A 50,680-nucleotide genomic window follows, 5' to 3' on the forward strand; every position below is an offset into this window, starting at 1 on the left:
CCCTCTCCCTCGCTCCTTCCCACATCTCATCTGCGACTCCTCTATCTGGGGGAAACTGAGGCACGAGGAGACGAGTCCCTGTTGCTGTCTGGGGAAGGGCTGTCCCGTGGAACTGGCGTCAATCTCGTCCTGTTTGGCCCCGGGCAGAGAACTGGGAGCCTCGAAAAGAATTGAAAATGAGGGAGATTTAAGTTTGATAGATGGGGGAGGAGGGGGAGGAAGTCCTGCCTAGTCATTAAAACTGCGGCCCCCCCCCCCCATGGAGAAGGTTGCACCTCCTCGCTGGAGGGCGTCCCCAAACAGACTAGAGTGCTGTGGGGGATTCCTGGGGTCCCTGACCCTCTGGGGGGGGGTCCCACAAGGGGTGGCCCGGTTCCGGGCAAGAACAGGTGACAGGCAGGAAAAATCCAGGTCTTCCGCTCCCCACAGAGTGGGCGGAACTTGGCCAAATGACTGGCCCTTTCACACATCACCTCCTCCCTCCCGTCCCCACGTGGATGGGAAACATGGGCCTCCCAGCCTTCTGAAGCCCGCCTTGATCCAAGGGACCCCTCAGCCCAGCCTTCGATGGAAGGAGAAAGACGGGGAATTTCCCTGTTGGACATCCTCCCACCCGGACCTGGGGGAAAAGGGGGCCGAGAGGATGCCCCAACTTGGGCTCCGCCTCCCACCTCTGGGGGGATAACAGTCCTGTCTGTTCATATGTGTATGCGCGTTGTCTCTGCCATTAAAATAGGAGCTCCTTGAGAACCGGGACTGTTCCAAATCCGAATCTTTATCGCCAGCCCCTAGCGCGGAATTAGTCTTTAATGAAAGCTTATTGACTGACAATGAGACCCTGGCCCACTCACAGCCTCTCCGAGGAGGCAGAGATTTAGAACTGAAAGACCTTGGAGGTTATAGAGTCCGCCAGGAGGCAACTGATGACTCCCCAAGCATTTGTTATGCACCTACTGTGTACCAGGCTCTGTGCTAGGCAGTGGGGACACCCTGTCCCTAGAAGCATAAATATAAAGTTAATGAGTACTTGTAGGCTCACCAAATAGTTAAATATAAGCTAACTTGGGAGGGAGGGAGGGAGGGAAGGAGGGAGGACCCTAGCAGTTGGAGGGAACTGGGAAAAGCTTCGGTGCAGAAGATGGTAACTGAGCTGTCTTAAGGAAGAGGGGGACTCCTCAAGATGGAAGCAAGGAAGGAGCTCATTCCAGGTTTGGGGAAAAGCCAGGACAAAGGCAGGGAGGCTGGAGGTGGGCCCCAAAGAAATCAGGTGACTTGACTAGGCTCACTGGGTCAGTACCTAAGAAGGGGCTTCCAGACTCTGAGACCAGCCCTACCTCAAGTTCATCTTTCGTCTCCCTGTTCTTGACTTCCAAGTGCTTTCCCAGCTCTGGAGTTTTATACTCTAATTTTTAAGGTGCCTCGCTCACCTGGAAAATAAGGAAATTTGACTTGACCAAGGACTCTTTACCCTTTTATGCACTCTGGACCCTTCCGCAGTCTGGTGAAGGCTTTGGATCTCTCTATGGAATCATTTTTTTAATTTATAAAATCAAATATGTAGAATTACAATTATATTGAAATGCAGTTATCCAAGATACCTTACAAACAAGTTAAGGGACCTCTGGTTGAGAACTCTAGAGGAGATGGTCTCCGTGGTCGCTTCACAGGCACCTAGTTAGCTCATTGGATAGAATAATGAAGTTATTCCTAAATAATCAATAATTATATTATAATAATATATATAATAATAAATACATAATAATAAGTAATTCCGGGGGACAGCTAGGTGGCGCAATGCATAGAGTACCAGCCCTGAAATCAGGAGGACCCGAGTTCAAATCAGGTCTCAGGCACTTAACATTTCCTAGCTGTGTGACCCTGGGCAAGTCACTTAACCCCAATTGCCTCAGCAAATAAATAAACAAATAAATAATTCCTAAAGTCAGGGAGACTCGAGCTAAAATTCATCCTCTGACATTCACTTGCCTTTGGGCAAATTACTTAATCCTATTTACCTTCATCCACAGGAGAAGGAAATGATTGCAAACCATTCTAGTATCTGCCAAGAAAACCTTAACCCGGATTAAGAAGAATCAAATGTGATTAAAAGGGGGCAGCTACATAGTGCAGTGGATAGAGCACCAGCCCTGAAGACCAGAGGACTGGAGTTTTCAAATCTGGTCTCAGACACTTATCGCTTCCTAGCTGTGTGACTCTGGGCAAGTCACTTGACTCCAATTGCCTAAGCAAAAAAAAAAAAAAAAAAAAAAAAAAGTGAATAAATTGAACAACAATGGTCTCTTCCAACCCCAAATCTTCTATTTCCCCTGTTTTCCCTCATCTTATTTATTCATTCTTTGAGGACATGGTCTGCTTCATTTTTTAATCTCTTCTCCTCAGCACCCAGCACAGTATCTAGCACATCAGAAGCATCCAATAATTGTTTATTGACTAAAACAAATATTTATTCAGGACCTACAGTATGGTGTGCCGAGTGCTGGGGCAGAATCAGGTCCAGTCAGTCAACAAAGAACATTTTATTAAGCACCAAGATGGCAGGCATTATGCTAAGTGCTGGGAATACTAATAAAAAAAAAAAAAATCAGACACCTCCTGAGGTCCTTCTTGGAGTTTACAATCTGGAGGAGGAGGAAAAGAGACAAGTAAAGACAATAAAATGGAAGCTACTAGCTGCAACATTTGTTGGAGAAGTTTGAAAGTCTTAGCCAGATTAGGATTCAGAGGGAGCAGCCCAGGGGGCAGCCAGAAGGAGTTTCTGTAAAAGATACTGGTTTTGTTGATCTTTAAAACACGGGGAAGAATTCAATGGGTGAAGGAAGAAACGAACTGGCCCTATTCAGAGATCACCTCCTCCCCACCCCTTCCCATGTGGATGGAAAACATGGGCATCAGGAACTACCTTCCTAGGCAGGAGTAAAGAGAGTGATCTAGGGAAGAGTAAAGGGAGTGATCTAGGGAAGAGTAAAGGGTGATCTAGGGAAGAGTAAAGTGATCTAGGGAAGAGTAAAGGGAGTGATCTAGGGAAGAGTAAAGGGAGTGATCTAGGGAAAGAGTAAAGTGATCTAGGGAAGAGTAAAGGGAGTGATCTAGAGAAGAGTAAAGTGATCTAGGGAAGAGTAAAGAGAGTGATCTAGGGAAGAGTAAAGGGAGTGATCTAGGGAAAGAGTAAAGTGATCTAGGGAAGAGTAAAGTGATCTAGGGAAGAGTAAAGGGAGTGATCTAGGGAAGAGTAAAGGGAGTGATCTAGGGAAAGAGTAAAGTGATCTAGGGAAGAGTAAAGGGAGTGATCTAGGAAAGAGTAAAGGGAGTGATCTAGGGAAGAATAAAGGGAGTGATCTAGAGAAGAGTAAAGTGATCTAGGGAAGAGTAAAGAGAGTGATCTAGGGAAGAGTAAAGGGAGTGATCTAGGGAAGAGTAAAGTGATCTAGGGAAGAGTAAAGTGATCTAGGGAAGAGTAAAGGGAGTGATCTAGGGAAGAGTAAAGGGAGTGATCTAGGGAAAGAGTAAAGTGATCTAGGGAAGAGTAAAGGGAGTGATCTAGAGAAGAGTAAAGTGATCTAGGGAAGAGTAAAGGGAGTGATCTAGGGAAGAGTAAAGGGAGTGATCTAGGGAAGAGCAAAGGGAGTGATCTAGGGAAACTCTAGACAGAACTGGCAAATTCTGCTAGGGCTTTTTTTTTTTTTCGAAGCAAGAAGCAATTGGGGTTAAGTGACTTGCCCCAGGTCACACAGCCAGGAAGTGTTAAGTGTCTGAAGTCATATTTGAATTCAGGTCCTTCTGACGTCAGGGCTGGGGCTCTATCCACTGCACCACCTAGCTAATGCTAGAGCTTCTTAGTATGAAAAAGGAAGAAACCTGAGCTACTGCTAGAAAGGTAGGATGTGGCCAAATGGTGGGAGTTTTATGGAAAGGGGGAATGAGTGCCCCCACTGAAGACCTTGCTTTAACACTGGCACTGAGCACCATGTTGGAATAGCTATTGGTGATATCGCTAAATAAACTTTAAGTTCTGATCTGACTTAAGTAACTTTGCAGGTACGAATGGGACCTAACTCACTAACCTGGAAGTCCTGGAGCAATCTCCCTGCACACACATGTACAGGAAACCTTGTCCCCTTGTGTGAAACCTTGTCGGTACTAGTGACCTGGTAGTTCCACATCCCAAACTTCTGTTTGGTAGGGCTGGGGGAAGGTGGTAACCTGGAGTCGTTGAATTTTTTGCATTTTGACAACTGCAGTTTAATATAGTTGGTTTTCTCTGAAATCCTAAGTATTTTATGCATTTAAAAACATTATCTTGAGGAGGGATTCCTAGGCTTCCCCAGAATGCCAAAGGGGTCTATGAAGCAAAAAAAAAAAAAAAAAAAAAAAAAAAAAAAAAAAAAAAAAAGGCTAAGAACACCTGCATTGGAGTATTAAAAAAAAAAATAGACCTGTGAATTCACTGGCAAAGGAAAGATTGGAATCTGCTCATCACTTAAGAATCTTGGATCAGAGAATTTCTGGATCAGAGATATGGAGCTGGAAGGGAACTTAGAAATCTAATCCAACTTTCCCATTTAACAGATGAAGAAACTGAGATGAGAAGTGACTTCTCGAAGTCCCACAGTTAATGACTAAGGCTAGATTTGAATTCAGATCTTCCTGATTCCAGATCCAGTATTCAATTCACTGTGTATGGTCTAGCTGCCTCTATCTTAACATCAACAACAGTACCTAGCATTTATATGGTGCCTACTCTGTGCTAGCATTTATATGGTACCTACTCTGTGCTAGACAGTATATTGAGTACCTTACAAATATTATTTCATCTGATCCTCACAACGACCCTGCATCATAGGTCCTATTATTATTCCCATTTTACACACAGAGAAACTGAGTCCGACAGTGTTTAAATGATTTGTGTTTCTGTCTACATTTGAATTCAGGTCTTCCTGACTCTAAGACCTGTAAGGTTCTGATTGATTTTCTGGAGGTCTCGGGACCAGCCTTTGTTTCAACAGAGTTATCACCACGAGGATAGCCAGAGATAAAGTGCAAATTCTTTATTGTCTCCTTCACAGCCTGTCTCCTTGCCTGGGACTCGGCTTGGTCTCAGGGTGGGGAAGCAGGGGACAGATTAGCCACACGGTGGTGGGAGATGGAGTCTCTATCTCAAAGTCTCTTTTTGTCCCAGTTTCTATGCTCTATTACAATTACACCATTAGAGTACACTGAGTATAACCCAATCATTATATCACTAGGGAACCATCATTTGTTGTAAGACTAAATCATACTGAACTAGAGAACTCATGTGCTAACCGCGATAACCATTGTCTTATCAATTCCATTGAGTTAACACCTTGTTGTAGGATTAAAACAATCCTATTGAGTTCCTGCTCTTTACAAAGACCAGCTTTCTATCCACTGGACCACCTACCTGCCTCAAGTTGCTGTGTGACTAGGCAAATCACTTAACCTCTCGGTGTGCCTCAGTTTCCTCATCTGTAAAATGAATTGTACAATGTGGTGTTTTTTCAGGTCCCATCCATTCTTCATCTATAAGCCTATGAGCCTATAAACCCAGGCCTTCTGACCACAGGTCCACAAGTTCAGAGTCCCCTGGAGCATTGCCTAGGGTCACACGGCCCATCTTGACCACCTGAAGCAGAATTTGAACCTGGTCTTTCCAACTTTGAGGCCAATTTTCGTTTTTTCTTTTTTAATTTTAAAGCTTTTTATTTTCAAAACATAATGCATGGATAATGTGACAACAATGAACCTTGCCTAGCCTTGTGTTCCAAATTTTCCCTTCCTTTCCCCCACCCCCTCCCCTAGATGGCAAATAATCCAATATATGTTAAACAGGATAAAATATGTGTTAAATCCAACATATATAAACATATTTATACAATTCTCTTGCTGCACAAGAGAAATCAAATAAAAAAAAAGAAAGTAAATGAGTAAGAAAATGAAATGCAAGTGAACAATAAAAAGAGTGAATATGATCCATATTCAGTGCCCACAGTTCTCTCTCTGGATGTAGATGGCTCTCTTCATCACAGGATCATTGGCACTGCTCTGAATCACCTCATTGTTGAAGAGAGCCATGAACGTTGATCCATATAATCTTGTGGTTGCCATGCGCAATGATCTCCTGGTTCTGCTCATTTCACTCAGCATCAGTTCGTGTCAGTCTCTCCAGGCCTTTCTGAAATCATCCTGCTGGTTGTTTCTTACAGAACAATAATATTCCATGACATTCATATACCACAATTTATTCAGCCATTCTCCCACTGATGAGCATCCACTCAGTTCCCAGGTCCTGACCACTACAAAAAGGGCTGCCACAAACATTTCTGCACACGTGGGTCCCTTTCCCTTCTTTAATATCTCTTTGGGATATAAGCCCAGTAGAAACACTGCTGGATCAAGGGATCAAGGCCAATTTTCTCTCTGCTCAAAAGCATATCTCGTAAATCTCTTCTTACTCAGTCTCCATTCCATTAAGATTCCATTCTCTTACCCAACATCTCATTTGATCCAAAAAGATTACTCATTCACGTATAGATGAAATGGTCTCTTTATTACTGGAAAAAACCAACAAAATCCCCCAACTCCCCAGTACCCCCCTAGCAAGAAGTGGAATCTCATTTCCCTCCCCCCATCCTCACCCAGGGCTCTGCCCTGGTGTTCCTCAGACCTGCCTGGAAGCTTTATTACTAGGGGCTCCCATATCCAGAACCAAACATTTTGGTCTTGAAGTAGAGAGATATGGCCTGGCTTCTACTTTCTCTCTATCCAGCCACCTCCCACCATTTGGTAGAACCCGGGATGACCAACCCTGGACAGTGACCTAGACTCCTCAGCATTTTTCTACCCCTCAGCTAGAGGAGGCCCCGATGCAGGATAGCCCCCCAAAGTCTCTGGCCAACTGCCCACCTCAGACACATTTCTCTGAAATCCTCTCAGACTTTCTCCTTATAAAGGGCAGAGATTTTGTCTTCAAACATCCTCCTTAGAGTTCCACATTAAAACCTGACTAAACAGCCCATCCATAACTATTAATCCCCTTAGACAACTCAGCCCCACGCTATTCATCTCTTCGGTGGTAAAGAATAGCAGAGAACACTTTAAAGTTTGTAAAAATGTGGTTTAATCTGTATCATGTTACCCTCTTCCCATCCCTGTGAGGGGATAATGAGCCCATCCCTGTACTATTACTATCCCCACTTTATAGATGAAAAAAACATTTCTGTCTCCCCAGCACTTTGCACAGTGCCCATGGTGATGGCTTAATAAATGCTTGTTCAAAGATATTTATAATAAGTGAAAATCAGAGGGATACCCACTGATTGGGGAATGGCTAAACAAGCTGTGGTGTGTGATTGCCATGGAATATTATTGAGCTATAAGAAATGATAAGCAGGATGACTTCAGAAAAACCCGGAAAAGCTTACATGAACTGATGCAACGTGAAGTGGACGGAACTAGGAAAATGTATACAGTAACAATACTGTTTGATGAAGAACTGTGAATGACTTAGCTACTCTCAGCAACACAACAACCCAAGACAATCCCAAAGGACTCATGATGAAGCTTGCTATCTGCCTCAAGAGAAAGAACTGATGTTTGAAGAGACTAAAGCATGATATTTGTCACTTCCTTTTTTTTTTTTTTTGTCTTCTTGTATAAAGTGACTGATTAGAAATGTTTTATATAACTGCACACATATCACCTATATCTAACAGAAAATGGGGAGGGAAAGGAGGAATAGAATTTGGAACTCAAAACATTAAATAAAAATGTTTTAAATTTTTTTAAGAGAAATGCTTGGGTTTTTTGTTGTTGTTGTTTTGTTTTGTTTTAGCAATTTAACAAGGTAAATGGCTTGTCCAAGGTCACACAGCTTCTATTTAAAGCAAGATTTGAACCCAAGTCTCCCTGTTCCAAGTACAACATGCTATCCACTTCACTGTTTGGGAAGACTCTCAAACATGGAGCACCTGTAGCTATTACAGGCTGGCTCTGGGCAGGTGCTACCTTCCATAAGAAGAGGAAGCCATGCTTGGAAAGACTTACATGAACCGATGCTGAGTGAAATGAGCAGAACCAGGAGATCATTATACACTTCAACAACGATACTATATGAGGATGTATTCTGATGGACATGGATTTCTTCAACAAAGAGAAGATCTAACTCAGTTCCAATTGATCAATGATGGACAGAAGCAGCTACACCCAGAGAAGGAACAGTGGGAAATGAGTGTAAACTGTGTGCATTTTCTGTTTTTCTTCCCAGGTTATTTTTACCTTCTGAATCCAATTCTTCTTATGCAACAAGAGAACTGTTTGGTTCTGCACACATACATTGTATCTAGGATATATTGTAACATATTTACATGTATAGGACTGCTTGCCATCTAGGGGAGGGGGTAGAGGGAGGGAAGGGAAAAGTAGGAACAGAAGTGAGTGCGAGTGATAATGTTGTAAAAAAAATTTCCGAGGCATATGTTCTGTCAATAAAAAAGTTATAATAATAAAAAAGAGGGAGTCATGGAAGGCGTTTGAGCAGACGAATGAATATTTTCCAGTGTTCTACTCTTATAAACAATTTATTCTGTGTCTCAGAAGACCTCAGTTTCTCATTCTCAATGGAAAAGTTGCCTCCTTAATGAATGAAAAGCATTTAAAAAGCCCAGTCCAGGCTAAGCAGTGAGGAGAAATACTCCAATGCCTTGGAGGTTTCTTCTATTCTAACATTTATAGTGGAGTGGTGGCTAGGGCAGAGACCTGGGTCCAGGTATTCAGAGGCATGGTGAGTCAAGCCACAAGGCACCAGAGTGACATAAATTTTCCAGAAGCTACGGCAGGGTTGATTTTATTACATTGAGATGGTACAGCCAGGGGATAATAGGATAAGGGGACTGGAAGCACAGTCTGATGGGGGCTAGATCTGGCTCCATGAGTTTTTCTGCCCTGACTCAGGAGTGAATAGGGACCAATGGACCCCAGGATGGGATGCAGGAAAGCATCATCTTGGAAAACTCAGTGGTAAAGAGGAAGGGACGGGCAAAGGAGAACAGCAGAGATGTTTTTTAAGCATTCTGAAAGGAATGACTCTTTAATAACAGAATCCCAGAGAAAGTTAAAGATTTATTCCTAATATAGGAAAGAGGAAGCAGATGATGATGTAATGGTAAGTCCTTTGGACCCAAAGTCAGAGTTCTGCTACTGACTACCCTTTGTGACCCTGTCAAGTCATTTCTCCCATGTAGGTCCCAGTTCCCTCATTAAGAAGGGATAGAATTTAGAACTGGATAACGTTTAGAAATTGCCCAACTTTCTTAATTTGATAAAGGGGGAAAATGATACCCAGAGAGAGCTGTGACTTGCCTCAACGCACAGTGATGAACAAGGTAGTGTTTGGAGTTTCATTCCAAACTGTTACACTTTTCTCCACTCATCCTCCCCACCCTCCCACCTCTACCTCCTCACCCCTCACCTGGACTATTGCTATAGCCTGCTGCCAGGTCTCCCTAATTCAGATCTCTCCTTGTTCCAAACATTTTCCAAAAAGCTGCCAAAGTATATTTCCTAAAGCACAGGTCTCATCATGTCACCCTCCCACCCCAACACAATAAATCCCACTGATTCCCCGTTCCCTCCTGGATCAACTATAAAGTTTGGAATTTAAAGCTCTTCATAATTTGGCTTTTTTACACATTACTCCCTTCCATATACTCCAGGCTTCAGCTACACTGGCTTATAGGGCATTCCTCACCCATAGTATCCATCTCCACCTCCACAACACTGTACAAGTCACTTCTCAAACATGCCTTTGTTCCCCTGGAATGAGCTCTCTTCTTCATCTCCACCTCTTCGTTTTCTGGATTCCTTGAAGACTTAGTTCAACAGGGCCAGGAGATCATTATACACTTCAACAACACTATATGATGATCAATTCTGATGGACTTGGCCATCTTCAGCAATGAGATAAACCAAATCAGTTCCAATGGAGCAGGAATGAACTGAACCAGCCACACCCAGTGAAAGAACTCTGGGAGATGACTATGAATCACTACATAGAATTCCCAATCCCTCTATTTTTGTCTGCCTGCATTTTTGATTTCCTTCACAGGCTAATTGTACCATATTTCAGAGTCAGATTCTTTTTGTACAGCAAAATGACAGTTTGGTAATGTATACTTATTTTGTATTGAATTTATACTTTAATATATTTAACATGTATTGGTCATCCTGCCATCTAGGGGAGGGGGTGGGGGGAAGGAGAGGGAAAATTACAGGAGGTCTTTTCTTTTTCCCTCAACTTCTAGATCCTTCTGAGATTACTCTCGGTCTACTTTGTACCTACTTTGCCCATACTGTTATTCAGAAGTTGTCTCCCCCATTGAATTCGAACTCATGGAGGGCAGGGACAATTTTTGCCTTGGAACTCCAGCACTTAGCACAGTGGCTTGTATACATTAGGCACTTAATAAGTGCTTGTTCATTGACTGACTTTACATTATACCACACTGAAACCTCTTCAGCATATCAGACCAAATGGTCACAAATTTGTAAAATTAGAACTAGGAAGGATCCTGCAACAGTGTCAGAGCCAGGGACAGCAGGAGCGTGGTCTTAAAATTACAGGGACTAGATAGAAGGGGCAGCTAGAGGGTGCTATACTGGATAGCTGCCTAGCCTGTATTGTCCATTTCACCTTCTGTGTATTACCAAGTCCTGACAATTTCACTGTCTATTGCCAAAGTCCTGTCGATTTCACCTTCATGTCTGTTGCCAAGTTCTGTCAATTTCGCTTTCCTGCTGGGTCTCCTTATGTCCCCTTCCTTCTAACCTCATTGGGACAAGGGTGAGTGATTTATCCACTCACCCTTAGACTATTGCTGTAGCTGCTGGGGAGAATCCGCCTGACCCAAGGCTCTTTCCACTCTAGTCCATCTTCCACTCTAACCTTTCTGTCATACAAATTGACCACATCAGTCTCCCCTAACTTCCCTTCCATTTAATAAACTTAAGGGACCCCCCCCCAAGAAAAAAACCAGAAAAACACCAGACTTCAGTGTCTCCCTATCACCTCCAGAATCAACTATAAAAATCTCTTTGGTGTTTAAGATCTTTCCAAACCTGCCCCCTCCTACCTCTCCAGTCTTATACTTTATACTCTCCCCCATCATACTCCTATGGAGTGATCCATTGACTTCCATCTTTGGATTCTGATCATTTTTCTTGGCCGTCCCTCATTCCTGGAATAGCCTCCTTCCTCCTCTCTGCTCCTACCTTCCATCACATCTCAGTCAAAATCTCACCTTCTGCAGGAAGCCTTTCCTGAGATTTCTTAATGTCTCTGTGGATTATTTCTCTTCCTTCCATAGTTATCTCAAACTTGTCTTGTCTCAAGCTTGCTAGAACTTGTTGTGTCCCCCATTAGACTGTGAATTTCTTAAGCGCTCATACTTTTACCTTTCTTTGTACCCCCATATCTTAGCACAATATCTGGTACATAGTAGGTGCTTAATAAATGTTTATTGACAAACTGACTGATTGATATTCTTACCAACTTCTAATTTTAGGGGAAAGTGCATAGCTGGCATTTCCAGGAATAACTTGCAATTGGGGATGTTTATTTTTAATTAGACAAAGGCACTGGTTCTGGTACCATCTGTAGAGAGCGGGCCTGTGGTTCCAATATGAGATATCTGTGAAGGAGGCAACCAGTGCCGGCCCTTTGGAAAAGCAAACCCTGGCCTGGCCTCACCTCTGGAGAACAAGGCTGTCTCCCAGAAGCCCTGGGTGTAGGATTTCTGGCAGAGAAGTATAATTTGTTTATATTTTTGCATTCCTCCAACAGATTTCTCTAGCTGCCTTTGATGCTTTCATTTGCCCCGAGATGTTTCCTGGACTGGAGACCCTGGGAGAGGGTGTTAGCAACTCCAGAAAAAGTATCCATCAATCATTCTATAAATAAACTAAGCCCAGTCCAACATTATAAAATATCTACTATAGGTCAGGGGTGGCTAGGTGGGGCAATGGATAGAGTGCCACGTCCGGAGTCAGGAAGATTTATCTTCCGAGTTCAAATCTGGCCTCAGACACTTGTTGTGTGACTCTAGGCAGGTCACTTATCTCTGTTTGCCTCAGTTTCCTCACATGTAAAATGATCTGGAGAAGGAAATGGCAAAGTGCTTCAGTACCTTTGACAAGAAAACATTATCTCTCTGGGAAGCAATTTCTCCATCTGTAGTAAGAGGCTCCTGAGGTCCCTTCCAGCTTGAGGAGCAGGCCAGCTGACATCCCCAGGTCTGCCTTGACTCAGGCAGTCACCCCCAGAGGGCCACTCTCCTCCGATGTGGACATTGCCAGACTCATGCCAGACACAGATCAAGGATCACGTCATGCTCCCCCATCAGGGACGATTATTTTTTTTCTTAAGGGGAAAAACACACAACAAACCATGGAAATCTTTAAACTGGTCTTGAAGGACCTTGAACAAATATGGGCAGAGCTCAAGAGTGGCTCTGATGCATTGCTCAGATTCTCAGCCTCCCAGATTTAGAGCTCAGCCAAGTATCAGGAAAGGCTTGGATTTGGAATCTGAAGCCCTGGGCTTCACACTGACCCGTGGAGCTTCTCTCTATATGATTACACTGGATGACCTCCCTTCTGACTCTTTACCTGTGAGTCTAGTCTAATGGTATTTAATAGACAACATTTATAATACAATATTTTAGGTTGGGGGAAACCCTTTCATGATAATAATGGCTAACATTTATATGAAAGTTTACAATACACTTTGTATAGGTTATCTGTAAGGTAGGTACTATTATTATTCCCATTTTATTGAGAAGGAAACTGAGACTAGGGAGATCGACTTGCCAAAGTCACACAAGTTAGTGTTATTAAATGTCTAAGGCAAGATTCAAATTCAGACCTTGTTGATTTCCAACTACCGAATACACCTAATTTGGCATCTAGGTGGATAGAGCGCAGGCCATGGAGTCTGGAGGACTTGAGCTTGAATTAAGCCTCAGCCACTTAATGATTATGTGAGTCTAAGCAAATTATTTTATCTCTCTTCATTAGAAATAGGGACAGTAGCAGTACTTACCTCCCAGGATTGTGAGCATCAAATGAGAGAATCTCTGTCAAGTACTTAGCAAACCTTAAGGGCCCTTTAAATGCTGACTGAAATTGTCATCTGACTCGGGCCCCTTCATTTCCCAGAGAGAACAGGCCCACGGAAGTTACAGAGTGACTTATTCACAGGAAATAAATAGCAAACCTGGGGTTACAATCAAGGTCATGAGTTTAGCGAGCAGCTAGCTGGCCTAGTGCAGGCAGTGCTGAACTCAGGAAGGTTCATCCTCCTGAGTTCAAATCTCAGGTACTTACTGTGTGAACCTGGAGAAATCATTTAATTCTGTTTGCCTCAGTTTCCTCATCTGACAAAGGAGTTGAAAAAAGAGATGGCAAAGCACTTCGATATCTTTGCCAAGACAATCGCGAAAGAGGAATAATTGGATACAACTAAAAACTGATTCAACAATGTAAATTTATAATTGAAATTCTTATTTCTTTCCTTGGAAGGGAAAGGAAATAAGCATTTAGGTAATGGCTCTGTGCCAGGCATTTTGTTAAGCTCTTTTTTTAACAAATATTTTCTCATTTGAGCCTCACAATAGCCCTAGGAAGGAGGTACCGTTATGAACCCTATTTTTCAGTTGAAGAAACTTAGGGAAAGATGTTATGATCCATTTTACAGATGAAGAAATTGAAGCTATAAAAATCTAAAGGACTGCCCCAATGTCACACAAAGCTGGGATTTGAAATGAGGTCTTCTGGCAATCACAGCTGCCATTTTTTTTAAACTATATTCATCACTTAACCCAATGTCTGGTATATAGTAAGGGCTTAATAAATGTTTGTACCGTCAGGCAAAAAAAAAAAAGCAAGTATTAAGGGTCTACTGGATGCCAGACACTAAAATAATTGCTGAGGGTACAAAGAAAACACACTGCTTTTCTACACCATGTAGGACACACTGGTAGTTAAGGGACAGGCTCATAAATCTAGTTGGACCTTAGAGGTCGACCTCTTCTTATACAAGAGGAAATTGAGACCCAAGCAAATAAAATGACTGACTTACAACTAGCAAATAGCAGATACAGAATTAACATCTAGATTTAGAACTAGAAGGGGTTTAATCAATGTCTTCATTTTATTGATGAGGAAACTGAGGCCAGAAGAGATTAAAATGACTGGTTTAAATGCTAGAAATAGCAGAGTTGAAATTAATTCTTGGTCCCAAGATCACCGATTTAGAACAGGAAGTAATCTCATTTAATAGAGTAGGAAACTGAGTCTAGAATTCTCTCTTCAAATACAGGGCTTTTCCACTATAATTGCCACCCCTCACCCCTGCCTCATTGCCATTTCCCAAAATCCTCCCATTAAAGTTTGATTTTCATGGACAGGTACAGAAACAGTTGCTTTGTGACTCATCTCACTCAAGTGCATTAGCATTAAGGTGTTAAAAACAAAACTTTATCCATTCTTCCACTCCAAAAGGAAGGACAGTTGGCTTCTGCTAACAGTGATACTTTCTTTTTCTAATTTTTATAGCTTCCCCCCCCCCAAATACATGTAAAAATAATTTTAATATTTGGGATTTTTTTTTATTTTTGAATTCCAAATTCTTCCTGTTCTTCCTTTCCCTCCCCATTCCTTGAGAAGTCAAGCTCTTTGATATAGGCTATATATATACAGTTATGCAAAACATTTCCGTTATTAGCCGTGTTTCAAAAGAACGCACACATACAAAAGAAACAGAAAGTTTCAAAAAAAAAAGAAGTAAATTTTGCTCTGCAATCAGACTACATGAGTTTTTGCCCTGGAGGTGGATGGTATTTCATCATGGTCTTCAGACCCTGAATCATTGCATTACTGAGAACAGCTCAATCATTCACCGTTGACCATCGTACAATGTTGCTGTTACTGTGCATAGCCTGGTTCTGCCCACTTCACTTTACATCAGTTCATATAAGTCGCCCCAGATTTTACTGAAGCCATCCCCCTTGTCATTGTTTACAATACAATAATATTCCATCACAATCATATACCCCATCTTGTTCACCCGTTTCCTAATTGATGGCCATAGGAGTGGTCCTGACTGGTGATAATGTTGGGCAAGAATATGGGTCATCAATGAGAGAGTTGGATGAGGGGATCTTATAGTCACATAGACTATAAATAAGTCACTCAACATGACTGAATCTCGATTTCCTCATCTGTACAATGGGGATAATTTCTATACTTTACTAAGATAGTATGAGGGTCAAATTTGATGCATTGTGTAAAGCATTTCCTCCATAGAAAGATATCCCCAAAGTTTTCATTCATTTTTAAGCTTTTAAAGCTTTTGGAAGACTCTGTATAAATGTAAATGATCAAAATAGAGTAGATATTTCCAGGGCGGACTTTAACAGGCATTTCATTTAAATATACTAGGGACGTATTATTGCATCGTGGCAGGAGCTGAAATCTGGGGTCTAGATTCAAATCCCCGTTTTGAGTGTGAATCCTGAATTTGACCCATACTAGCTGTGTGATCTTGGGCAGGACATTTAACCTTTTCCTGCTCCAAGGCAGCTCTTGTAAGATTTTAAATGGCAGACAAATGCAACTTGCATTGGTAGAGAGACTTGAAGTCACAGATCCAGCCCCTCTGTTCCCTCTGAGGCTGTCCCAGGTTATTCTCTTCTCCTGTGTCCTTCTCTCCCAATCTCCTCTGCTCTCCTCCCCTTTCTTTCGCTGCAGTTTGACTCTCTCCTGGGCATTGTTTGCCAACTGGGACCAAAGAGCTAGAGAAAACTGAGCCTTGATGGGAGACTAAGGTCAGTGCCCTTTGTCGCTGGCGCCACCCAGTGGCTGTCATGGCTATTGCGAGCATCCCTGGTCACTTTTCCCTCTCCAGCTTCTAGGACAGTTCCCGGTCCCTAGACATATTTCATAAACTTACATAAGGAAAAAAATTACATCTTTATTTCCACTAACTTTGAACTGAATATAGGCGACAAATTGAGGCTTTATCAGACTATCAAAGGTGTCCATAACACCAAAAAAAAAAAAAAAACCATACCCCCAGACCTAGCTCCATCTCATTTTGGAGGGGTCTTCAATTTATTATTGTTTTATTGTGGATTTTACATTTGTTTTTGTTGATCTTCTTTACTATCTCCTTAATTGCTGGATATATTTTCCTCTCCTCTCCTAACTAGTGAGCCTTCCATTTTAACAAAGTTTCAAAGAAAAAGAAAAGAATAATTTCACTGAAACCAACTGGCATCTTGACACTTAGCATATACAGCATTCTGCACCCATAGTCCTCCACCTCTACGCGATTGAAAAGAGGTGGATTTTCTCAACTCTTCTACTGTTGCACATTTTGTCTTGTTTTCTCCTCTTCTTGTTAAAGTTACAATCATTGTATGCAAAGTCACAGTGAAGTTTTAGGCAATTAAAGCTTTTGGGACCCCCTGAGATGCTGCTTTCCTAAATCTGCTTACTTTATTCTGCGTCAGATCTTATGTCTTCCTGAGCTTCTCTGAATGCTCTGTGCTTCTTCCTATGGTTTAGGAATAGACAGCATCCCAGATCTGGCCTGGAATTGGAGAGGGCCGACCTTAAATCCCACCTCTAACTCAGACTTAGCCTGGGACATCACAGATAAAGGTGCTAATCTGCATTGATGGAGAGAGTTCCCTCACTTGGGAATTCCCTACATCGATGAAATCCTCCCCAACTAGGATATTTCAGCCCCCAGAGCAGGGCTTTAGACTTCATCTAATCCAATCTTTTCATTTTACAGATGGAGAGACTGAGGCTGAGAGAGGAGCAATGATTTGCCCACAGACACAGGTAAGTCAAATAATATTTCTAGCCAGCACCATGGCTACTTCACCTACAAGTTCTCACCAGTTGTCTCCCTGGCTCACTGTTCCTCACAGTGCAGAGACGGAAAAGGACCTAAAACAAAAGATTTGTTTGTCTGCTGACTCAGCTGGGCCAGACCCAGAGCTGGGCCCCCTCTACATGCCCATCTTTGTTTGGGGAGCAGGGAAGAGACCACACCTTCCAGCTTCCCTTTGAAATGATTTCAATGGACTCTTGAGGAATTCTCAGAGGTGGCTGAAACTTCAGCCCAGGTACTGAAGTCCAGATGGTTGGTTTCCATGGACATGGCAACTTTCCCAATGCCTGAGAACTCTGCTGGGATTAAGTTCCCTTTGACAGCTCAGGGACCTGGGGATGAGAACTTCGGCCATTCTAGCCCAGTGTCCATAGGGGCAAATCAAGCCTGGGGATGAGTACAAAGCATTCTACCTTCTCTGGAGCCAAGTTCTTCTGAAGAATTTATTTCTTTCTTATCCTTCCTTCTTTCCTTCTCTTTTCCTTTCTTCCTTTTTTCTTTTTCCCTTCCCTCCTTCTCTCTTTTCCCTCCCTCTCTCCCTCCCTTTCTTCCTTCCTTCCTTCCTTCCTTTCTTCCTTCCTTCCTTCCTTCCTTCCTTTCTTCCTTCCTTCCTTCCTTCCTTCCTTCCTTCCTTCCTTCCTTCCCTATCTCCCTTTCTTCCTTCCTTCCTTCCTTCCTTCTTTCCTCCCTTTCTTCCTTCCTTCCTTCCTTCCTTCCTGCCTGCCTTCTTTCCTTCCTTCCTTCCTTCCTTCTTTCCTTCCTTCTTTCCTTCCTTCCTTCTTTCGTCCCTTTCTTCCTTCCTTCCTTCCTTTTCCTTCCTTCCTTCCTTCCTTCCTTCCTTCCTTCCTTCCTTCCTTCCTTCTTTCCTTTCCTTCCTTCCTTCCTTTTTTTTTCCTTTTTTTTTAATAGCCTTTAATTTAGGATATATACATGGTAACTTTACAGCATTAACAATTGCCAAACCTCTTGTTCCAATTTTCACCTCTTACCCCCCACCCCTCCCTAAATGGCAGGATGACCAGTAGATGTTAAATATATTAAAATATAACTTAGATACAATAAGTATACATGACCAAAACATTATTTTGCTGTACAAAAAGAATCAGACTCTGAATTATTGTACAATTAGCTTGTGAAGGAAATCAAGATGCAGGTGTGCATAAATATAGGGACTGAATTCAATGTAATGGTTTTAGTCATCTCCCAAGTTCTTTTTCTGGGTATAGTTAGTTCAGTTCATTACTGCTCCATTAGAAATGATTTGGTTGATCTTGTTGCTGAGGATGGCCTGATCCATCAGGACTAGTCATCATCTAGTATTGTTGAAGTATATAATGATCTCCTGGTCCTGCTCATTTCACTTAGCATCAGTTCGTGTAAGTCTCTCCAGGCCTTTCTGAAATCATCCTGTTGGTCATTTCACAGAACAGTAATATTCCATAATTTTCATATACCACAATTTTTCACCATTCTCAACTGTGGACATCCATTCAGTTTCAGTTTCTAGCTACTACAAAAGGGCTGCCACAAACATTCTGCACATACAGGTCCTTTCCTTCTTTATAATCTCTTTGGGATATAATCCAGTAGTAACACTTGGATCAAAGGGTATCGGTTTGATAACTTTTGAGCATAGTTCAAACTACTCTCCAAAATGGTTGGATTCGTTCACAACTCCACCAACAATGAATCAATGTCCCAGTTTTCCCACATCCCTCCAACAATCATCATTATTTTTCCTGTCATCTTAGCCAATCTGACAGTGTGTAGTGTATCTTAGAGTTGTCTTAATTTGCATTTCTCTGATTAATAATGACTTGGAGCATCTTTTCATATGACTAGAAATAGTTTCAATTTCTTCATCTGAGAATTGTCTGTTCATATCCTTGACCATTTTTCAATTGGAGAATGGCTTGATTTTTAAATTAGAGTTAATTCTCTATATTTTTGGAAATGAGGCCTTTATCAGAACCTTGACTGTAAAATATTTTCCAGTTTATTGCTTCCCTTCTAATCTTGTCTGCATTAGTTTTGTTTGTACAAAAACTTTTCAGTTTGGTATAATCGAAATTTTCTATTTTGTGATCAGTAATGATCTCTAGTTCTGCTTTGGTCATAAAAACCTTCCCTTCCACAGGTCTGAGAGGTAAACTATCCTGTGTTCCTCTAATTTATTAATAATTCATTCTTTATGCCTAGGTCATGAACCCATTTGACCTTATCTTGGTGTACGCGTTAAGTATGGATCAATGCTAGTTTCTGCCATATTGTTTCCAATTTTCCCAGCAATTTTATCAAACAGTAGTTCTTATCTCAAAAGCTGGGATCTTTGGGTTTATCAAAGACTAGGTTGCTATATTTGTTGACTGTTTTATCTCTTGAACCCAATCTATTCCACTGATCAACTAATCTGTTCCTTAGCTAATACCAAATAGTTTTGGTAACTGCTCTCATAGTATAGTTTAGATCTGGTACAGCTAAGCCACCATCATTTGATTTTTTTCATTAATTCTGAAATTCTTGACCTTTTGTTTTCCATATGAACTTTGTTGTTATTTTTTCTAGGTCATTAAAATAGTTTTTGGGAGTCTGATTGGTATAGCGCTAAATAAATAGATTAGTTTAGGTAATATTTCATCTTTATTATATTTGCTCGCCCTATCCAAGAGCATTTAATATTTTCAATTGGTTAGATCAGACTTAATTTGTGTGAAAAGTGGTCTGTAATTTTGCTCATAAAGTTTCTGATTTTCCCTTGGCAGATAGATTCCTGATATTTTATATTATCAGTAGTTACTTTAAATAGATTTCTCTTTGTAACTCTGACTGTTGGATTTTGTTAGTGATATATAGAATGCTGATGACTTATGTGGGTTTATTTTATAACCAGCAACTTTGCTAAAGTTGTGGATTATTTCTATAACTTTTAGCAGATCTCTGGGGTTCTCTAAGTATACCATCATGTCATCGGCAAAGAGTGATAATTTGGCTTCCTCATTGCTATTCTTATTCCTTTAATCTCTTTCTCAGCTCTTATTGCTATAGCTAGCGTTTCTAATACAATATTAAATAGTAGGTGATAGTGGCAACCTTGTTTCCTCCAGATCTTATTGGGAATGGTTGCAGTTTGTCTCCATTACATATGATGCTTACTGATGGTTTTAAATAGATGCTGCTATTATTTTAAGGAAAAGTCCATTTTTCCTATACTCTCAAGTGTTTTAATAGGAATGGATGTTGGATTTTATCAAATGCTTTTCTGCATCTATTGAGATGATCATATGGTTTTGTTAATTTGGTTATTGACATGGCCAATTATATTGATAGTTTTCTAATATTAGACAACCTACATCTGGTATAAATCCTACTTGATCATAGTGTATTATCTTGGAGATGATTTTCTGTAGTCTTTTGCTAATATCTTATTTAGATTTTAGCATCAATATTCATAGGAATTGGTCTATAATTTTCTTTCTCTGTTTTTCATCCTACCTGGTTTAGGTATCAGTACCATGTCTGTGTCATGAAGAATTTGGTAGGACTCCTTCATTCCCTATTTTATCAAATAATTTTATATAGCATTGGGCCAATTGTTCTTTAAATGTTTGGTAAAATTCACATGTAATCCATCTGGTCCTGGGGATTTTTTCTTAGGGAGTTGTTTAATTGCCTGTTCTATTCTTTTCGAAATGGGACTATTCAATAATTTCTTCTTCCTCTGTTATCTGGGAAGTCTGTATTTTTGGAGGTAGTCATCCATTTCACTTAGGTTATCAAATTTGTTGGCATAAAGTTGAGCAAAATAACTCCTTATTATTTCTCTAATTTCCTCTTCATTGGTGGAAGTTCTCCTTTTCATTTTAAGACTACTAATTTCATTTCTCCTCCATTTTCTAATCAGATTTACCAAAGGACTTATCTATTTTATTGGCTTTTCATAGAGACCAACTCTTAGTTTTATTAATTAGTTCAATGTTTTTACTTTCAATATTTTTAATTTCTCCTTTTAATTTAAATTTCAATTTAGTATTTGATTGGGTTTTAATTTGGTCTTTTTAGTTTTTAGTTGCAAGCCAATTCATTAATCTTTTCTTTCTCTGTTTTATTCAAGTAAGCCTCTAAGGATATAAATTCCCTCTTATTACCGCTTTGGCTGCATCCACAAATTTTGGTATGATGTCTCATCATTGTCATTATCTTGAGTGAAATTATTAATTGTATCTATAATTTGCTGCTTCACCCAATCATTCTTTAAGATGAGATTGTTTAGTTTCAATACTTTTTTGTCTATTTCCCCTAACTTTTGTTGAGATGTAGTTTTATTGCATCATGATCTGAAAGAGAAAGCATTTACTATTTCTGCTTTCTTGCATTTAATTTGAGGTCTTTATGTCCTAATATATGGTCAATTTTGAATAGGTTCCATGAACTGCTGAGAAGAAAGTATATTCCCTTCTATCTCCATTCAATTTTCTCCAAAGATCCAACATACCTAATTTTCTAATATTCTATTTACTTCTTTTAATTTCTTTCTTATTTGTTTTGTGGTTTGATTTGTCTAATTCTGAGGTGCAGGTTGAGATCTCCTACTATTACAGTTTTGTTGTCTATTTCTTCTGCAACTCTCTTAACTTCTCACTTAGGAAGTTGAGTGCCATACCACTTGGTGCATATATGTTTAATATTGATGTTAGCTTCGTTGTTTATGCTACCCTTTAGCAGGATGTAGTTACCTTCTATCTCTTTTAATTAGATCAATTTTACTTTGCTTGATCTGAGATAAGGATGGCTACCCCTGCTTTTTTGACTTCACCTGAAGCATAATAGATTTTGCTCCAGCCTTTTACTTTTACTCTATATGCATCCCCCTGCTTTACATGTGTTTCTTGTAAACAACATATTGTAGGGTTCTGACTTTTGATCCAGTCTGCTATCTGCCTCCTCTTTATGGGGAGTTCATCCCATTTACATTTACGGTTAGAATTACTAAATCTGTATTTCCTGCATCCTAATAACCCCAGATTGTGCTTTACTTATTCTTGCCTCCCCCAACCCTCTTTCCCCTTTTAAACTTATGTACCCTCTTGTTCACGATACTTATCCTCTTTATAATCCTCCCTCCCCCCTTTGGTCTTTCCCCTTCCTTCCCTTATTACTCTTTTCTTTTCCTTTTCCTCTCCCCGTTTTTAATGAGGCGAGAGAGAATTTTCTCTAAAACAAATGTCAATTATTTTTTCTTTGAGCCAACTCTGATGAGGTAAGATTCACAATGTTCTCCCCTCTAAATTCCCTCAGATATGATAAGTTTCCTTAGCCTCTTTGTGGGATGTGGTTTCCCTCTTTTATCCCTCCTTCCCACCTTATTCTGCCATCATCCCTTTTCCATATCTCTTCCCTTTTTATGTTATATCAGTACAATCAAATTATACATGTATTCTTTTTGTATATCCACAACATAAATACAATTCTCAAGAGTTATTTTTACCTTTTCTGCATCTCTTGAGTTCTATTCTTGGAGATCAAATTTTTTGTTTAGTTCTGGTTTTTCTTCAGAAACAAATGGAATTCATTTGTTTCATTAAATGTCCATCTTCTTCCTGGAAGAAAATGCTCAACTTAGCTGGGTAGTTTATTCTTGGCTGCATCTCAAGTTCTTGTGCCTTTCGGAATATCATATTCAGGCCTTCTTTCCTTTAATGTAGAGGCAGCCAGATCTTGGGTGATCCTTATTGTGGCACCTCGGTATTTAAATGGTTTTTAGCTGCTTGTAAAATTTTTTCCTTAATCTGATAGTTCTGAAATTTTGCCACAATATTCCTTGGGGTTTTATTTTAGGTTCTATTTCAGAAGGTGTTCGATGAATTCTTTCAATGCTTATTTTACGTTCTGATTCTATTACATCTGGGCAGTTCTCTTTGATGATTTCTTGTAAAATAGTATCTAGGCTCTTTTTTTCATCATAATTTTCAGAAAGTCCAATAATCCTCAGATTATCTCTCCTAGATCTATTTTCCAAGTCTGTCGTTTTGCAAGTAGATAATTCGTGGTTTTCAGTTTGTCATTTTTTGTTTTGTGACTGATTCTTGCTGTCTCAATGAATCATTAGTTTCAATTGTTCAGTTCTAATTTTAAAAATTATTTTCTTCAATAGCTTTTTTACTTCTTTCTGTATATGTCCAATTGAGTTTTGAATGTATTTGTTTTGGTCTGGAATTTTTTCCATTTACTAATTTTTTTTAGTGAAGTTATTTTCTTTCAATTCACAGATCCTACTTTCTTGCGTGTTCTTTGTCTTTTTCAATTCATGGATCCTACTTTCTTGCAGTTCTTTGTCTTTTCAAATCACAAATCCTACTTTGTAGTGAATTCTTTATTTTTCAATTGTATTTCAGGAAGTTGTTGCTCTCTTGTAAGGCTTCTCTTTCCTTTCCCCATTTATCTTCTAACTCTCTTTTGAGACTTTTAATGAGCCTCTTCTTAGAGCATTATGTAAAGGAGGACAGTCTGATGCATTTTGCTGTTTGGGTCTCTTCAGGTTTGCTGACCTGCTCTTTTTCTGCATAGAAGCTGTCGATTGTTCTTTTCATCTTTTTATTCATGTTTTAAAAGCCTTTAGGGTAGGTCTCCTAGGCAAGGGGTTACCAGCTTCCTCTGCAGAATAGGGAGAGATATAAACCGATTCCGGCTCCAAGGTATGGGAGTGCTCTGTGTGAGAGTTTTCCCTTCCCCAACAGGAGGTGGATTCAGCACTAGCCGAGCTATCAAACTGCTTAGTAGGGCTGAGTGGATTATCGATTGCCCTCGGCTAGAGACTAAGTGGTGAAAGTGTCACCGCCCAGGCGGAGCCTCTTGTGGGACTGTGAGTAGTAGCAGCTGGCGCAGACTGCAGAACACAGACAGCCACAAACTCTGCCACGTCTCTGCCTGATGCAAATCGGCCCTGGAAAAAAGCTTCTATGGCCCCAAGCGAGCTCCCCCCTGTGCAGATTGAGGCTAACCGGGCTGCGTCCTCCTGCCATGCAGGATCAGCAACTCCCAGGAAAAGCCCCTTACTGCGGGTTGGGGCTGCGCTGTGCTGAGATCTGTGCCTTCACCCTCGGTTTGAGACTCTCCTCGGAACCTGATTTCTCTCCCAGTCTCGCCGATCTCCCCTGGGAACCAACCTTTTTGGCGAGACTGCAGATTTTCTTGCCGGTGAGTTGTTCTACTTCTTATCTTTACGTCTGCAGTCAAGACTATTTTTGAGGCTTGATATATTATTGATAAAGAGGGTAAGAGAAGAGCTTAGAAAGACGCTTGTGTCTTCTCCGCCATCTTGGCTCCGCCCTCCTTCCTTCCTTCCTTAATGCCAGAGAAACTGAGGCAAGATAGAGATTAGAGTTTTTAACATTTTATTTAGGAGAGAGAGATTTACTGGAGAGAGCAGAATCCATTCTGCGTCCAGGGCTGAATGAATAGGAGAGCATATGAAAGATCAGGTCCTCAGAGGAACTCACAATTACCCCTTAGAAAGGGAGCACCCCAGAAGGTTGGAGCTTGTCCTTAGTTGGCAGAATAAATCCTAAAAGGGACTTGGTATCCTAAAAGAGTTAGGTAGGGATTGAGAAGCATGGTGGAGTTAGAAGAGATACCACCTGGAATGGGGAAGCGGAAAGAAGAAAGACACCACAAGGCAGACTCTGGTGATAAGCTGACCCAAAGGAAGGCAGCAGCCATGGGATGGCCCATCAGTAGATTTTATAGGGAAAATTTAACCTCAGGGACAGGACCGGGATTTCTGACAGGGCGTGGCAAGGGGAGACTGCTCTACAGAGGGTGGGTCTCAGGGGTCGGACATGACTGGTATTTCAGACTGGACCACCTCCCCTGAGGTTGGGACCATGGAGCTAAACTGATCTCTATCAGTGCCTTCCCCCTGCCTGTCTCGGGAATTCATTTTTATCAATTCCTTTGCTAACCACACCCAAGATTGAAGACCTCATCACTCTCCTTCCTTATCTGAGTCGGCAATTGTAGAGCTATCCTAAGCCAGAAGACTTTAGAATCATTGACAGATTGTTAGAAAAATAGCACTTTAAGGTCTGGGGACCTTAGGATTACTGCTATATTTCCCCTAGAATTTGTAGCCTAGCACTTCCTTCCCTTCTTTCCTTCTTACTAACACTTTAGAGTAACACTTTAGAAACAACAATTTATGTAGTGAGTCGTATGTTTTATTTATATTATTTCATTTTATTAATTATTCATTACTAATAAAGTTATCTATTAATATTATTTATTTGTTATATTTTATTTATTGTATATTTATTTATATTATCATTTTATTATGTTTATTTATTTTGCCCATTCATATTACTTCCAGAGCTCTGCCTTTCACTGTATCCCTATCTGCTTCTTTTCCTTTCTCTAGTCCTCCTTTCCCTGCTCTCCTGAGAGGATCTTCCATCTCTCTCTCCCTTTTTCCCCACTCTTTCTCTCATTCTTTCTCCACTTTCTCTTTTCTTTTCCCTTCTCTACCCTCCTGGGTTTTTTCCACTCCCAATCTCTCCCTCCATCTCTTTTTGTTTTTGTCTTGACTGTGTACCTCTATCTCTGTTTCTTAAACACATACACATACACACACACACCCCTATCACAATAACAACTTTTAAAAACAAAGAAATTAAAACTCTGTTAAGCAGGGTTTTTACCCCTAATAGTATAAAAAACACGCCAGATTAGGATTTGAATCTCCATTCTACTACTAACCAAGTCCCTTATTCTTTCTGACTCTTGTTATTTTTCTCATCTGTTAAATGAGAGAATTGGACTAGATGATCTTTGAAGTTTCTTCAAGTTCTAACTCCATGATCCTTTAAAAACCACCCACAGCAACGTATGTACCATCTCAGACCCACAGTCCCCCACCTCTCTGAAGAAAAGGAGCTGTATTTCATTATACATTCTTTCCCTCAGCTATAATTTGGATACAATTACATGCAATCCCAGTTAAAACTCAAATCCTTCTTGAAAAGGCTTTAAATATATATACATATATTTAAATAGGGAACATAAAATCCTAAAGAGTTAACAGTTAACTTTAGTTCTAGAACATGAAAAGAAATGCTTTTCTAAGGAATCTTGAAAAATCAACTGTCATGGATGGAGCAAGAGTCCCAGAGACTGTGAGAGTTTTGGGCAATCTCATTCGTGAAGGACTTCTAACAATTTTTGCCTCATGGACCCCTTGGCGGTCTGGTAAAGTCTATAGATTCCTTCTCAGGCCAGTGTTTTTAAATGCACAAAATAAAATACACAGAACTGCAAAGAAAACAATTATGAGTTATCAAAATTTTTTTTAAGTTTGTGAACCCCGGATAAAGGACCTCATAGTTTGAGGGGATTAAATTTAATTTTTTTTAAATAATAGCTTTTTATTTTTAAAATCCATGCAGAGAGAGTTTCCAACATTCACTATGGCAAACCTTGTGTTCCAGATTTTACTCCCTCCCTTCCCCTACCCCTCTCCCCTAGACGGCAAGTAATCCAATATATTTAATTATTCTTCTGTGGAGAAGACACCCTACAAAGAAGCTATCCCGCAGAGACAGCAAGTCCCATCTTGAGAAAACTGTGATGAGGATCTAGAAGTTGAGGTTGTCGGTTAGACACAGCTCTGGCTGGGGCTTTTCTCATATTTACTTGTCCCTTTGTGTTACTTATCTGTTCATCAGTTATGTAGGCAGTAGCTCTGGTGTTTAATCTAAGCCTATGAGCCTGGATTTGAGACAGAGAGGAGGGAAAGTTGAAGAGATTTCTCCATTTCTTACAAACCATGATGGGGGCTCGGAGCACACTGGTAATGGAAAGACTTTCACTTTTCATAATTTATGAAGAGACTTAGCTGTGATAACCTTTGAGCCTCGTGTGGAAGAATGAATAAAGTCAAGGAGTCCCAAGTAGTAGCCCCTGACATGTCCCACGTGCACAAGGTTTACAAACCTCCCTCCCTTCTTTCTCCTCCCTCCTTCCCCGCCTCCCTCCCCCCTCCTTCCCTTCCTTCTTCCCTCCCTCCCCCTTTCCTTCCTTCCTCTTCCCTTCCTTCCTTCCATCCTTCCTTCTTTTCTTTCTTCCAGCTCCAGTCGGCCTCGCCCTTCCCCACCCTCCAAGTCCGGTGGCTTCCCTCTGCCAATTGTCCCCCATTTCACCATCCTTGGCTTGCACCCAGTAGCTGTTTCATGCTCTCTCCCCCAGTAGGTCCTCGAGGGGACGATTATTTCTTTCCTTTGCATCCCCAACCCTTCATGCAGGGTCTGGCACATAGTAGGTGCTTACTGTGAAACGCCCTCCCCAGAGCGGGCTCCTGCACAACAGATGAGCTTCAGAGACCTTGGTGACTTTGCCGCTTGGTGGTGCAGCTAGGGGGCGCTATAGTGCACAGTGTGGAGTCGGAAAAACTGTCCCAAGTTCAAATCCGACCTCAGACACTTACGGGCTTTTGTCACCCCTCTGCTTACCTCAGTTTCCTCATTTGTCACAGGAGAATCCTGAAGGCCAGGATCCTGAGATGGGAGCAAGGACGGTGGGCGTGCGCCCAGGGCGGGCAGCGCCACTTGCTGGGGACCCTTAGATGGCAGGGGGAGGGGGGGCAGAGCACGGGTTTCTGGCACTGAAGCTGTGACTTAGGGAGTCCTCCCCTCCCATCCCCCCATCCCTGCCCCATGGATGGGGGTGGGGATTACATTATCCTACAGTTCCTCCCCCCTCTGCTTTCTCAGGTTACAAGAACCCCTCCCCTCCCCCCCCCCCACCTCACAGGCCCATTCCAGAAGCACTGGCTTGGCAGCTGAGTGCAGAGAATAAAGGCAGGGGCCCTGGATTCAAATTCAGCCTCAGCACCGACGAGCTGTGTGACCCTAGGCAAACGACTTAAAACAAAACAAAGGCATACAGCACCGGGCTCGGAGCACTCGGCTAACGGTGAAAGTCACAGGGACGTGGGCTTCCGGTGGTTGGGGGAAAGGGTCCGGACCTGGGTGGGCAAGCTCCGGTTCTAGGGGGCAGAAGGCGGCCGGGAGCGAGCGATAATCCTATTTTCTACCTAGTGATTAGATACGGAGTCAGATTTGGCCAAGAGAGGGGTCTCAGGGCCTCGCCGCTAACAGTCAGTGCTCCTAAGCCTGGGACCACATCACTCGGACGGCGCCAAACCCAGGGTCTGGGGGTCTGACAGGCAGACGAGGGACCAACCCGGGCAGAGAAGAGCTCTGTGTCCGTCATGTCGGGGCGAGACGGAAAGGCAGATCCAGGGCTGGGCTCGGATCAAGAAAACCAAGCGAGAGGCCAAATGTGATTTCAAAATAGAGTTTTAATGAGGATTATTCTGTTGTTTTTGCAAAGTCCCCCCTAATTCTCCAAGTGCAGCACAGCAACTCACTTGAGACCAAAATGATTTTAGATCCCAGCTTAGCAGCTCCCCAGGGCCTCGGTTAAGGCAAAAGAGGGGGGTGGGGGAGGAGGGTGCTGGATCCCAGCAGACCTATGCCCCCCCCCAGCTCCCCCCGGGATGACACGAATCACAAGACTAGGCTGGAAATTTTGCCCTTGAAGGAGGAGTTATCCGGAGGAAAGCAGAACTCAGCCCTCTCTGAGAAAATCTAGACCATTATCAAAGTGAGTGTCCCTGGGTTCGAGTCAGAGGCTCATGGGTCTTGCTGGAGGTTTAAAAACATCTGGCCAGAGGTCAGAAGAGGAAAACGGCAGCGGCGGCAGCAGGTGTCAGGAGGAGGGACAGAACACACTTTTTTTTTTTTAAATCCCACATAATTTCACATCACTTTTCATGAATGTATTTAAAAACACACGGGGAGCACATGTCTCACATCTAAAGGCAAGCTGACATGTTCCACGTGCCAGTTTCCCCCCTAATGGTACATCATTTCCCTAGAGTTCTGCACTCTGCAAAAATATTAACAATAATAAAATAAAACAAAAAACACTTAGGACTTGATTGGTTAGAAACGTTAATCAGCTAGATCACACTCATAGGGAATTAGGAAGACAGTCTAGATCTCCTGAAATTCTAAGGCAAAGTGGAAATGGGATGGTCAAATCTTATTGCTCTGTTTGTATAGAAAATCTTAAAATTTTATATAATTTAATATAATATATATATATATATATTTAAAAACAGGCTGTTCCTTAAAACTCCAGAGATGTTTACTAAGTTGCTGTCAGACAGCAGTCCTTGAATTCATTTCACAGTGATTCGGGTACTTGTTAAGAGCGGGGGGGGCTCAGGATGGTGTCTAGTCAGGGAGCCCCAGGCTACAGTTACACCTTATAATTGAGCTCGGCGTTCATCTTCGTGTACATCTCGTAAATGATGTCGATGGTGGCCGTGAAGTTCACCAGAAACAGGCGGACCTTTTCCAAGCACTGATCTTCTGGGACATCCTGTCCTTTGGAGAGGGCCTTGAGGAAGTCAGACTTGTACGGGGCAGCATACAGTGCTCCCTGGAAGGGGATGAGAGAGAGAAGGGAAGGCTCAGCAGGACACCTTCCCCATGGTAGAAGACACATCGCCTTCCATCCCGGGGGTTCCCCCAATCGATCACCGAACACTTTGGGAAGCACGGCACCGGGGCCATGAAAACAAACTCACACAGTCCCCCCAGCCACGGGGCTGACATACTGGGGGGAGGGGGTGGAGAGTCTAGTACGACCCCAGAGAAGGGTGTCTCTGTACACACACACACACACACACTATATAGTTACAAATAATTATATATATTATAATAAACGGTTTTGAAGGCAGAGAAGGCTGCAAACTCGTCAGTGGCAAGGCTCCAGAGTTGGAAGGGACCTCAGAGACAGATGGGACCCCCTCCTTTTACAGGTGAAGTCACTGAGGCTCCGGGAGCTCCCAGCTCCTCACCCCCCACGGGGCTCTCACCTGAAAGATCTTCTGCACCAGCCAGCCATGGTACTTCTTCAGCGCCATCTCGTAGGCTTTGGTCACATTGACACGGATGAGATTGGGGCGGTTCTCATCCCGCTCCCCATCACAGATGCTCTGCAGCAGCACCTGGATGAACCTCAGGCCTCTGTGGGAAGGAGAGCAGCCAGAAGACAGCGTGAGGACTCTGGGGTCCTCCTCAGGTCATCCCCCAGGGATGCCCCAGAGCCCAAGACAGCAGGACCTCTGCCTGGGACCTCCAGTGGAACCGAGCCTCCACCATGGCACTAGCTCTCACCAAGTCCATCAGCAATCCCACCCACACTTCCTTAGGATGTTCACCCTTCACTACTTCCTTTCTTTGGTAATTACATCGACCTCCCCAGCTCTGGGCAGATTAAGTCATTGAATGTCAGAAGATTTGAACTCAGTTCTCCTGATTGCAGAGCTGGTGCTCCATCCATTATAGCACCATCTAGCTGCCCCTTGTGTAAAACACCATTTTACAGATGTGTAAACAGGCTGGCAGACCCAAGGACATGAGAGCACAGCTTTGAGGTTCACAAAGCCCTCTCCCAACACCAAACACGTGAGTGCGCACAGCGACCCCAGCGACAGGGAGGTCGACTGCTCTGTCCTCAGTATCCCCGGAGGCTGGTGCATAGTAGGCTATCAATCCACCCACAAGCCTCTGCTGGCCATACTAAGCTCCAGCCCCTGACTTAGCAGTCTCTTCATTTCTTAAACATTTTGCTACTTTCCAGCTGGGCACAGAACTGAGTGCTGGGCAGCGGGCATAGCGGGGAAGGAAGGCCAGCCCGGATCAGGGAGCGCCTTAGGGAGGCTGCTTGGCGTCGGCCTGGGTTAGAATCCTGCCTTGTACACTTAGTAGCTGGGGCACTATGTGGCTCCTTTGAGGCTCAGTTTCCTCTGTAAGATGGGACCACAACCCAGGGGCCATTGGGAGATCCCAGTGCCAGCATCAAGGCCGATGGAAACATCTCAGGGTGAAGTGGCTGAGGAGGCGGGAGAGCCAAGGGAAGCTCATCTGGAGAATACAGGAGTCGGGTTCTCTTTATCTGGTGCTCCTGGAGCACACCCCTGTTTGCAAAGTTCTCTCACGGGGGCCATCAAAGCAACTCCCGGATTTCCAAAGAGGAAACTGAGGTTCAGGGAGTTTTACACCAACAAGGCACAATTATAAGGGCCATTTTACAGCCAAAGTAAAGAGCTCCCAGAGCACAGAGTCTCACTCAGGGTCACGTAGCTAGTGTGGGCTAAAAGCAGAATTTGAACCCAGGTTTTTGACTCCAAGCCCAGAAATCTGAGTAAAGAGCTTTAAAATATGCGTGCACACAAATACTCACAATCACATACATACACACACACACACACTCTCTCTCTCTCACTCTCTCTCTCTCTCTGACTCTCTCACCTTTTCAGCCACATCAGCGCCAGTGTGGCCCCGACCTTTGGCCAGTCAGCCCCATACATCTCCTTCTCGACTTCTAGGATATTCTGCAGTGTTCGGAACTTGGCGGGGTCTGTGTCGTAAACAGCCCGGATCGTCTGGAAGCGACAAACACAAACCAATTTGTTTCCAGGTTGAAAGGCCCTGTCCCCCACAGGAGGCCTTCAGAGACAGGACCCATCACCTCTGCCCAAGCCGCTGTCACCTCCCTGCCTCCACCCCAGGGCTTTTCCCTGCGAGGGTCCTAGAAGAGGGGGAGGGGTTGGCAGCCCCCGTGGAGTCGAGGAGATTTGGGATTTCAGGAAAAACCATGAGAAATTCAAGGAGGAAAAATCCAAGGTGAGAAGAGGGCTCAGGGGGCAGTGCCACAGGGCGGGCACTCAAGGCCTGGCTCTCCCACTCACTAGCTGTGTGACAAGGGGACAATCAAAGTGCTTCCTCTGAGCTTCACTAATGTCATTTATAAAATGGGAATAATAACAACTTTACTAATCACTTCTCACGGCTACCATGAGGAACCTAGGTACATATGTATCCACATATGTTTGTATATGTAGCAGGGGTTGTGAATAATTACTTAAGCAACCGCTTTATTGTTGTTCAGCTGTTAATAAACAGTAAAGCCAACAACCCAGATGCTTATTTAAATGCAGAAGATGGGAGGGATGAGCTAAAAGCCGAAGGGAGGGGCACTTTCTTCAGTTTATCAAAAGTTGCTTAATCAATCAGGGTGGGGGCTCAGAGCTAATGCATCACAGATTTTGCAACCAGAGCAACGAATAAGGAAATCTCCAAACATAGCCCCTGACTGCCTTAGAACCTAAGATGAAAATGAATCAAGAAAAACTAGATGACAGCAGGAAGAGAGATGTGATTAGGTGATCACCCAACCTCTAGGTGGGAATCAACAATAAGGACAAGTTTTACATATGCTTTAAGATATTTAACATGTATTGGTCAACGTGCCATCTGGGGGAGGGGATGGGGGGAAGGAGGGGAAAAGTTGGAACAAAAGGTTTTGCAATTGTCAATGCTGAAAAATTACCCATGCATATAACTTGTAAATAAAAAGCTACAAAAAAAAAAAAAAAAAAAAAAGACAAATTTTAAAAACACAAATGAGAAGGGAGCAATAGACTCTTTCTGTGGGTATGTATATACAGGTGTGTACGTGTAGATTTATAGACACTGGTCCAGACTTGGGATTTCATCAGTATAGGGCTCCTAGAGCAAATGTAGATGGGCGCCAACTCCTCAGTGACCAGTCTCAGAGAGACGCCAGGAACTTTGGCCAGTCAAAAAATTTGCCCAAGATGACCATGTGCGTATGCCAGAAATAGGCTTGAACCCAAAGCTTCCTCTCCATTCTTCCCCCAAATTAGTTGACATCTAGTTTAAATGTTTACTTAACAGCTGTTTCCCCCAAGTAGAATATAACGCTTCCTGAAGGTAAAGAAGGGTTTCACTTTTGGCACACAGTAAGTGCACGATAAATGCTTATTGAATTGAATTACTGACTGCCTTTTCTTCCAAAGTTATGTATAATAAATATATGCAGCCAATTTTTCAGAATAATGGAAAACAGAAACAGCATTAGAAATGGAATCCATTTTTTCCCCCTAAGACAATTAGGGTTAAGTGACTCACCCAGGGCCACACAGCCGGGAAGTATTAAGTGTCGGAGGCCAAATTTGAACTCAGATCCTCCTTACTTCAGGGCTGGTGCTCTATCCCCTGTGCCACCTAGCTGCCCCTCGAATCCATTTTTTAAAAGTACTTTTTGCTTTTTAAAAAAAAACCACAGGTCCATACATTCAGACTTATTAAGGGCCTTCTTTGCAAGATACTGTGCTAAGTGTTGAGGAAACAAAAGGAAGAGATCTAGAGCCTCCCCTCAAGGGCCTTCCCTTCTGTGGAAAGACTGACATTAATTTGGGATGGTGTCCAATGATCAAAACCACAGCACCTCTCCTGGAGAGGGAGGATAGGAAAGGAGAAGCAGGAGCTGTTCATTCAACACCCTTCACTATGCCATGAACAGCACCAGGAAACGATCCCACTGTCCATCAACAAGGGATCCCCGACTTCAGCGGCCATTCTCACCCACACCTGGACTAACGGCGCCTCGAGCATGGACCGTGTTTGCCAGAAACGTTCCTGAAATATTGAGAAAGAGACTCTTTGCACGTACCTTGATGTTTCCGCTGATATCCGCTTTGATTGGCGTGAACACGGGTGAGCCAAAGCAATCTGGGGAAAGAGAGAAGAGGCAGGACTTCAGGACAATGACAAAGAAGGAAGAGCCAGGAGGCCTGGGAAGGCCTTGAGCTCCCTGCCCCCAACAGCATTCTCTGGTCCCCAAACTTAAACATCCCTTCATGTCTTGTTTCTATATCTAACTATTCACCCTGGGGTGATTGGGAGTTCCCACCTCTGGAGAAGGAAGAGTCTCAGTTTCCTTTTCTGTAAAGCAAGAGATAGTGGACACGTACCCCCTCATTAATTTAAGGGGTTTGCTGAAAAGTATCTGTTAGGCTGAAATCAAATGTTTTTACATTGCTCTATAATCAATCAATCAAATTAAAATCTAGAGATCTGATCAATGGGCAAGGTTCCTTGGAGCTGCCATGACCTAGAAATTCTATGAAAGATTGCTAACATCAAACTGAAATTTAATTTTCAAGCAACCAAGTGCCCGGCACAGCACTAAACACCGGGGGTACAAAAAGAGACACGAGGCAGTCCCTGCCCTGAAGGAGCTTATGCTCTAACAGGGGACGCATCATGCTGACAGCTGCACAAGCTATTTCAGCCTCCCCGAGCCTCATTGTCCCCATCTGTCCAACACAGGAGCTGAACCACACAACCTTCCTTTTAGACCCAAGATCTGGCCACCACATCCCTTCATCTCTGTGCTTCTATTTACTGTCTTGAAAAACAATGGCATGCATTCCCAATGGCAAATGGGCAAAGGAGATAAGCAGACAATTTTCAGATGAAGAAATTAAAGTCATTTCTAGTTATATGGAAAAAAATGCTCTATCACTACTGAGCAGAGAAATGCAAATTAAGACAATTCTGAGATACCACTACACCTCTCAGATTGGTTAAGATGACAGGAAAAGATAACGACAAATTGTAAAGGGGATATGGGAAAACTGAAACACTAAGACATTGTTGGTGGAGTTGTGAACTGATCCAACCAATCTGAAACTGTGCCCAAAGGGCTATCGGGCTGTGCATCCCCTTTGACCCGGCAGTGTTTGTACCGGGCTTACATCCCAAAGAGATCTTAAAGGAGGGAAAGGGACCCACATGTGCAAAAATATTCATGGCGGCCCTTTTCGTAGTGGCAAGAAACTGGAAACTGAGTAGATGTCCATCAGTGGGAGAGTGGCTAAATAAGTTATGGAGTATGAATGTTATGGAATATTTTTGTTCTAAAATATTTGATCAGCAGGATGATTTCAGAGACTGACAGGAACTGATGCTGAGGGAAATAAGCAGAACCAGGAGCTCATCATACATGGCAACAGCAAGATGATACGAGATCAATTCTGATGGACGTAACTTTGCTTGTCTTTATATCTCTAGCTCTTAGCTCTGTACCTAGCATACAGCAGGTATTAATAAATGCTTATTAACTGTATTCTAAAAACCAAAAGGCAAACAGAATGTTGCTCAGACCAAGGATCACAGAAACAGCCAGCAGACCCAAAGTTGGGCCCCAGGAGATGACATAATCTGAAGCAGAGCGAAAGGAGTCCTGTGGCCAGTACACAGCAGATCCCCCGCAATGCGTAGGGACCACGAGAGAGGGAGCGTGGGAGCAGAGGAATCATGGGAACAGTCTCTTCCGCGGAAGAGGTGGGGGACTACTAGGCACAGCACTACATCCACCTGTGCCCACCCAATATGTGTGGGGGATGTTTGTACTTAATCCTTCTTCTTGGTCACAAGGAAGCTTCGATCTGGAGGCAGGCTGTGGGGAAATAAAGGGCACCCACTGGACACATTTTCTAAAACAAGGCCCTGACGGATGTCGAGAGCTGCCAATTGGGGCTCCCGGAGCCTGCACTAGGCAGGGCAGCCCGGGGTTGGGATATCTGGGCACCTCATTCTCTGATCTCTGACATTAGGAACAAGCTCCTGCCTCCAGCCCAAGGATGGCCTTAGGCCCATGGGACTGGAGATTCAGAGCTGAGAGAGGTCTGGGCAGGGAGGGATCAAGGCCAACCTCCTTGCTTGCCAGAGGGGGAAACTGAGGCTCAGAAAGGGTGAGGGGAGGAGAGGCAGCCAGGGAGTGGCCAAGGCAGGACTGGAACTCAGGGCCCTTCCTGGGAGACCTTGGCAGCAAGATCTTGTTCGAAGGGGAGGTTCTGGGCTGCCCTGGGCAGATTTGGAGCCCAAGGGCCTGGATTCTTAGCCTGGCTCCGAGCTTCCTTCCTAGAGTGTGGACAGGGAGAGCAGACAAGATCCCGGAGCTGCAGAGCTGGAGCCAAAGTGGGCCCAAGGTCCCTCAGCCTTTCCCAGGCTGGAAGGCACAGGCTTTGGTCTTTCCTGTCTCCCCAGGGCCGGTAGCTAGTAAGTGTCTGAGACCACATTTGAATCAGGTCCTCCTGACTCCAGGACCCAGCTGGCCCCAGGGGAGGCTGTTTCCGAAGCAGTGACCCCTTGCTGGGTGGGAGCCCCCAATATAAACTCTTTCCCATGCCGGTGACTCAGCATGGGCCCCACCCAGACCTTCCCGGACGCTGGGGCAGCTCCTTGGGCCCTGTGGGCACACCGAGGCCTGGGAATCAGCAAGGCTGGGAAAATGCTCCCCTGACTCTCAGGGCCACGTCAGGCCTCCACTCTCCTCCCCCAGCTGGCAGAGGCTGCCAACCAGCCAGCGTTGGCGCTCAGGATGTCGCTCAGCAACTAATGACTTAATTAGGGGAACACGCCTTTCACCTCGCCCATGGGTCTCTGGATCTTATCGCGGGGATGCTGACTCTGGAGGTTTGCTCGTCAGGATGGGAATATTGTCTTTCCCAAGGGATGGGCTCTCTGGTCAAGCTCTGGGTAGGAGTGTTGGCAGAGCTGAGCCGGACAGCCCAAGAGCATCCTGGAACAATGGAATGAGCTGGCGGACCAGGGCTCAAATCTCGTCTCTGCCTCTCGCTCCCATGGAACCCCGGGCCTCAGTTTCCATGTCTATAAGATGGGGGGAGACTAGTCTCAGTGAGCTCTGAGGCCCAAGGATCTCAGGATCCTATGAAAGATTTGGGGTCTAAACTCTAGCAGAAACCTGCTGCCTGTGGGATGCTGGCCAAGTCACGGCCCTCTCTGGGCCCAGGGGCAGCTTCAAGCTCTAAACCAGACCCGTAACCTCTCCTCCTGAGTTTGAACCCAGGGCAAGAGCGGATGATGAAGAGCAGATGACTGTGTGTGATGTTCAGTGATGGGGCAGAGAAGGGGGCAGGAAGGAATCAAAGCCAGGACCTCGACTCCCAAGAGCTGAGACTGAAACCGATTCCACTCCGAAGCGAGGGGACCATTCCACAGATGAGCAAACCGACACTCGGGTTAAAGCTCGTCCCACTAGCCCTCAGGATGGTTACAAATGAAGAAGTCTCGTTCCTAGACCATCCGCCTCCACCACATTTCTCACACATTAAGTGAGGCTTTATTTCTCTCAGGGCAGAAGCCACATCCTACCCACTGAACAAATGAACAAGCGAATGAACAAATGAACGAACAAGCAAATGAACGAATGAATGAATGAATAAATGAGAAAAGAGCCCTTGGAACCTCTCCCCCCGGGCTTCTGCCAGGTCTCTTCCAGTCCTAAGGACAAGCCCAAGCCCCCAGGACTGCCTCACTTCCCTCTTCTGTAAAGTGAGGACAAAGATGCCCACCTCTGCTACATCCCAGACGAGTCGGACAGTGAGAACACCAATGAAAGAGAAGTTGTTACTGTTATTATCATTATTATTAACACCAAAGGAGAGGAAGTTAAGAGGCGTTTGGTGACCCCGTCACCCCCAAGCCAGCTATTTCATTGGTCTGTCTCACAATTACATAAAGGGGGAAGGTCAATTTTGGTCACTCAGAAAATCACGACTCACATTTCTGGGGGGAATAAAGGGCCCATTATATAGCCTGCCTTGTGGTGGGGAAAAGGGGCTTTTTGTTCAAGGTTTCTCCATCGGAGTTCCAGAATGGCAGAGAACACGGCCATTGTGAGCGGACTGGGAGGGAAGAGGGGGCGGGACGGGATCCAGCCCGTGGGACACGGGCATCGAAATGGGGCCTGAGTGTCCATCTGGGCCATGTCGGGAGGGCCGCGGCTGGAGGAACCCACTTCTGACACCTGGGAAAGGGGGGACATAGCCAGGAAACGGGGCAGGAAGCCTTCGGGGACTCAGCTCTGCCCCGCCAGCCTGCAGAATGCAGATGTGGGAGGGAGGGGAGAGAGACACGGGCGGAGGCAGGAGGAGATCCCCCGATAACGCGGCCCAACTAGATTCCACAAGGGAGGAGGGGAAAGGGCGGCTCGGGGGAACGGGGGAAGGGGTGTCCGGGCAGCCTGATAAAGATCATACCAGTGATTAAGGTCCAAAAGCTTCACATAAATTCCAACTAACTTCCCCAACTGGTCTTGCAGAGCCAGGACCGGGGACAGGTCAGGGGGCGGTGGCCCCGGCTCGGCAGAGGGCCTTCGAGACACCTCTCTGTACAAAGGAGATGCATCTGGGCTTTTAAGGCGGGGACCCCCGCCAGGGGCTGCAGCACATAGCGCGCCGGGCTGGGAGTCAGGAAGGCTCCTGAGTTTAACTATAACCTCAGACACTCAGTGGTTGGGTGACCCTGGGGAATTTTACCTGGTCTGCCTCAGTTTCCTCATCTGTAAAATGGGCTGGAGAAGGAAATAAGCGACCACTCCAGTATCTCTGCCAAGAAAATCCCCAATGGGGTCACCACCGGACTCAGACAGGACTTTAATGACCGACCCACCAGCCCGGCAGAGCTGCAGTCTCCAGGTGGTGGGACCCAGTGGGCGCACGTCACAAATTACAAGGCAGCCTGATTGTCCAGCCCTGCCGGGCCCAGTGATACCTCGTCCCCAGCTGGTTCTCCTTGACACCTGGGATGGAGTTTTGCCTTTCTTTGCACCTTGAGAACTGCTGAGTACATTTAAGTGCCTACTAAATGCGTAACTACTGAGGCTTCTTGGCTTTCATGGCCCTACACACCCAGCCCCAGCCTACTCTTCTAGCCTATTATTCATTATTTCCATTCTCTATTGAAGCGGCCCTCTTTGCCCTCCATCTCCCACAGCCACGCCTTTGCACTGGCCATACCTGCCACTTGCAATGCCCACCCTCCTGACCATCTTACCCCAGAAAAGGCCTGCCTCCACTTAGCGACACCCGTCCACACTCCCAGAGCCCTCGAGGGCAGCGCCTGTTTCCCATCACACCCCCACGCCCGCAGCACACGGAGGTGCTTAATAAACGCTTGCAGACTCGACGGCTCCATCACAAGCCCTGCTGACTGAACCCCAGCAGAGGAGCTGTTTCCTCCCGAGTCTCTGTTGTATTTCTGAACAGGCCCCCCCCCCCCGGGCTCCCCCAGGCCCGCCTTTCACACGGAATGCCGGGGCCCTGCCCCGAAGTACCACCTGGGCTCGTTCTACTAGTTTCCCTCTTAAGCCAAACCTGTTTGTTCAAACTAGCACCCAGTGGCTGTGGCCCAGGCAGGGTGGGTCAGTGGAGAGCTCTTGCTGTGCAGAGGTCAGGAGACAGGGACGACAGTGGGTGCTTTCTCTCCTGGAGCCTCTCCTCCCCCGGCCTCCTACCACCTGCTTCCCAGGGGATGGAGTGCTGGCCTGGGGGACAGCAAGGTCCAGGTCCAATCCTACCTCAGCTCCTTTGGAGTAATGTGGTCTTGGACGAATTACTGCCCTTACTCAGAGCCTCAGTTACCTCACCTGTAAAATGGGGAAGGGGAGGCTAAATTTGAACTCGGGTCTTTCTAGCATATAGCAGGTGCTTAATAAATGCTTGTTGACTTGGCCTGAATTATCCAAAGGGCCAGGGGATGGTATGTTGGGATTCCAAGTTCACAAAAAGGCCCTCGTGTCCAACCCTAATTCCTTTTACAGATGAGGAAACTGAGGCTCACAGACGTGAGCAACCATCCACTGCCACAAAAGTAGAATTGGCTGGTGAATACCATAAGCACTTAATAAATGCTTCTCGCTGTAGTGGCAGAACTAAGACCATTTTTACTTCCATCGATAAGAATGCATTCAGGGGCTGCTAAGGAAATGCTGTCTGCCCTTGCTCATGACTTCCTGTGTGCTCTGAGCCAGAGGCTTTTTTATTTTTAAATAAACTCCTGCTTGAAGTCTTCCCTTCCTTTGCACGGTTCTTCCTCTTCCCCAACTTCAAAGGTAAAGCTACTCCTCTGCTCAAAGGCTGAAAACCAGCTTCATCAAGAGCATTATAACTGCGCAAAGTAAGCGTAAATAAGAGGGCATCAGGGCCTCGGTCCCAGACTCCCAGGGTCAGAGGGGTCTCCAGAATAGAGATCCCCTCTGTGTGCTCCTCCCCAGGAGCCCATCCTTGGTAGCCGGGCTTTGGAGCGTCTCCGCCAGGGCCCCAGCCCTCTCTGTTTTTGATCCTTCTTGCCTCCTGGCTCAATTCCGGAGAGAAGAGGCCATCAGAAAGACGAGGACAGTAGCTCCTTTCATCTTCCCTCCCGGCCTCAGTGGAGCTGGAGAATGCCCATCATTATGTTACAAGCAGAACCACCCCCACCTCTATTTGGAAATCCTTCTCTCCAACCGCCTGGTGGCCCCTACTCCTTCAAGAGTCCACGTCCCCTACCTGGCAATTATCTACAATCTGCCCTGCCCGACCCACCCCCGGCTTCATCCCGGGTTCCACTGAGAGATAACACGCCCTCTTCTCTCCCGGCCTCATTTCCAGCCTGGATGACTCAAGATGGCCCCACAGGAGGGTGAAGGACCACACCTCTGCTGGGAGCTTGGCAATCTGACCTGGGATGGCTCTGACTCAAATCCCACTTTTCACAGGGTCAGAAAATAAAACTCAGCTACAAAAAGGGTTCAGGCAATTACCCCAACAAATACTATCTCAGAGGAACCCGGGGCTGGCTCGTGATTCAAGTTACTTCTAATTAAGATGAATCATTTATTAATCCTCTGTTTGGTGGGGTGGGTGCTGGAAGGCGGGAGGGCCAGGGCTGACAGAGAACACAACCAGTTCGTGGAGGAGCCGAGCCGGGGGCTCCTGCTCCTCACCTAACCTAGTTCAAAGAGAAAGAATTGAAGAGTTGCCGCCCAGGCTGACGCCCTGGTGTTACCATTTAGGTCACAGAGTTAAGAGAATCAGGATTTAAACATAGCAAGAAGTTGTTCTCGTTTTTTAACAGGCTTCAAGAAAACACAAGCAGACAACCCTACAGTCTTACTAAATGCCCTCCAAAGGGGTGGGAGGGGACTGCAGAGACCCTCTCTGTAGACAGAAGGAAACTGAGGTTTGTTATAACAAAGGCACCATCTGAAGCATGATTAAAATCCTGAAATTCTAGATTCCCAATCCAGGACCAGGGTTCAAATTACACCTCTGATGCCTGGTATTTGAATGCCCTCGGCCAAGTGCTATGACCTCCAATGGCCTCAGGTTGGTCTAGATAATCTTTAACCTTCCAACTCCATGAATATTTCACTGACAGACTTGGCTAGCATGTTGGCTGATTTTGCTAACCTGCTCCACTCTATACTTGTTTTTTATCCTTTATAACAAGAGACTGGGGTAGGGAAGGGGAGGGAAAAAGAGAGCAAAAGCTGTCATTTTTTTAAAAAGCTGGCTCAAAATGTCCCCAATGGCTCAAAAGTCTGATGGGCACAACCTCCATCAAGATCAAGAAACATGTGTTAGACTCCATGTTGGGCAACTGCTGGCTAGAGGCAAGGGTGTAGCCAGGGGTCCTCAAACTACGGCCCGCGGGCCAGATGCAGCAGCTGAGGACGTTTATCCCTCTCACCCAGGGCTATGAAGTTTCTTTATTTAAAGGCCCACAAAACCAACAGTCTGAGGGACAGTGAATAGCCCCCGATTTAAAAAGTTTGAGGACCCCTGGCTGTATTCTTTGTCCAATTATGAAGAAGTAGTATGTGAACAAACCAGACCTAGATCATATCACTGAAGGACTCAGACGCACGGAGCCATTTTTAAAAGAGACGACTCTCACCTTATGTTTCCATACTCAGACAAGCTGGGGCCTGGGAGAATCAACAGAGTTGGAGTGGGCGGAAATCAAAGAGACTTAAGATCTTAGCTTGGGTAGAAAGAAAATGTCTTTATGGGGGAACTATCTGACCAACAATGGTCTGAGCTGTCTGCTCCAGAAAAAGGGGATTCTTCCCCCTCTCTTTTCACTATCAATATTTTAGACTGCACTGAAAGGAGGGATAGGCCTTCTGTAATTTATCTACCCTGCTCAGACTCCCCAGAAAGAAAACTGGGTTCTAGTTAAGCGGTGCTATTTAAGAAAGATACTGATAAGCGGGGGAACATACAGCAGATGCCAAGGAGGATAGTTAAAACAAATCAACAAGCATTTACCAAGCACATGCTATGTGCCAGGCAAAGGGCCTAAAAAGACAAGAAACAAGCTAATTTTTGTGTGGAAAGTGTTTTGTAGTTTTGCTCACATAGTTCCTGACTCTCCCTTGGCAGATAGATTCCCAAATATTTTATGCTATCGACAGTTATTTTAAATGGAATTTCTCTTTGTATCTCTTGCTGCTGGATTTTGTTAGTGATGTATAAAAATACTGATGACTTATAACAAGCTAATTTTTAATAAAAAATGAGACTGAACTCAAAGAACTTAGTCTAACAAAGGGAGACATCACAACACACACACACAGACATACAGAGAATCCAGTCATAATGAGCCAGAGATAATCTCAAAAGAGAGGCTGGCAATAAAGAATAAGAAAGTCTTCTTGCAGAAAGTGGGACTTTAGCTGAGGTCTTGAAGGAAGCCAAGAAAGGCAGTAGGCTGAGATAAAGAAAGAAAGAGTTTCAGGCATGGGGAGAGTCTGGAGCCCAGAAATAGAGGGTCTTGTTCATGGCCAAGAGGTCAGAATCACTGAAAGAAAGAGTATGTGAAAGGCTCTAAATATAAGAAGGCTGAAAGGTATGGAGGACTAGATCAGGAAGGCTTTGAAAGTCAAATGGAGGATTTTATACTTGGCTATTGGGGGGGAGGCAGAGATAATATAGTCAGGTGAAACTGATGAGAGATGCTGCAGAGGTGAAACTGATGAGAGATGCTGCAGAGGTGAAACTGATGAGAGATGCTGCAGAGGTGAAACTGATGAGAGATGCTGCAGAGGTGAAACTGATGAGAGATGCTGAAGAGGTGAAACTGGTGAGAGATGCTGAAGAGGTGAAACTGGTAAGAGATGCTACAGAGGTGAAACTGGTAAGAGATGCAGCAGAGGTGAAACTGATGAGAGATGCTACAGAGGTGAAACTGATGAGAGATGCTGCAGAGGTGAAACTGATGAGAGATGCTGCAGAGGTGAAACTGATGAAAAATGTTGCAGAGGTAGAACTGATGAGAGATGTCACAGAGGTAAAATTAATGAGAGGTGCTCCAGAGGTAAAATTGACAGGTTCTGGCACTAAATTGGATATGGAAAGTGAGAGACAGTAAGGAGTCCAGGCTGACTCCTAGGCTTCAAGCCTGGGTGAATGGGAAGATGGTGGTACCCTTAACAATAGTAGTGAAGTTTGGAAGTAGGGAAGAGATGGAGAGAAAGATAATGAGTTTTGTTTTGGATATGCTGAGCTTCAACTGTCTATGGTTCGTCCAGTTTGAGATGTCTGAAAGGCAATTGGAGATGGGAGACTAGTGATCTCCGACGTCACAGAGAGGTTAGAGATGGACCAGAGGAGAGATGATAATTGAATCTATGGGAACTGATCAGATGACCAAGTGAAACAGAAGAAGGAAAAGTAAAGTCTCAGGACAGAACCCTTGGGGGATATTTACAAGCCCCAGTAAACAGAGAAAAAGAGCGGTCAGAAAGGTAGAAAGAACAAAGAGAGAGGGGGAGAGGGAAGGGGGGGGGAAGAGAGAGATCCCAAAAACCTAGAGAAGAGAGGATCAAGAAGGAGAGAATAATGGACAGTATCAAAAGGTAGAAAGATCAGGGAGAATGAGGACTGAGGAAAGACCAGTGGATAACACTGATAACTTGGGGTGAGGCTGGAAGTCAAACCACAGAAGTGAGAAAAGTGTAGGGGTAGAAGACGTTAGGGTCCTATTGGAGATGACATAAAAGGGAGGAGACAGATAGGCCAATAGTTCAGGGATGGGTGCATCAAAGGAGGGGTTTAGGGGATGGGGAGACATGGGCATGTTTGTAGGCAGTAGAAAAAGAGCAGGTGTTATACCAGCTACAGAGAGAAAAGACGGCAGGTGATCTGAAAGAAATGGGAAAAGAAAGAACTGGGAAAAGACCACAAGGAAGCTGGGAGACAGAAGGGAGCAAGAAGCCAGGTTACAAGAGCCTTAAGTGCCAACTAAAGGACTTTATGCTTGAGCCTGAGGGCTCATTGGGCCCTCAGCCCTGGCCTCTGGAGGAGGATAGATAGAGTAGGGAGTCTTGAGGGAGGGGACCAACTGTAAGCACTTTCATACCAGGTGATAAGGAGAAGGGGATGGAGAGCAGAGCCATTGGGAAGGGGGTACAGGTGACGATGAGGAGGACATTGGATCTGGGGGATGATGGTGGTGCCCTGGACATAATAAGGATGCTCTTAAGATAGGAGAACTGGGGGGCCGGGGAGGTGAAAGATAATGAATTCAGTTTTGGACATGAAGCGTTTGAGCTTCTTCCGGGTGGAGATGTCCAAGAAAGAGAGAGACGAGGGCCAGAAATCCAGATCTGGAATCATCTGCACAGAAATGCTAGAATCTGCCTTTCAAAGGAGGCTGCTGGGGGAATCCAGGCAGCATCGTCTGAGCAAATTCTGGCAGGAACAGAAAGCAGCACAAGACCAGGGACTCCATACTGGGGCTGTCTCCCCGACGGGACCAGAATAATTGTGCCAGCCTGTCCACTGGGGAAGGAGCAAAGCCAATTTTCCACACCATGAGATCATCAACTGAGCCCCTTCATTCATTCACTAAACATGGGTGAAGAGCCTGCTGGTGATCTGAGTAACAGAAAGAATTGGCAACTTTGATCCCGAAGATCTGGACTCAATTTCCACCTGACCCTCTACTTCAGGGGTCCTCAAACTTTTTAAATAGGGGGCCAGTTCACTGTCCCTCGGACTGTCGGAGGGCCGGACTATGGTAAAAACAAAAACTTTGTTTTGTGGGTCTTTAAATAAAGAAACTTCATAGCCCTGGGTGAGGGGGATAATCGTCCTCAGCTGCCGCATCTGGCCCATGGATTGTAGTTTGAGGACCCCTGATCTCTGTAGAACCCTGGATGAGCCTAACCCTTAATTCTGTCATCTATAAACTGGGATTACTAAGCCCACACAAGAGGTGCAAGGCTCAAATGGAAAAGCACATGGCCACCTCTAAAGACAGCCAATCGGCAAGATTTTCTGAATGTTGAAAACTGTCATTGCATGTATTTGGAAAAAATAAAAAGCTATTTTAAAAAGAGCTTTAGAAAGACTTATTAAGCTGATATTTTAGGAGTTTGTTTAAGGAAAGGTTAAAAATGATGAAAGAAAACTATGGTTTCCATCATTCTGGGAGGCTAGGCTATGTAGCCTTTTCAATTAACCATTTAAAGAAAGTCATTTAAAAGTTATCAATGATAGAGACTCAAAAAGAAAAAAAATAGACAGCCAATCAAGTACCCAAGCTGTGGAGTCCACATCCTCGGAATATCTCCCATCTGTCCCCTCTTCCTCACCATTTTCACCTCCACCAGCCTAGCTCAGACTCACCGGGCCTCTGCCCTGGACTACTGAAAGAGCCTCTTTCTTGGCCTCCTTGCCTCCAATCCAGCTGCCAAAGGAATATTCCTAAAGCACAGGCATAGCACCGAGGCTGCTCTGCTCGATGCACCATTAGGCCAAGAGCTCCATGAAGGCTGGACTATCTTTTCCTTCTTTTTGCATCCCTAGCACTTAGCACAGTGCCTGGAACAAAGCAGGCACTTAAGCGTTGAGTGAATGAATGAACGCCTCCTTTTGCCTATTAGGGTCTAACACAGATCCCTCCACTTGATATTTAAAGACTTTCAAAAACTCTCTCCAAGCTATCTTTCCAAACTAAGTTCACAGTATCACTAAAAGTAATGTTTACATACACACACATACACAGCCCTGTGTCTCTGTCTCTGTTTTTCTGTTTGTTCCTCTGTCTCCCTCCTTCTTTGTCTGTCTGCCTCTGCCTCTCTCTCTCATCTGACTGTTTCTCTGTCTCTCTCTCTCATCTGACTGTTTCTCTGTCTCTCTCATCTGTCTCTCTGATCTCTATCTCTCACCTGTCTCTTTCTCTCTGATCTCACTCACCTATCTCTCTCATCTGTCTCTGATCTCTCATCTCTCTCACCTATCTGTCTCTCTGATCTTTATCTCTCTCACCTATCTGTCTCTGATCTCTCTCAATCTCTCTCACCTGTCTCTCTGATCTCACTCTCTCACCTGTCTCTGATCTCTTTCAATCTCTCTCACCTATCTGTCTCTCTGATCTCACTCTCTCACCTATCTCTCTCATCTGTCTCTGATCTCTCATCTCTCTCACCTATCTGTCTCTCTGATCTTTATCTCTCTCACCTATCTGTCTCCATCTGTCTCTGATCTCTCATCTCTCTCACCTATCTGTCTCTCTGATCTTTATCTCTCTCACCTATCTGTCTCTGATCTCTCTCACCTATCTCTGATCTCTCTCTATCTCTCTCACCTGTCTCTGATCTCTCTCTATCTCTCTCACCTGTCTCTCTGATCTCACTCACCTATCTCTCTCACCTGTCTCTGATCTCTCTATCTCTCTCACCTATCTCTCTCACCTGTCTCTCTGATCTCACTCTCACCTGTCTCTGATCTCTCTCAATCTCCCTCACCTATCTGTCTCTCTGATCTCACTCTCTCACCTGTCTCTGATCTCTTTCAATCTCTCACCTATCTGTCTCTCTGATCTCACTCTCTCACCTGTCTCTGATCTCTCTCACCTGTCTCTGATCTCTCTCACCTGTCTCTTGATCTCTATCTCTCTCACCTATCTGTCTCTCTGATCTCTCTCACCTATCTCTGTCTCTCTGATCTCTCTCTATCTCTCTCAGCTGTCTGTCTCTGTATCTCTCCCCTCCATCCCCTGGCTGTCTGCCAGGCCTGGAACGCTCTCCCGGCCCATCTCACAATCTCGTCAGGGCTCCGAGCTCTCGGCCCGAGGCAGGCAGCGGGAGACTCCGATTACTGGGTCAAGGAAGCCGAGGAGGCAGAGTCAAATAAGACTTTTGCCCTCTGGAGGATAAAGTGAAAGCATCCAGTGAGGAGATGGGAGCATGGCAAGAAGTCAGGGGAGGAAGGAGAGGAGCAGCAGCCGGGAGGAAGGACTCCAGGAGGAGCAGCCGGGAGGAAGGACTCCAGGAGGGGCTGCTCTCTTAAAGGACAAGCTGGCACGAGGGAGTTTCAATTGCTGAAGAGACAAAGCAACCAGTGAGATCACAGATCCATTAACGAGCAGGAACCAAGCCTAAGACAGTTTTTAATGAACTCGTTTTATAGATGAGGAAGGGGAGCCCTGGCCAGGATCACCCAAGCCAGTAAGGGTTAAGAGTCAGGATAAGAAATGAGGAGGAGGAGGATGAAGGAGCCTGAGCAGAAAACATGGTGGCTTTGGAGTCCCAGGACCGTTTGCTTTTCTGGGGCTTGTTTCCTCCTCTCTAAAATGACAGGGTGTGGTCTCACCCATAACCATAGGGCCTTCACCTTGCTGGGCCTCAGTTTCCCTTTCTGTAAAGAGAGGGGGCCGGGCTCTACGCTCCTGAGATCTCCAGTTCTGCCCCCTGAGGCTAACTATAGAGCACACATGCGACTCTGACATGGGGGTTCTACTGCTCATGACTGGCCCACAGTCACTGGGCTACTGTCAGAGGCAAGACTCGAACCCCGTTCTCACCTGACTCCCAATCGAGTCCCCCACTGTGCTCCTGACTCTATGTGGCCATTAAAGAGAGAGTGTACAGTCCTTCTGTCCGGGAGCCCCAAGGACACAGGAACCGCTCGGAGGGAGCAGAGGCAAAATGACGGGATCTCACTCATCAGGAACTGGGCCGGCTGCTCGGGCTCCCCAGCTTCTGATATCTTAAAGGCAGTTTAGACAAACCCACAATCTCAGAGATGGGGGGGCATCTAGTGGGCCCTGATCAGATCAAAAATAAGAAGCTTTTCTAGAGCCCCCAGACCCTGGGGCCCAGAGCAGCCCTGCCCGGACCCTCAAAGCTCGGGATTTACCCTTAGTCTGTGTTGTGCCCCCCCCCCAGGCGCCCCCTCCATCCGCTTCCCAGCTTCCTTTGTAAAATAAAATGGTTCGTCCAGGACTTAAACGCTAATCGGTGTTTCATACTCTCGTCTGCTTAATTTTATTACTTACAATGTACCTGTTCCGAGTAAAGTGCTGGGGCTACGAGAGGAAAAAGGGGGCCCTGCCCTCAAGAAGCTGAGATTTTAAAGGGAGCAGGGAGGGAGGAATCCTATCCCCGGGAATAGAAATCGAACCCAAAGTAATCACGTTAAGTATTTCCCAAGAAAGATGAGCCAATAATAATAACTGGGGAGAAAGGGAAGAAAGGGGGTGGGAAATCAGGGAGGGCTTCATGTAGGAAGTGGTACGCAAACTCTGATGGCTTAGCATCTGGATTCTGCTCCAGCCTCAGTGATTAAGGAAATCAGGACCCCAACGCTCCAACGGGCCAGGACCCAACAAACCAAATGAGACGCCCCTGCTTCAGCCCCTGGGCCCAGCGTGGGCGCTCCCCCCTGCCCTGCCTTAGACCAGAAGCCTTTGGGGCTGGCCAGCCAACCCGAACCCAGGAGCAGGCCCAAGCTTGCCCTCTCTGGGAACTGGGGGCTCCAACTTCTTTCTCCCACCCCAGGGAGAATGTCCCGAGGGGGCCCCGTGGGATGTAGGGACCCCGAAAGCCGCGCAGGAGCAGCCAGAAGGAAGCCCCGCAGGGGACAAAAGCAACCGGACGCTCGGTTTCCTCTGGGGCAGAGACCCGGAGGCAGAGCCAGCTGGAAAATTTCCACTCCTCGGCCGTCCCTGGCTTCGGGCTCCAGAGGGAAAGCAGGACAGGCCGGGCAGGAGGGAGAACCTCAGGGTGGGTCCCCAGGGGGTTCTGGGGGCTGCCAGAGCGGAAGGGGAGCATGGAGAAGCTCCCACTGTTCCCCAGGGAGCCTCAGGGATGGCCAGCGCAGAAAGGAGCCTCGGAGACCATCGGGTCCGAGCTCCCTCATCAATCAGGGGACACTGAGGCCCGGAGGGCCTCCCTAGGGGTGGAGGGAGTTTTTACAGGGGAAAGGAGACTTTTTACGGGGAGGTTCTTTCCAGGGGAAGGGGATTTTTTAAAGGGAAGAGTTTCTCTTTTCGAGAGAGGTAGATTTCCTTTCCAAGGAAGGGGATTTCTTAAGGGGGGGCGTCTCTTTCCAGAGGAGGGGGCAGTGTCTTTCCGGGGGAGGGGGCCGTCTCTCTGGGGAGGGGCGCTTCTTAAAGGAGAGGGGGCTCCTAACGAAAAGGGAGCCGTCCTTTCCCAGGGGAGGGGGGTCTTTCCCGGGGGAGGGACTTCTCACAGAGGAGGGAGCTCTTTCCGGGGGCGGGGCCGCCTCTTTGAGGAAGGGGACTTCTTAGAGAGGAGGGGGCGCTTTCGGGAAAGGGAGCTGCCTCTTCCCGGGGGAAGCGAGGCTCGTTTCAGGGGGGACGGGGCTTTTTCGGGGAGGGGAGAAGCGCTCTCCGTTCGGGGCCCGGGGAGGGCGCGCAACCCGGAGGGCTGCCCGGAGGCGGCGGCGGCGGCGGCGGCGGGCGCACTCACCGAAGAAGGGCGGCAAGTGAGCCACGGCGTCCAGGAAGGGCCCGGTCTCGATCTGCTTGTCCGCCGGCAGCGGTTTCAGCAGGTGCTCGGCCAGCAGCGCCATGGCCGGGTCGGCGTTCGGGCCCAGCAGGAAGGCGGCAGCGGCCGCCGGGTCGCGCCCCCCCGCGGCGCCGGGCCCTGCGCCTGCGCCGCCCCCGCCCCCCGCGGCGTCCTGGCCGCCATCGCCTGCGCCCGCCGCCGCCACCGCGCCGTTGTCCGCAGTCGCGCCGCCGAGCCCGGCCTCCCGCCGAACCAGCAGCGCCGCCCGCCGGCCTCGGGCGCGCCTAAGCCTTTCGGAGCGCCCCGCCCCCGGACGCGCTCCGCCAATGGCGAGGCCGAGCTCCGCCCTGCCCGCCCACTTTCGGCGGGAGGACACGCCCCCAGCCCCAGGCGCGTCTCCCACTGGCCGATCCGGGCCCCGCCCCGCCCATTCCCGCCCCTGGGCGGGGCGGAGGAAGGAGGCACTGCTCCCGAGGTCCCAGCCCCAGAAGGGCGCGGAGCCCCGGGCTCAGGGAGGCTCCCTCCTCCGCGGCCTCGCCCGGCCGGAACTCGCCTCCTCCCCGTAATTATTGCGAGTCTGTCAGCCGGCCGAGCTAAGGGCTCTGCCTCAGCAGCCAGCCTGCATTTATTAAGCACCTACTGGGTACCAGGAGCCCGGGCTGGGCGGGGCCACCTCCTTCCCTCAGTTTAACCGACTGCGCTGTTAGAAAGCTCTTATTGGCGGCCGGGGAGTCACTTACAGGCACTGGCCCAAGTCCCGGGGACACAAAGAGAGGCCGGTGTCCCGGTTCTCCAGGAACGCCCAGTCTGGCGCAGGCGACAAATGGCCCTGATCATGCGCAGCCGTTTTCATTGTGTCCCACGCTCCGTGGCCCCATCTGGGGCTTTCTTGGCAGAGAGAATGTTCGCCATTTCCTTCTTCAACCCATTTTACAGATGGGGAAACTGAGGCAACCAGAGTGAAGTGACCTGCCCAGCTAGTCAGCGTCTGAGGTCAGGTTGGAAAAGGAATCTTTCTGACACTCTCTCCACTGCTCCCCAGCTGCCATCTTCTTCATCCTCCTCCTCCTCGTTTTCATTTATATCACCTAGGCAAGCTCTGCCAGCCCCATTTCCTTTTTCCAGCTGCCTCCAGGAGCCTCTGCCATC

General features: G+C 45.7%; 1 protein-coding gene across 1 annotated transcript; it reads right to left on the minus strand.

Annotated features, from left to right (window-relative positions):
* Positions 1-28,320: 28,320 nt before the first annotated feature.
* GLTP (glycolipid transfer protein) lies at positions 28,321-49,685 on the minus strand. The gene is made up of 5 exons (XM_031948789.1): positions 49,493-49,685; positions 33,593-33,651; positions 31,366-31,499; positions 29,928-30,078; positions 28,321-29,488 (listed from the first exon to the last, which is right to left on the minus strand). Exons 1-5 carry the CDS (start codon positions 49,593-49,595, stop codon positions 29,306-29,308), a joined length of 630 nt encoding a protein of 209 aa, XP_031804649.1. The 5' UTR covers positions 49,596-49,685; the 3' UTR covers positions 28,321-29,305.
* Between the last annotated feature and the right edge of the window lie 995 nt (positions 49,686-50,680).

This window comes from Sarcophilus harrisii, chromosome 1 (assembly GCF_902635505.1).
Source record: "Sarcophilus harrisii chromosome 1, mSarHar1.11, whole genome shotgun sequence".
Classification (NCBI taxonomy): Eukaryota; Metazoa; Chordata; class Mammalia; order Dasyuromorphia; family Dasyuridae; genus Sarcophilus; species Sarcophilus harrisii.

Coding starts and splice junctions, on each gene's coding strand:
- GLTP (XM_031948789.1), bottom strand. CDS start 49,595: ATGGCGCTGCTGGCCGAGCACCTGCTGAAACCGCTGCCGGCGGACAAG. Junction 33,652..49,492: donor TCACTTGCCGCCCTTCTTCG/GTGAGTGCGCCC, acceptor CTCTTTCCCCAG/ATTGCTTTGGCTCACCCGTG. Junction 30,079..31,365: donor GCGCTGATGTGGCTGAAAAG/GTGAGAGAGTCA, acceptor TCCTTCCCACAG/AGGCCTGAGGTTCATCCAGG.